Consider the following 61,647-nt stretch of genomic DNA (forward strand, 5'->3'; position numbering starts at 1 on the left):
ACATGCTAGGACTGATTTGCTTTCAGAGAATAGCTATTGCTGTTCTGTATAGAGAATGCCCTAGAGCTACTGGGTAGTTGTAGGATATCAGCATGCTTGTACCTACAAAGTACTTTTGGTATAAAGAGATTTGAATATAAACCTCTCAAATAACATTTTTATTGTAATCATATTTTTGTGGTATTTGCTATTTCCTATCCTAGCCACCATTTCCTGACTGAAAGCAGGATCTGAGGTTGCTTTGCTGAAGGACAAGGTCCCATCTGCTGTGCTGGAACAGTGTACCGGGTAAAGAAAATGCCCCTCCTCATTCTCTTCTAAATAGCAAAACTGAGGGCCAGCAGGCATCCCAGAACCTAGTTTGGGGAAAGCAGCAAGCTGTTTGGCTGTTTGAAAGACAGTTGGATCAGCCAGCTATTGGGAGAACAAGCAAAAGAGGGGGGAATACAGCTTTCAGACCACTCAGCTGCTTTTCAGGAGCTGTAGTGAAAGTAAAAAAGCACTGGAAGGGCATATCTGCCCTTGGCCATGAAGCACCATGATACAGGCACACAACATTGCCCCACAGGCTTGTAATACAGAGTGGCTCTGTCAGCATCCTGGAAACAGTATGCTGGGTACTGCTCAAGGTAACCTTTGCCTCTCAGGCAGCTCCACTTCTTTAGTTCCAGAGAGATGTTTGCTATCTTAGCTATCTCTGTGCAGCCCAGCAGTGTTCTCTGTATATACCTGTCATGTGCTGTATGTGTACTGGTCACCTACTATAAGTCCCAGAGGCTTCTGAAGTGTGAAGTGGATATTAGGTGCAGAAACGTTTGGATACTGCTGTAATCAAAAGAGCTGTCTCTTGTCTGTGTTCTTGGTGTGATGCTCCATCCTCTATTACTCTGTGTAGCTCTTATAAAATATCTTAGCACGGCACCGACTCCCTGTCTGTCCATCAGAACTCCACAAGCAACAGCATAAAACCTGTTCTTCTCCATGCTTTCCTTTTCACATATGTATTCCCTGGATCAGCTGGAGAAAAGTTTGGCAAGCTTCCCTATGCACACGTTCTGTTGCATCTCGGGGCTTGTCTATACAGGGAGGTTATTTCAATGTAAAATACAGTATGAGGATTTATAGTGCTATAAATTCCTGGCAATATAGTAAACTGTTCTCCACAAATGCTTCATTAACTCCACAGCTCGAAGAACTACTTGCATCCGTGCTTAGATTGAGAAGGCTACATGGATATCCTTTTTTTTTTTTAACCCCAGGAAAAAGTGGGTTTTATACGTGTAGGAGGATGCTCATATATACATCTTAGCTATCCGTATATTCAATTTACTAGAAAAAACTGCCTTCCAGAAGTTTAAGAACATATCTCTGCCTGTGATGGCCATTTTTCAGAATAATTTATTTGTAGAATGATTTATTACCTTTTCTTCACCATCCCACTTAATGTGCTCTACTCTGCTCTCTGTAAAAGTGCTTCCTCCATAATTGGAAATCCACCTGCGTGTATGACTAAGTCTTTTTGGCTTTTATTTATTATTTGTATTGTGGTAGTACTGAGTTTTTATTTATAGATATATTTATCTGTATTGGTTATGTGGCTATATATAGCTTTATTCTATGATCCATGTTACCACAGTGTCTGAGTACATGGCAGTAGTTAATTTACCCTCACAATATGGAGTTATTATGGCTGAGGTGCTATTATTCCACATTTTGCTCATTTTGGAAAACTGAGAAATAAAGGATCAATTTATGCTTCTTCACAGAAAGCTCCCAGGGGTTGCCTTAGTAAGGATCCTTGTATTGGCAGCAACACTGCCGGCCTTTTCAGTAATTTTGAGAATGCCTCAGACATGTCCATGCTGCACACTCCATCTTTGGGAACAAGAACTAACCCACAAGTCCTTGGAGCATGCTATGGCCCCTTTTAGTACTTGATACAGCTTTTTACCAGTCTGCCTCATACTTCTTGATCTGCTGCTCAATTTTCAGCATCCACATTGATCTCAGTGAGCCAAGGTGCAGGTGAAAATAACTAGCGAGCACCGGGAAGGATGAAAGAAAGATGCAGAGGCTCCAAAAATGTCTAGGGGAGGGGTAAAAAGAAGACATTGCATTATGGATTATGACTACCATGGTCATTTTGGCAATGAACAGGAGGACTGGCAGTCTTGCTGGCATCAGAAGTGTACCAGGCTATCTGTAACATTTGTTGTACCAGAAAAATTGTGTTTGTGGAGTCCCTGGCTTCTGGTCATACTGTCACACCCGTCATATCTTTCTCCAGGTGTGGGATGATCAGCAATGGTTTATGAATTTCAAGATATTGAAGAGTTTTGTTGAGGGCTCACTTGTGCTTCATTTTATCTGGCACTGTGCTGGTTTCTGGATGTCTCTCCTGGAGGAATAGAGCAATGATTGCTTTGTGTGGGTAACAGTTCCTATGGACTTCCCCCAAATTGTGCTGTTTTTTACAGTCTCCTCAAATGTGAAGAGGGGGCTGGATCTCCTGCTGGGGCCAAATTAGCACTCTGAGCTATCTGCTTCTGCCAGATTACAAGGGCAACTTGGTGTGGCAAATGTTCTATTAGGAATAACAATACAAGAAAGAACTACAAAGAAAGCCTGTGGCAGAAAAATTTTGAACAGGGAGGCCCAAGGATGAGATGGTTGTGGTACTGCACATGCTGTCATGTCCATGGGTTCATAAACAGAGTTATTGTAGACTGAGGAATTCTGAAGTATAATCCTCCTAGAAAGTCTCCTCTCTCTGGACAGCTCCGAAGGACCAGAATCCTCTGGGATCCCACTTGAGCTGCTGTGGGCAGTAGCATAGGTAGGGAATTTTGTGCCAAGAACTTTGCAGAGATTACAACAAGCAGAGGCAGAGACTGAGATTCTCTGAAGTATTCCCTGTCCTAAATCCCACTAGAAATTCTGTTTGTGGTACATGGGGCCAAGTGTCTTGCCTGGGGACACACAAATGCTCTTATAGAGCAGAGTTGAAGCAGAGTCAAAACCTACTTGATTAGCCTTCCTATTTGGTCTCCATGGCAGACACTGAAGAGTTACCTTTTTGAGGGAGCATCTGCTAAAGAGCATATAATGCAAGCAGGCAAGACAAAATTTGTGGGGGAATCAGAGTGCAGAGCGATGAAGTGAATTCTGGGGTCACACAGCAGGAGAGAGAGCCCAGATTAATCCATCACAGTCTGACATTTTGTCAAGTGGAGCACACCTCTCAGGCTTTTGGAAGGATGTCAGCCACACTGTGAGTATGAGTAGGACAAAGACATTGGGTTACTTTAGTTCTGGACCTCAAAGGATTCAATATTATATACTCAATTTCCTGGATCATCCTTTGATAGCTTTAAGGCAAGTTATCTTCAGGAGGTATTTGTAAATGTAGGAAAGGACAGGTGGCTCAGCCAAATTAGATGAAAAAGACAAGGAGAGGGGGAACCCCAAGGATTCACAGCCCCACATACCATCCAGTGATCCATTCTGTCATTGGGCTTTACTAACTTTTAACTCTACCATTAGAATGTTGTAAAGAGCATGGTAATTTTAGGAAATGGATTATAGAGTATGTGGGACAGATTCTGCTTGTATTTACACCATCTTCGCTGTAGATTTATTAAGGGAGGTAAATGAGTCTACTCCATATTTAAATATGAGTAGCTAAGAGCAGGATTTGGCCTTACTACTCAGATATATACCGTGTAAAAGCACTTTAAAATCTGTATTTCTTGCTAAATGGCATAAAATTACATCCTTTCAGGTTAATTAAACCGTTTTGCAATGCTGGTTGCTGTTGATGGGATATTTAAATGTCAGATTCAGAATAAGCACTTATGCTTCCTGATTATAAATGGCTTCCTTTTAAATATCCCAGACGTATGTATATGGTCAACACATATAAAGTGCATGGATTTCTGCTTTTCTCAGTCTTCATTTTCGTTTGGTCTACAATAGGGTCAAACACCCACTGGTATCAAAGACTGAATAAATTCTCTCAGGAACTGAATAAAACCTGATCAGGCCCAACATGGTATTCCTTACATAGTCAGAAATTTCTGGTGAAGGCAGATAAGTATTCAGCAGGAAAGGATAAGCAAAAGTGGACTCACACTGAGTGTCTGATGCTTCGTTGTAAGAATCTAGGAGCGACCTTTCCCAATTTGTTTCTGTGGGATCTGCTGAACAAACACCATGCTGCAAGAACTTAAACAACCTGGAAACAATAGCAAGTCCCAATTTCGGAGACCATGCTATGATTCTGTCGTCTGCAACCTTTGTGTCACTAAACACAATTGCCTCTGTAGGTTCATGTGAAGTCGATGTAGGTATGGATGTGCTAATTCAATGTTGATGGAATGGATTTTCCTCCTGCAAGTGTCTGGGAAGAGTCTCTACTGAGGAACATGAGTGGAAGGAGATTAACTAAAATTACTTTTGTTTTGCCAATGATTCCTGATACTGCAGAATAATGACAGAGGTCTCAGCTTCTTTGTATATCCGGGTCCTTATAGCCAGAAATAATTAATTGGCCTGTGTATAGAGAACCAAACAAAAGAGATCAGGTGAAAGGAGGGAAATGTATTTGCTTGAATTTCATGCCTTTTTTTGGGACCTATTTTAACTTCCTAACAGGGAAAGTCTAAAATCTAGGAATATATAGGCAGTCCCCTTAAGGAAGTTTCTGGGATATTTTTATACATGCCTATATATCATCCATGTGAACAAAGTTCTGAATCCCTTGTTCTAATGCTTAGAGTTTATAGCATATTATTGTTTTGACGCTAATCAGAGTAGCTCCCATGGAGAGCTTTGATTCACTTCAGAAAACCAAAAAATGCTCTAAAAATGGTAATACACTGTTGTTATTTCATTGTAATTGGAGGCTGTCTGTGCCTCACAGAAATTACCAGGCAAGCATTCTTGAAAATGTCAGAATTTTCAAGTTAGTTCCATTTAAAATGGGGGAAAAAGAATGCGAGGGGATGGATAGAAAATTTGAGGGCTGTGTGATTCAAACTTGAAGTGTGGTTTGTCATAATGAAAGATGATCAACTTTGGGGCTGGGGAAATCATCTCTTAGGTTTTCTAAATTACAGGATGCATAAAAACATCCGCTTATTGTACATGTACTGTTACTTTAATAAAAGGCACCACTTTAGGAAATGAAAGGCTTTGGAATATTGCCAAATGTCTTAGTTCTATTTATTGTCAAAAGGTAGGGTTTTTTTCATTATCCACTGAGTTTGTGGGTAGTTGAATAATTTGAAGGAACTTGAATGTTTGATACCAGGCTGCAAACTCTGTATTTACCTTCTTTCAGTGTTCATGTTGCAAATACAAGCATGGTAAGATTTTCTGTTGGTGTTATAACTGTATCAGATTTAGCAATTGGTCTGCTACTAATCTCATAATGTTCATTTGTGTCTAAATTAATTGGAAAACTGTATCAGAAAATACTGCTCTTAAATTATTTTATGCATAAATGTGGGGCAGGGAGAGAGAGAGAGACTGGATGCTGTAAATACAGAGTGCTGATGAATACTCAAGTACTAAATAGAAATATCTTAGAAGTCATTCCTGACAGTAATAAAGGCAGCAATTTGATTTCATCTGTGGATAATAAACTGGTTTCACATTGCAATAAAAGTGGTGCTTATGTTATATTAATATTTATTAGCACGTATTGATGTTAGGGTTTAGTTGTTATCTTTTCTTCACATCACAGCCAGAAGTTAAATTGCTACACAATAAGCAATTAAAAGTGTTTGTGTACGTGAAAGAGACAGGGAAAAAAAAAATCTGTCTGTGGAGGTATTCCTATATGGAAGGACAGACCCTCACTGCCTAAGAATCTAGAAAGTCGTGCTCAAAATGATGGAGTTATGTGAGTTTCCACTAGTTAAATATTTGGCTTTCTGAAAGCATATTTCATAATCACTGTTCTTCTGTTTATATCAGAAGTGTTTGTATGGGTTTCCTGGTGTTTAATGATATATTTTTGTATTCTTCACTTTGTGTGCGATGCCTCATAAAGGGAAGAGACTGTGTATTACATTCAGTGGCCTTTTTTGTGTGACGTGCAAAGGATTGCTAACTTGCAAGATAATGTGAGTCAGAAAGTGATCTGATCCAAATTTAAGCAAATTTGCTCATCTCTAAATTTAGAGAATAACTGAATGGCAAGATAGATTTATTTCCATCAGTGACAAGGACAGAGTGTTGGCGGATGCCTGTTAACAGCTATATCGTGTGGTTTTTGATACTCATCTATGTGTGTATGGGTGGGAAAAGTGTAGTTACTAACTTTTATTTATCATGAGCCTCTTTCTTCTTTGACTGCTTTTAAATCATTTTTAGGCTTGATGTTCTTTCAGTGCAGCTAATTCTTGTGCAGAAGGTACGCTGTAGTCTTGAGTCACGTTTTTGCCCTCTGAGTAGAAAGACTTGCATTGGACTTGGATTTTTATCATTATGAAAACAGAAATATAGACCTTTTTAAAATAAGCCAGGTACCAAGCAAGGTAAGACAAACCAAAATTCTTTTTGTTGAGCTTACAGTCAGGCTTCAATATCAATAATTTCAGAAAACAGGTTCAAGTTTATCCTTTACTTGAGTGTAACACTGAGTTTAATGTGTATAATTCACATGTCTTCTGTATGATTAATCATGTGCTTGTAACTGAGTTTGTATTTACCTGCTTCTCTGTGCTGGGGTCTTAATCTTCTTGATTATTCTAATTCTTTGGCCAAATATTGTCCTTGGAGATTTGGCAGGTGAAAGCAAGAGCATGTTCCCACTGCTTTTATACAGAACATTTAGTTAATGGGTACAACTGTGTTTTTCTTTTTTTATTTTTTCTCCCCTCAGTAAGATTCTTATTATAGATCTCTGTTTAGCCTGTTTGATTTTATTAAGACCCCAGTTCAGTGACTGTGTCATCAAATTTCCACATATAGTGATGGATTGTGATATTACAAAAAATTTGATTGCCGCATCCCTCACTGAATCAAACAATGAGACTGGCTGGATTGGACATAAGTTAATTTTTACATACAAAATCTCTGAACTAGCAGGGATTGAATAGGTAATACTAGAAAGTTCATGACAGCTTTGATAAAATTTAAGTAATGTCGTGTTTCCTGTAGTTTGCTGAAATGGTAATGATGATTTAATGGTCTTACCTTAAATGTTTCTGTCCTTACAGGTTAAAAATAAAAACACAAATCAGCCTTATTAATTTAATGTTATATTTATTTCTCTTTAAAGAATTGGTACACTAAAGTATTTTTAAAAGACAGCTATTTTAGCATAATAGCAATGAGAACATTGTAGGAATTTGTCAGGGATACTATGGGGTATGATTTTAGAAGGCTGTATGTAGTAGTTAATTAGCATGGCCTCTAATAAAGTCCTATGACCCTATTTGCTTTTACAATGTTTTCTTCAGAATGAAACATTGCTATTCATTTTCCCCTGCACTTGTCTTTTCAAAATATAAGCAAATAATCTATATTCTGTTGACTTGTGTTACTTTTTAATGTTTCTTGTTATACAGGAAATTAGACACTGCATTTGTTAGTGTTGCTGGAAAAGCCCATCCTCCCTATTAAGTATGAGAAAATAAAAGGCTTCAGGGTTTTTGTGTTCTTAATGTGGGCTTTAAAGCCAAAGTGGCTTTGAACCATCACTGTGATGGTTCAAAGTGTTTATACTTTGTTCTCAAGTCTTGAGAAGTATGAGTTTAAACTCTGGTTCCTCTAGCCTGAGTCCAGAAATTGTTTCTGAATTTAGAAGTTATTACATAGAAGGAGAAGCAACCTTTGTCTTGAGATACATGGTGTCCTTCAATAAATTGAAGTTTGTAAGTCTTCCTAATAACAAAGTATTGCTCAACAAATTTTATGAGCATTTTCAAATATGTGAATTTGGAATATCTCCACTGAAGTTAAGTATAGTGAAGCTAGATTCTTACCAGCAGAGTTAATCTACAAGATTACATCACTACCATTTTCCTAATAGCAATACAATAGGCTTTGTATGCCGTTAATGATCATTATCATTACATTTGCTTTGAAAAGGAACATACCCTCCCCCCCGCCATTCTTTCCGACCTGTTCATCCTAAATTTTATAGTTTTTCAGTTTACAGTGTCAAGGTGGAGACTTATACAGAACTTTCATGTCTGTAAGTAGAAGATGACTGAGACCTGAGTAGCATCCCTTACTAACATTTTGGGTTTTGGGTCAATGTCATGACACAAATAACCCTGTTTGAGTAAGAGTCAGCCAGTCTGAAGAATTAATAGGAATTTCAGGTAGTAAAGTTCTCTTTATCTCCCTGGCAATTATTTGGGATTTAAGATACCATTGTCCAGTTAAAAAAAATCCCAACAAAACAACAAAACCAAGCAACCACCAACCCCCCATCAAAAAACAAACAAACCAAACCAAAAACCAAACCAACCCAAAGCCAACCCCCTCCCACCCTCACCCCCCAAAAAAAACCCCTACAACCCCAAACAATGCAATTTATCCCTTTTAGCTCAGAATGACTGGGTTGAAGTCCTGATCTCTGCAATGATCTTTGTATGGATACATGCACAGACCTTCAGTGGACTGAGTTAAGATTCATAGAGGTTCATGTTTCTGCCTTAATGAAGACATTATTGTTGTGCTATCTAATTTGCAAAGTATGCAAGCTGAAATCCCTATGTCTTTTATTTCTATCAAAATAGTTTAAGACTAGATCTTCAGAAGTATTTAGTGTTGAAATGCACCTAGCTGTGTGGAGTTCAAAACTTAGATCTTCAAACTCTGCTCAGTAGCAATCAAGTCTGAATCCAGGTGAAATCCATAATGTCTCTGTTTCTACTAGTCATATTCTCTATGTGCCAAAATGTTTGCACTGGGGCATTGTAAGAACTACTGTGCTGATAACAGGGTTGAACAACAAGGTGGTCAAAGCATTGATTGGAATTGTGGGTTGTCTTTTCCCAGAAGCATTCTCTAACCACTGGGCCATAAGACCACATTCTTCTCTCACTGACTAATTTAGCAGAAAAGCTTGGAAGAAGAGTCTTTCTCCCAGGTATGTTCTGATAGTTAAATGGCTTACAGAGCCATGTATGAGTGCAGGAACTGAAATCTTTCTCAGAGTAGGTGAGTGAACTCCTGAGAAACTGGTTGAAGGGAAAGATGGGAAGGAGGAAGAAAGGAAAGCATAGCTTTCTTGGAGTATGTTTTGGATGAAAGTGTTTGAACACTGATTAGAATCCGGGGGGGGAGCTCAAGGAGGTGAATCCCAGTGAAGCAGGTGTCCTTTTTCAGAGCAAAGTACCAAGGCCTGCAGTCAGTAGCACAGTAAAACACTGCTATTGAACACATCTAGCCAGACATCCATCTTCTGCCCTAGGGTGCTGATTTACAAATTTCTTCCCAAGGTGCCCCATCCGACTCTGGATACCCTACACAGGGAAACTTGGATGCCTAATTAAGACCTGCAGTAAGGCATCTAAGAGCTGGACATTGTACCATGCATACCTTCGTGTGTTTGTGGATTTAGATCTAGGTACAGAGTTGTTGCCACCTCAAATGTGATGTTTCTAGGCTTGCTGAGAAGCAAACTTTCAGATGTCCAGAGAATATTAATGGATAAATGTGAAGCACATCAGGATTGTACTGTCTTCAAGGCTTGATAGCAGCTAAGGGGGTGGTGATGAGAAGGGGATTTTGCACTCTTTAGCTGGAGGTAGGTTGGATGCAGGCACATTGGGGCATTTTCTGAAACTCTAGCTTACTAGACCTTGAAAGATGTCCCAGTATCCAGGTTTATCTTGGACTAGCAGGATGAAACATCCTAAGTAGAAGCCAGAAAAAGTCACATGGACTAGATAGTAGAACAGAGTTGTAGTTTGATTTTTTCTTTTTTTCTTCTTACAATTTTTGCACTCCAGAACAGATGCAATTTGGAGGCTCAGAAACAAAGGAACCTTTGCTGACTTTAGTGTTTAGAAGGCCAGTTCTGCTAGCACTAATATTAATGCAGCAGCTCAGGAAGAAGTGGAGATTTTCTACTTACTAACTCTAAAATTTCCTGGCTTTGTCATTGTAAGGAAACACTGGTGCTCATTTTGGTATATTTACAACTCTGGAAAAATGCTATGTTTAATATATTAATATGTGTTCTGAAATGTGTGTTCATGTATTCACGTACATACAATGTATATATGTCTTACATATGTATGTATGAATTTATTTATGTAAGCATAAATTTGCCAAATCCTGTTACTGTCTGAACAAATCAACATAAAAGATCAGCCTTTTTATTTGGATCATCAAAGAATCAATTACATTTGTAAGTGAATACTGTAGTTTATCACCCTCCAAAACTAAAAAAGGTGCTGCTGTATTTCAGTTTTTTCTTTCAATTAGAAGGCCGATACGTACCAATATCTGCAATGATTTTTCAAAGCTGCAATCATAGGACTGTGGAATACCAAAGTTAAAAATTCAATAGCAATGGTAATTCTGCCATGCTGTACTAAAGCAGTATTTTCCACTGGGTTTTGTTGATGGGGAAGTGGCTCAATATTGCTGAGTAGTCTGCCTACAGAAAAAACGGAGTAAGCTAATGGGATGTGCTGCACATTCAGATTAACTTTTCCTAAGAAAGTTACTGCTTCATTTTTACAACTAAATATATTAACAGTAGACTTTTAAGATCAGTCATGTTTATATACGCTTCATATGGAATTCAGGCAGTCTTCACATTCCTTCACCAAGTTCTATGTTCAAGGAAGTTACCTTTGGTAACAACGTCCAGTTATTATGGCTGAACTCGTCTGATTGCTTCCATTCTTCAAAAAGGTTGAAACCATCATTCCATTTTTCTGTTCCTCTGCCTTTGTGGCCTTTGTCCTTCCCTCCCGCTCCCCCAGCTAAGAAACATTGCTTTAACCCTTGCCTTCATACTGTGCTTGATAGATACTTTCCTAAGCAAATTCAACTAGCAGAAAACTTACTTTATCCTGGTTAGCAAGCTGAATTAGTTCAGCTCAGGGCCTGACAAAAGGGGCTGTGTGGCAGTGAGCAATTAGATCATCTCCGGCTGTTCCTTCTCTCATGTTCTCCAGTTCTTTAGAGTGACTGAAGAATGCATAATAAAAACTCAGAGCAAGAACTGCAAAAGCAGTTCTAGCACCCTGTAGTGCTAGAACCCCCTGCCTTCTCTTTCCATACCCTAATCCTCATGTCCTGCAACTGGGGTAGAGCAGTAGTACTTTAGCAGCTTCTGTGGCTCTGTTGAATTTGCACTCATGCTTCAACTCACTTGAGAGAGAGGCTAGAAACTGCTTTGTGTGACACACTGTGCACACATTTTTCCCTTTGCTCAGAAACATTTCTGCAGACTGTGAACAAAGAATAAGTAATTTGAAGACATTAGTCATTAAAAACAACACCAACCTGGAACAGTTTAGTAGTTAAACAGCAAATCTATTATGAATCATCTGAGCAAGAGACTGTAGGTGTGATCACAGCTGTTGAGCGTTGTTGTTGCAACTCAGTGAAACTATACTCATTTGTGCTGGAGGTGGAGACTTAATTAATTGAATATGATTTCTGAATAAAGCTTCACCTCACAGAACAGGTGTGTGCATGCTAATGCAGTCACATAGGCAAACTTTCTTCTTCTTTTTTAATTTTTTTTTTCTTTTCAGAAATTTAGAGTGTGATCTAATGACTGTGGAAAATTCCTGACTGTTTCCTTTGATAAAAATAATAGTGCCTTAAAAAAACCCCAGACCCTAACCAGTAAGTAATGTGGTGGAAGCTGTGTTTAAGAGCTTGTATCTGGCACAGCTATCTATCCTCTCACATAAGTAACCAGTGGGATTTCTCAGCCAGGGAAACTCATGAACTTTATTCATCACGTTTTTCCTTTGCCAGAGTATACACCCACAGTATGTTCAGAGTTTGTACTTTTGAGTTTACCCAGATGGGTATGTGTAAGTGGCAAGGAGTAGATAGTGGTCTGAAAAGTCCAAGAGCCGTGGTAAAAGCACACATGACTTCAAGGGTGCTCTGAAAAGCCTGAGAGCCACAGTAAAAACAGAAAATTGTTTATGTCATCTCTGCATATACTACTTTGCTACCGTCACGAGTGTTGATACCACTGTGGGTTTTCTTGCAGATGAGTGGTGTTGAAAGGGATGAGTATCAAGACCTCAGCAGCAATTACAAATTTGGTATAGTGTTGTTTTCAAGGCAAGTGTGGAATTCAAGGTGATACCTTGCCTTTTGCAGCCTGTGGCCTGTGGCTACCCTGGTACTGGGCCATGTAGCAGGCAGTGACAGCAGTTGTAGGCTGTTCCAGTGCAAAAGCATCTTGTGCGGTTTGAGTTGTCATTAAATGGCTATAATGAGGGTTGGTTTAAATGGTATTTTTGGTGTCTAAAGAAAAGATGGTTTCAAAAATACTGATATTTTAAAAAAGCAATGACTTGTTTTTCTGATTGTCTACTTCATAACAATAATAAATGTGCATACAAAAGCATGATTAATGAATTCTGAGTAAAGAGAAAGGAAGTGGGGAAAACAAACACTTTGAAAAGCTGGGAGGGAAATCTTTAAATTCCTATGAAATTCCAATTAAATTACTGTTTACATGAAATACGTGTCTGAAGTGCAGTCTCTTTGCATACAGTCTGGTTGTGAACCTGAAATATGCCATTATTCCACCAGATTATTAGAAACACCATGAACAGTGTTTTTGCCATATTTTGAAAAGAAAAATGATTTCCACAGATTTTTATAGAAGTCTAGAAGGAAAGAAAAAATATGCATGCATGCGTACACATCTTGCAGGAGCCTCAAAGTTACTCATCCAAGTGCACAGAGCTTTTACTGGTGTTCTATGTGGAAAAATAATAGCATTCAGATGGTTAGGTTAGCTAGAGGACACCAACTATCCTGGATTATTCAGGTGAGGTGCAGCAAATTTTAAGTCAAATGAACTTGGAGCCTGCATTTAGTGCTTGGCATTTATATAAAGCAAGCTCAAGGTTGAATGCTGTGTTCAAGTTGTAAAATGGATGTAGAATGGGTAAAAAAAACCCGCAATTACTTCAGTGACGATCCATTCAGGTTAAGAATTTTCATCTTTGCTGTTGCCATAGCAATCTGTTCCCCTGTCACTACCACATTAAAAATCCATTCTATAAAACTGTTGTTGCCAATATTGAACACATAACAGACAAAAACATTTTTTTAATAGCTTAGGTGTCTTATTTGCAACATGAAGACCTAGATCTTAGAGAGATGCATATGTACTTTAAAGAGTAAAAGATTAGTGTTTCTATAATATATTGTACAAACACAGTATTTGTGTTGCACTGTTGATGTTAGTATAAAATAGTTTGCAAATAATACAGCAATGCAGTGTCAGTTGAACTCAAGTAATTGAACTGTTCTGCTAAGATATAACAAACCCATATGTTCCTGAGTTAAGTGTTTATTTTGGTAACATGCTGTAGTGAAAGGCTTTTGAAACTATATGGCTTTTTAACCTTCTGTTACTCACTGAGTCTGATTCTTTACAGTGATTGACTTCAGTGATTTTCCCTGTACTGGTGTAATTCTGGAATGGGGGGAAAGCTGTGTCCCCTGACAGTTTGTGATCTAATCCTAAACTGCTCATGTACCCAAGCTCAACAATGAGTTTGTATGGATAATGAATTATAGGAACAGGTCCTTAAGCATTTGTTAGTACATCCAAGTAAGAGGGAAAAGGAATTTGTAATTTATAACAAATATAGCAATGGTCTGACAAATATATTTACCCAAACAGTAAAATGTAAATATCTTTCACTAAAGTAGAGATACATATCTGGGGAGAGAGATATATATTTATTCATTCAGGGCTGAAAGGCAGAAGTTGAAAGGCAGAAGTTTACTAAAATCACAAACATGCGTAAGTCGTGGATTTAAAAAACTCATGTATTGACTAAAGTTATAACCTATTAGTAGGAAACTAAATGTATGTCCCTTGATCTGATCACCGACAATGTAAATCTCATCCTTGTTTCTGCCTCAGCATCCTTTTATCCTCTAAACATCTCTAGCTTTCATCCTTTGAATTCTTATTCTCTGTCCATTCTGTACTTCTTTGTTTCACTTTTTGTCCTCTACTTGCCACTGGCCCCACACTTCTGTCCCTCAGTTGTCTTTGAGAGCCTTGACTAGGGATGGTGTTGATTTAAAGCAAAAGAAGCATAGGAGGAGAAAATATAGCAAGTAGTTACAGTGCTGTATGGTATGAATAGAAGAATTGAGGGTGAGCAGTGATGCTCTTTTTTAGCATTTGGCAATATCTTCTGAATTTTTAATTTTCTTTTAATCATGTGGGAGGAACTGCTTTTTCGTCTGTTCAGGCAACTGTGTCCTCCTGTTTTTGGGCTTTTGAGTTGGTTTTCTTTTTTTAAAATTGTTATAATTATTATTTTCTTAGTGAGTAAGCTGACCACTGAAAAAGATTATTTGATTTGCATCTCTTCACCTGTTTCTGCAATTTGAAATTCAACCCTTTGGAGTGTGCTACTCAGTTACATTTACCCAACAACTGAGATTGCAGGTCACCTACAGAGTGGGCCTGGTGCAGTTCCTGTCTGAGGGCATCTGTGGATTGCTCAAGCAAAAAAGGTGTCTTTGACATGCCAGATACCTGTCTGCTCTGTGTAAGCCACTGAAGACAGAGGTTTGGAAGTGGTTTGTGTTGCAGCCGTATGCATTCAGTAGACATCAACTTCTACAGGGGATGATGCAGTGGCTGAAGTTCCTGTTCCACTCCAGGGCTGGGGCTGCTGCTTAAGGTAGCAAGGGATCATGAGCTCCCAAATGCTTGCCTGGGATAATAAGTGCTGCTGGATGTAAAGTTCAGTGAATTAAACAGTATGAAATATACCTGATTAATTTGTTTTTATTTGAAAAGGTCTCGGTATAAAGATAGTAAATGTGGCTTAAATACATACAATCAAATCAAAACAGTTCTGAGCAAACTGAAACTTGGCTCTTCACTTTCTCGCATTGCTGAACATTTCAGTGCTCCCTCCACACTGTAGGTGTTTCAGGGGGTCTTCAGAAAAACCCAAGTAGACTTAGATAGAGGAGAGATTTGGAGTTATCTTTGACTTTTATGAACCTTTTTTATTAAAATACTTAAAGCTGTAAATGTAAAAATAAGAAACTCATTTATCTTGACTAAAGTGCTGCCATAAACTATTCAGCACTCATAAAATAACCTTTTAAATTATTGTTTCTGCTGGTATCAATAAATTCATACAAAGTGCTTAAAGGTCAGGCATTGCCAGAAAAATGTCTTTTCAGCTTGTTAATTAAAGGTTTATAAGAATGTGCACCAGCTTGCTCTTTGGACAAATTGGAAAAAAGGAAGGAGGGAAAAAAAGGCCCACATGGATGAAAATGAGAGCATGGAATTAGCGAGTGATGAGTCTTTGATCCACCAGGCTCACCATGGCAAGCCTGGGCAGTTTGTGAATGAAAATACATGGAACTGTGAAAAGAAGGAAAAGAAGTTTAGTTCCCTTTTTCAGAGGGAGATATCTTGATTACTCACTTCTTGCAGCCCATGGTCTTGTGCTGAGGACCCAGTTAGAACTGAAGTATTAAGGTGAGTGTGAGCAGTTTTCATCCTGCTACAGCTTAAGCCATGGGAATTTTGTGCAGTTCTCATTGCCTGGCCAAGAACATCAAGTAAAGACGTTTACTTTTTTGTTTGTCACGCAAGTGGTTTTATCTGCTCCTTTATTTACTGCTAAACTAGAACAAGGCAGTGCTCTGAAATGCACTGAAAAATGTACTCAGAGCCAGACTGCCCAACTGTCCATTCTAGCCCCTGCATCTCCTTCATTGCAGAGACCACAGCTGTGATTCCCTCTGTTTTATACTTCACCTCTTTGGTCCATCATCATGGAGACCATTAAAACCTGACCTAAAATGAGGTGACTCAGATGTGACTCTACATCCACAGATGAGATAATCAATAATCAATCACATGGATGAGACACTGGAAGAAAGAAGTCTGGCATGCATTTCCACCTGGACAACAGTCTGGCCCTGACAACATTATTTTATCTCTAAGTCTTGACTTTTTTCATCACTAAAACAGAGACGATGATACTGACTTAGGTGAAGTACCCTGAGATAACAGATGAAATGTGTTACAGGAGAAGTACAGAGGTTTCTGTCATTGAATTCTGCTGATACAACAGCTTGAACTATTTACTGCCCAAGCTGGGAAACAGTAGCAAAACAAGGTAAATAGTAAAAGTAAAATAGATTCTTAGGTTTTTCTCTCTCTGAACATACTATAGTGTTATTATTAATGTGAGATTAAGGTTTTGAATTTTCCCTTGGCAATATGAGTCTTATACTGAGATTGTTTCTTTGAATATTAAATAACAGATTCTTACTCTAAAACTGTTTGTAAACAGGAGGTTGCATCTTTGTCACTGAAAATGTCATAACCTAAGAAAGCCATAATTTGTTTTTTTTTTCTCTCAAGATTGCTGCAGAACTCCTGCTTCAGGAAAATAAATCGGACAAATTTTTTGAGAGTGTAGGTGACAGAGTTAATGATAGTTCATTTTTCTGATACCCACAGACAATACATCCTGGCTTTGTCTTAAAGTGAAGCTAAGAAAACAGTGTGGAGGAGTTTTATGGCATTTTTGTTTCTTTTCTCATTGCCATTCCTTTTGGCTCAGTTGTTCAGTGTTTTGAAACATAGAACAATACATATTTTAATACATGGCATTCCGTTGGCCAGTTTGGAAATCCTTGCAAATTCATGTGTATCTGTAGGAATAGGAGTGTCAAAATGAGTGTTTGCAAGGTCACAGGTAACATATACAAATGATGAGAGGTGCAGCCACTTAAAGCATTACCTTCCAGAAGGAAGAACTTCTTGTTTAACTTCCTTTTAAGTTAAACAAGAAGTTCTCTAGAATTCTGGAAGGTCGTGCTTTAAGTGTTGCTGCACCTTCTGTAGCACTTCTGTACAGAATTCCTGTAGAGGGCATATATGCAGCCCAGGAGAAGTTGTGGTGCTCCTGGTTTTTCCAGGGAAAACTCATGCTTTACTCCATTGTGAAAGAAATTTCATTTTATGTATAAGCAGTGTTGGGATGGAGGGAAAATGTAGATCATACTTACAACAAACTGTCAGTTCCTCTAGTGTGGGTTGGAAAGTTCACTTTGGTATTCACCTTAAAAAGCAATTATCTGTGCTGAATTAATTTTAGTTCATGCTAATTTAAAACAGGAAGTTGTGACATGTCTAATAAATGGCAATAGCAGCAGGTGGCAGCTCAAGTTCTCCTCCTCTCCAAACTGCAGGAATTCATCATGTTGTTCTTCCCAGTGGGTGAGGCTGTGATGTGGTTGACAGGGCAAAGAAGTAATTCATTCAGATAGTTCATAGTATCCTTCCCATTGTTTTTATTCAGTGTGTCACCCTGTAATGATAACTGCAGTGGAAATACCCTATTCTGTTCCTCATTGCGGCCAATACCTTTACTTCTTCAGGAACATGTAACTTACTTGTTCTGGCAGCCATGTGTGGGAATGCTGCTTTCTCCATGCATCCTCCCCCTGCCCTTGGCTCAAGACAGAAGTTTTGAGCCAAAGATGGAGTATATTTTTCCATGCATAATCCAGGGTACTGATAATCCATGAGTACTCAGGAAAAATTGTCTTGCATGTTTATAATAGTGCAGCTCTTTTTGTTGTTTAACTCAGGCAAATCTTATGCTAATTTTAATCTTTGCTGAATATAGAACATCACACCCCCAAATGTCTCCAAGAGGAGTAGCAGAAGTAAAAATATAAACTCTGTAGGACAAGTTTATTAAAAATATTCTGCATGAAAATGCATGGTATTCTTATCAGATTCTGTACTTAGAATGAAATAGGCTGGTTTACCACTCTGTTCTTGCAGTCTGAGGAGAACATATCGGCATGGACTTGTAACGGTTTTGCTTTCCTCAAGCTGATTGCATTGTAGTTTTCTTTCTATTGAGAAATTTGATTACCAGATTGGATTAATATTAAATTAGCATACTTCATCTTGCTGGCTGTGATCCAATGCTTTTGTTTTGAAGGGAGTTAAATGTAGAGACATTCAGGAAGCATTTTTTTACCGAGAGGGTGGTCAGACACTGGAACAGGCTTCCTAGAGAGATGGTCAATGCCCCATGCCTGTCAGTGTTTAAGAGGCATTTGGATGCTTTAACTTTTGGTCAGCCCTGAATTGGTGAGGCAGTTGGACTAGATGATCATTGTAGGTCCCTTCCAACAGAAATAGTCTATTATATTCTATCTTAAATAAGTTTTGGATTAATTTATTATACAACCAAGAGAAATGTGAGTGGAGAAAATAAGTGTGGATAGCAATAGCTGCTGTGTTGGCTCAAATGGATGTTGTCTTAGCTGAATGTTGTGTTACAGTGTGCTGTAGTAGATTTATAGGTAGCTTTCAGTTTTAATAATTCAGTATTTACTATTTACTAAGACACAGTGAACTTCTTCTATGACCCTGGCAACCATGAAATGCATCATCTTCCCAACGCATATTTTGAAGTTTCACTGTGGTGCATTTCACCTTTCTTCAGATCTCTTGGAAACAAGCTAGTGCCTAGACAGCCTTCAGCCATGGCAGCATGCTTGTGTTTTCTTTGTGTACCAGAAAATCTTCACAACAATGAGAGATGTATCCTTTTTACTCAGAATTACCAAATGCTCTAAGGAGGCAGTAGGGTTCAGTTAAAGGAGCTTTGTAGAGAAGGTTAAAGAGAAGGAAGAGTCTCTGACTCTTTAGGCATAAGAGAGAGAGCTTCAAATGGACGGATGTATTACACCTTTCCATCACAAGTCGAGAAGAGACAAAGAGCTGGAAGGAGACCTGCTGGGTTGGGCAGATTCTGTCTGGGGAACCTGTGCAAGTATTTTAAGCTGTGTTCAACTGTTCTTCTTCCAACAGACTTTGGGAACTATCACTGCAGTGCCCATTAAGGTTCCTCAGGTCAGCTCCTTGCAGAGGTTGGCAGGACAAGGACCAGCAGTGCTACCTCAGGTACAAAATACAGTTCCAAAGGGGGGGATTGTGTTATTTGGTATGTATTCTGATCTGTTCCTGTCTGATGCGCAGGCCTGGGTAATTCAGCACACTCATTTTGCTGAATAAAAACCTCACCTTCAGTGAGGTGAATTGCAGAGTTGTGATTTTCTCTAATTAATGAAAAAAAAAATAAATCAGTCTTCTTCTGGGAGCATATTGTTAGCACAATGAAAAGCTATAAAAAAACCTGTAGATTCATTGTGGAAGAACAAGGTACATAAGGTGAAATGCAAATTTATGCTTTATAAGATGAATCACAAATCACAGAAGTGAAAATCTTCAATTCTGTAATTAAAAAAGGGGTGGAAGTATTAACCTTTCTGCTCAAGATTTAGCCTCACACATTCTTTTACTCTTACTGGCCTTATTCCTGTCTACCCTGGTATAAAGTTTTGGTGCAATGAACTCAGGTGCCAGACTGAGGCAAAATTGTCTGGGTAGGAGTTACACTCACAGATTTAAAAAATCTTCTCAAGCTGTGTTTTCTTTTCCAAATATCTCTCACTGTTTCCGTAACCACACAATTTATTTTCCATTTCAACCCTCTTTCTCAAAATTTTTGGATGTAATTTTCAACAAGGGTTTTGCTGCAGGTCTGCGATTTGCTTTTCAAATTCATGGTTATTAAGCATAAATATATTTCTCCTTATGTGGCCCTTAGAGGTCTATTTCTCATATAGGAATTCTTCTCAAGCACTGAAGTCAATATTGGGTCTTCCTGTTATTCCTTTATTTTTTTCCTAATATTTTCTTAGTGGCAGAATCTGGTAGAAGATCTGTGAGCTAAATCTGCCTGGAGGAAGGAGTATTTCCAAGATAAAGTTCTTAAATTCTCTCTTTAAATTACATTTTGTGGAAGGCAAAATTGTGAACATAAAAGAAGGTTATGGTTTTCTTATCAAGTTCAAGACTCTGTGTTGCAGTTGTTCTTACAGCATAATAACACATTGATTTCTGCCATTTTAGGGTGTTAAAGATGAGCAGATTGCTCCTGAAAATAGATGAGGTTCAAGAGCAACTGAAAGACCTGTAACAGGGGCTTAAATTATCATTAAGGTTATGTTTCAGCAATGATGATGGCATTGCAAATGCTGCCCTTAGAGAAGCATCAATATTCTATACTTTCGTAAGTAGAAGAATTTTCATTCATTGTTAGATTCAATTTTGAAGAATTGGAAAAAGTGGAGAAAGCCTATTTTCTCAACTTTTTGAAAAGAACACATATCCTTTCTGTCTTGATGTTTAGCTCATGGCAGTGTTTTCGTTTGTATTTCACTTTGTGAAAATACAGCCTTCAGTTTCAGACCTGTTTGTGCAATCATACTTAATACTAATGAAACACCAACCCTTCCTCAGCAACCCTAAGCCATAGTTCACTGAGTTTTCTATTTCATATACATAGCATGGGAAACAACCACATAGCAATCTCATTTCTGTCAAAACTAAAAATTAAGTAGGCAGCTGTATGTAAGACCATGTTATCAGAGATGCATCTTATGTTCTGAGTTATTTCTGGCTTTTTCACAGGCCAATACTTCCTTCCTCAGCAACAGACTGCCCCATTTACAGGCTGTGTCCTCCTTTGCAGGTCACCATGGTCTGTATGTTGCTCTCCCACTCAAAGCTTACAGAGAAGTTTAAAATTTCCATATTATTTCTTAGCAGAGAACTCCCATCAAAGCTTTCTGCCAGATGCCTCAAGCAAGATCAAGTTTTCATCTACAAGTGGAAAGTTTTGCTTCTAACTAAATAGTCACATGCCTTCAAAATATATTTAATATACCCATAAGTCAGAGTAATGTAAAGCTATCACTGTGTGCTGTCACAGTGCATGTCCTCCCAGCTATTACGCATCAGGCCTGGTTACAGAGCAGGACGGCTACTTCTGCTTTATTCCCACTGGGTGACAGGCATGGCTGCTGTACCTTGCTCTGAGTTAGTGGCACAACCCTAGCATTGTAGGACTGACTTTGTGAAAGGCAGCTTTGCCACTGTGTCCCAAGCATACTAACAAGCAGGGTCCAGCTGAGTTTGGCATTTGCTAAAACCTCTACTTTGGGTGCCTGTGTAGCAGCAAATTAAAAGGACAGCCTTTTCAAAGCAAAATTATATTCATCACTCCGCTACCAAATAGTCCATAGTATTTCGCACGAACAATTCAAGCAGTACAACGTCTGTACTCATGCATGTTAACTATAGCTGGGTCTTTTTCTGCAAGGTATTGCACCTTCCCTGACCTCCATCTCTGTGAAGTCTAGCTTTAACAGTGAATTGTGTGGAGCCCTAATAGCAATGAAACCCTAGCAGCAAAGGCTTCAATAAGCCCACCTGTATGCCTGACTATTTATTTACTCAAGCAGCTAAGTCTAGGTGCAGTTGATGCAAGTGCAGTGGCAGTCACAGTGGCAATCACCTAAACTGGTTTGAGCCTGTCTATATTTGCTGCCTTTCTTCTTGTCAATGGAGAGGTTGAAAAGTCTGGATCCTTCTGAGAACCCTGCCATATTAGGGAGCCTACTTGTCTCTGAGTTGCCTTCTGGAAGTGGTTTCACTCTTAGCCGGACAGATTGCACTTCTATTTCAGGTGCATGTAGATTAACAGGATTAATCCAAGTCAGTGTCTGCGTTCTTGACAGCACACTGATTACTACCTGCTATTTCTCCTTTTGGCCAGTCTCATTATCCTGTCGTGATTTCAGAATCCCTTTAGATTTAGATGTAGGCATGAGAGGCATAAACATTGCCATGCTGACAAGAAAGAAACAGGGGACTTCTCCATTTAAAAGGCCCTCATCACATTTAAATGAGTTTTATATTTTTGATGCTTTCACTGTCCTCATCTAGACAGACTCTTTTGATTTACATCTATGCAGACAAGCAGGAAAATGCCACACAAGTAAACTGAGGCACTTAAAAGTACTTATATAAAATAATACATACAGCTTTCTCATTTTCCACATTTGTACATATATTTGTCATTTGCTTTGTTCCTTTGAATGGGTTTATGATATGACCTCCAGGGAGTTCTTCCATATGGGGAATGAAGTTTCAAAATCTGCACATTCACAAATGGCAACAAAATCCCATCACTTAGTGCAGAACTGCTATTAAATGGTGAGCAAACAAACATTAATTACAAGTTCATTGCACAATACCAACAGTATTTCTTTAGGCATTCATTATTTGCCAAAACAAGCCTCTTTGGCAGACCTTTTTTTCTTAGAGAATATGAAATTATTTTTTCCTTTCATTAAATAAATGAAATTTTTGCTATGAGCTATGATGTTTGGGAAGTTAATTCCAGATAGTCTTTATTTTTCACTTTGGCCTTTGAGGTTTCCAGCTGTGTGAGATGTTTTGAAGCTGCAGGCTCTACAGCAGATCCTGAAGGTCCTCTACTCAAACACATTGGTGATGCACTTGCTTACTCTTGAGCTGTTCCTCTGCTTTATGGCACCCATAAACTATAAGGAGGGAGTGGCCTTATGTCAGGTTGGGGCTCCAATTTGCAGCTGCAGTGCAGAGAGTGTGTCTATTTTGAACTGGTTTACATAGAAATTTAAGTCACACTGTAGCCACCTGGAGGCATGTGGGAAATCTTATTTTATGTTCTTCGAATGGAAGATTTAAAATGAAATGATGAAGATATTAAAATAAACCTCCCATTTTGTTGTCAGTAATTTGGGCCCAATCCAATTCTCATTCAAATTAGTGGAAAGACTGTGATGATTTGAGTAGCAGTTAAATCAGATTGTTATGCTATTTCCCTGACCTATTTTTCCAGTGCTGGTTGAAGGCAGGGCTTGGTATGGCTTTGCTTGTGACACTGCTGACTAGAATAGACCAGAGAGTCGCACAGCAGGTGCCTGCAGTGGAGCTGTCATGCAGGTTAGGGCTGAAAGGATAGAGGTATGCACAACCACTTCAGATGAATCGTGCGTATTTTTCAGTCACCTGTGGCCAGTACTTTTGTCAAGCGATGCTTAATTTTCATCTTCTGTAGTGATTTCAGTAGGGTCTGATTTTGGTCACTAGGCTGCAGGCTGCTTTGAGACAGGGCCTGTTTTGTTAGTGTATGTTTGTTCATCAGTGGATAGTGTGAGCCCAGTCAGAGATTGTGGTTTCTAGAAGTTTCCCTGAGCTCAGTTCCACTGACAGCTGCTGATTCTCTTCATGTGTGTACCAAAACCAACCACTACCCCTGGCTTTCCTGGTGGTAGGACTTCTTTAAGATTTCTTGAAAGCAAAATTACTCCTATAGACAGAACCCAAGTTGTGTGATGCCACTGTATACTTTAGAAGAAATGTGTTAACAGATTGGTCTGCTGAAAAGCCTCTCTCTGCATTGTAAGTAAAAAAAAAAAAAAAAAAAAAGGGAAAAAGAAAATATATCTTTAAGTGTAATGTGTTAAGACTGAGCATAGGCATTAGAAAGTAGAAAAATACTGCTAAATGCAAGTCAGCCTTTTGTAAAACTAGAAAAGAAGCTAGCAGATATACTTGTTTGTATAAAAAGTTACAGAGAATTGTGCAATGGAGAGACAAGAGAACTTTATAGTTTGTTTGGGTAAGGAATAATCGAATTGGGTGAAGCAGTTTTTACAATATCAGAAAAGGGCTATAATTCCTTAAGGGATGTCATGCACCTTTCTGGTATATAACCCTCTAAGTGCTTCCATGGGGATGTGCCGAAATGCTAGTGAAGGGGAAGAGAGATAATCTAATTTCAGGTAACTTAATCAGCATGGTATATAACCAAGCTAAGGGGTTCGTAAATGTGTTTAATATTCATTGACTGTATGCATGCAGAAAACAGAAACAAAATTGCTTTTTCAAAAGAAAGGTTTGCAGAAGCCTGGCTGAAAATGTAGCCCTTAATAAGTATAGTTGTTAATCTGTTTTATTTTATATAAGCTTTTATACTGTGCTTGTCACTGTATTTGAAGCACCTTCCCATAATGTGTTAAGCACAAAGATTAACATCTGTTGTAAGTTATTTCTCCTCTTGTCCTTTCCCTTTGGGAAGAAACATATGCAGCTGAGAATTTTAGTTAGGATTTGTTTTTATCAGTTTGCTTATTTTTAATAGGCATGTTACTATTAATTGCATGCCACTATATGTTTCTGTCAGAGGAGTATAACATGGAAAATGTTGTAGAAAGTAATGAGGTTTTTGCCCTTAATTCATAGAAAAGAAGGTTGAGATGCCTGTCTGTATGAGGATCAGCCTTGCTGTAGAGAATCCCTGCACCTTGCTGTTTCATACTAAGTCTCTACAGAGGGAGCTTTGAAGATGGGGATGAAAACATGGTACTATATTGAAAAGTCTGTGGGAATCTCAGTTATGCACTAGTGGATAGGTTTGATAAGTGGCTGAGAGAGGCATGGACTTGCTGGAGCTTGTGGAGTGTTCCACAATGTGTATTTTACACTGCTGTAGTGCAGCCAAGACAGATGAAGGTATGACTAAGGTGGTGCAATAAGAACTGTTCCTTGTGAATAGTGGTATGCCAGAGGTTGGCAGTGACAAGAAATCTGGTCTTCTGCAGAAAGATAAATGTGTATGGTGGACAAAGATAAACATGTATGGTGTATACAGGGAGACTACGCCCAGATGCAAATTTTCCAAAGTACCTCCCTCTTAACAGAGAAAACTGATCAAGGGTGGTGGGGAAGAAAAAGCAGAACTGGCTGTTCAGATCCAGTCAGTGTCATGAACATTTTGAAAAGGACCTCCATGGAAATCAGATCTCCATGTTAGTCTGCACATAGAAGCCTCAAGTACCCATACAACCTCCCAGAAAATATTCAAGCTGTTTTAACACCTGACATAGTGTGTTTTTTCTAGATGAAAAAGCTCATGTTTCTCCACATCAAATGCTGCTTTGCAGAGTATCAGAAAGATGAGAAGTGTCCTCTCTATCCATTGACACCATTTGCATTCATGCGAACAATGTGGCTTCAGATCTGTGTCTGGTTTGGATCTGGACTGTCGTGCCTTTTTGAGTCTCTGTGCCATTTGTACAAGCTTGCAGTGGGCCTCTGGCCAAATGAAAGGCAGGTAGGAAGGTCTTCTCTGTCTTCAATACCTCAGCATAGGCTTGGAGGAATTCACTGCACTGCTTCCTGTCCCTAAAACCTTCATTTTCATCTGGTATCTGAGGTTTTTGTGTGCTTCCATCTTGGTCAGGCTGTCAGCAGACAGAAATTATTTTTGTCATTCTTTTCAGTATTATTTTGTCTTTCAAGTTTTTTTATTTTGGCTAGTAAATGAGTCAAATCATTATAATGTGCCATTATTGTTGTCCAGAAGCAGGAAAAGCTTTTGAAGTGATGGATGGTACAAAGCAGTGGCATCCATGGTCTTTGAAGTGACGCCAGAGTTTGAGTCCAGTGAATGCTGTGTGGATTAGTCCAGAGCTTGCCTATGAAAGTATACGGGTAGGAGGAAAGCAAACAGATGTTCACTCGTTTGTGCCTAAAGGCTTCATGGACACTTTATATTTAAATTGAAGTAACTTAATCATTGATGAGTATCTGTGAGAGAAGCAAGCTGACTTGTAATGCTGAAGAGTAGAAATGGAAGTAAGTTATTGACTGGTGTGTGTAATCGCAGTCTTGCTTTTATATTTCTATTGTAATCCTGAACAATAAGGATTAAATTCTTTCCTCAGAGGCACATAGATAACTGCATATTCAAGGACAGAATCATTGTGCAGAAGGAAAAAAAAAAAAAAAGCATAAATCCTTGTCAACTTCAACCCCTACTTGTTATTTTTTGGAATAATATTGATTTTAATTTGCTGGTTTAATGGTAGTTTTCCCCTTTGCAAATGGAAAAGAGCCACTTAATGAATCATCAACTCAATAGCAGCAATGCCAAACCAGAAAATACAGGCAGTATAGCGGAGGAGAAAATGTAGATTTCATTAGCAAAAGTCATTCAAGTTCCTGTGAAAATACAGTTTTGTGTTCAAAACACTGATAACATTTTTAATAAAGAACTCCCACCTGACTGCCTTATGCCAACAAACACAAAAAGCAGAGCTGGCAGATTCCCACACAAACATCCTTCTCAGCAAAACTTCCATTTCTGTAGTATCAAGCAAAGCTGAAGGAGAGAAAAACTAAATGAAATAGCTTTGCCTTCTTAAAAATTGCAAAGGAGTTATATTATCTGTGTGTCGCCTTTACCCTAAAGTTGGCTCTCCATGACTAACAAATTGAAATAACAAAGCTCTGTAGTTAGTGTCGAGTGGAAAATGTCTGATGTAGTGCATGTAATCTGAATATGTGTGAAAATACCACAAAGTGATTGTTGGGTTGCATGACATGTAAAATGGGGGACTAGGGTTTGTTTCGAGGTGCTAGTTTCAGTTCTGTCCTTACTGAAGTCTATTCAGATTTGCTGTTGGTTTCAATCAGATTAAGATTTCTTCCTTGGTCTTCACGGTCCAGAGCAGCAGGATTAGAAACATGGGCTGGAGAAGCTGCTTGAATTTCACCCTGCATTTCATATCATTTTTCTGTGGCTTCCCAGGCTAATATTCCACGTAGATGCTGAGGAGAGTCTTAACACTGTAAATGAACACAGGATTCACTGAACTAGGTCATCTTGCCTGGGGTTTCCTCATGATGCACACTGAAGAGTACCTTTATTTTTGTGTACCCCCATTAAGGGGAAGGAAGAAAAGTGTATGTGGATCTGTAATCACATGTGGTTTTAAATCTTCTCCCTGTGGCAAGAAAATAAACTGTGTTTAATTTGACCATGGTCTTAGACCAGGCTGAAGGTGATAGGAGCTTATCAGGAAAGGAATCAAAAGTCAACCAAAGCTCAGCTGGGCAACCTGGATTTTAGGGTGTGTCATTGCTGTGAAGTTACTCAGAACCTTTTCTTTTGCATTATTTTCATTGATTACAAAAAAAAGAAGGGGAGAGAGTCGATCCTCAGCTGGCATTAATAGACACAGCTTTACTGAAGTCAGTGTGCATCTGTTCATTCTGGTGAAGGATATAATTACCCCATATTGCACTCATTTTATCAGCCATTGCTAATGTTTTCTGTGTGATCCTCTAAAGCTTTTCAAGAATGAAAGCTCTGTCTGCTGCTCCCAGCACTTTGCCTCTGTGACATATGAATTGTGCCAAATCCATTTTGAGTTTTTGTTTTTAAGCTCTGAGTACAAGGGTGAAGTGAAAATAAAGTGTGAATAATGGCCTTTCTCTCAAAGGCAATGTGATATTGCGTTGAGCTGAAAAATTTACTTTCATACAGATCGGCCCTGCCAGTATGAAGGGCTGATTGATGCTGAGCACGATCCAGCTGATATCTGATATAGGGGAGGGGGAGGGCTCTTCAGTGTTGCTGACAAAGCTGTAACAAGATCCGGGGACTGGAAGCTGAAGTTAGGCAAATTCAGCCTCGCAATAAAACACCAGTCATGGGCATAATAAAGTATTATAACAGTTTATTGGGGCTCGTGATGAATTCATCATTAAGAAGTCTTTAGTATTTTCTTTTAAAATCTGTCTTCAGTTTCTGGGAGAAATTCTATGGCCAGTCTGTGAGCTGGAGGATCATGGTGATCCCTTTTGGTTTTGTGATTTAAGTGCACTTGTTAACTTCCCTTCTTTGCTAGGCTGTAAGGAGAACACATTTACCAGAATTGCCCTTAATAATTCTCATAGCACCAGCAGATCTGCACAGACATAACTGTTTTAATTAAATCCTGTCCTTTAGGACTAAGTAAGATTGCCCACAGAGATGGGAGGAATTGTGTGCTTTGCTTTCCTTGTCTTCCTTTCCCCCTATACTTGTTTGGGTTGGATCTTGAGGGCTTATTTTGTAAAAGGTTTTCTTTTTTACTTTCTTTTTCTTCACTACAGCATGGGAGCAGATGATCTGATGGGATGTAGCTCAGGAAATAGATTGCCCATGATCACAGTTGCCTTTGTCATTGGTGGCACACATCAGGCTCTCCCACCTCTGCCACTCAGCAGTTCGTTCACCACTGCGCTATTCAACAATTTGTGCTCTTGAGAGCTGCAACGATGTTTTGGTGTAATGGAAGCCTTTGGGCATTATATAGGGACATCTGCATGGAGCTTATTGATATGGGATATACAAGAAGTTGTATTAGTCACAGGAGCCGACTCCCTCCTGTTCTGAAACTCTTTGAAATAGATGTTGCTGAACAAAAGAGCACTCTGCATGTCTCACAGGATTGGGCTCCCTGTTACTTCCCTGTCTGAAAAGCAGACACCCCCCACCTAGTAAGTTCTTAGGTCCAGGAGTATCTTCTTGAACAGTGTGCTCACCTGCGGGCTATTTGGGAAGTACCAGGGGTGTCTGAATATTGCCACCTAAAATCGAATGTTTGTTATTGTGGATATTGAGGAAACTCAAGAAAAACACGGGTTTGTGAAATCATTACATTCAAGGAGAAGCTCTCTCTTCTCCTGCATTTAGAGCCCTGGTAGTATCACATTCTGTTTTGACAGCTGTCAGAAGTTAAATGAAAGATATTTGGGGAGAGGAGGGCTGAGCTACAGGAAAATTGTTATTTGTAGCACTCACCAACAGTTGCAGTTTTCACTTGGTAACATACATGCTGTCTGTTATTCTTCTTCTTTTCTTCTCTTTTGCTGAACTTTTGCGTCTTTTACCTCTGTGGCTCTTGTACTGGGGACTGGTGCCATCCAACCTGTGCTACTTTTAGTAGAAAATGTCTTTTTGATACCTTGCATGTGAAATGCAGTCTGCACCCTGCCCTAGTTTTTCTCCAGTTCTTCTTTGGTGACTCTCTACTTCCAAACTTCTGCTAGTGCCATTGTCCTCCTTTCATCTCCCAAACTTAAGCCACAATTTTGCCATGAGGAAAAGGAATTTATGCTATCTCTTTCCTTCATTTATTTTTTTCTTCCTGGCAAGTGCCATTTATTCTCACATATTACTGTAGCAGTTTGGTTTGAATGTGGAAGTCTGCTAAAGGTCTTTCACTTGGCTGTTTATTAAGTGCTTACACTTCGTGTTTATATTCAAAGGGAGAAGGTTCGTAGGTGTTTAGAGCACAAGGAGCTTCTGCTTTCTGTTTGGATTCATGCCTTTGGGCTGTGGAAATAAACATAATTTTAACTTTATTTTAGCTTTAACTCAAGAGCACCTGAAAGTTTTTGTGTAGTCAATCCTTTTCATTATTCTGTAATTGCAAATAAAGATGCTCTCACAGTGTTAGCTGAACTTGCCGAGGCTTTAGGCTGTGAGGACCGCTATACCTCCTTTGTATCACACGGTGGCAGAAAACGCCCGGCATATGTTCTTGTGCTGTACCAGCATGGTAAATCCTGTCAGCTATTTCAGTATGCAGCACTTTATAGAGAATATGTTATTTTGGAAAATAAAATCTGTTTAATTGCCTGTGCAGGAAGAGTTTATTTTATAGCAAAGTAACATGCATTCATCCACAACTTGCAGAATGTGTATTATGGGTGTGTACAGGATTCACAGAGGTATTACATCTGACAGTCAATATATGTATTATATATATATGTAATAGTCTAGAAAAGATAATTATATAGCTGGAATATATATAGGCATTTAGTTTTAATTAGCCTTTTGATTAAATATAAAAGTGCAGTTATGAGTGACAGATACAGTAGATCCTGGTAGACTACATTGACAGTTTTTGGCTAGAAAAACTCCTGAGCTGATTTTTTTGTCAGACTTGATTCTTTCTAAAGATCTCAGTGACTGTTCTATTGAGTCTTTGATCTGAACAATTTCTTATTCTCTCTCTCCTTCTTCCTCTGAATATATGTGCTTATCTGTGTATTTACAGTATTTCTGTTGGTAACAGATGTTATATTAATTTACAATAAAATGATTTTTTTTTAAGGAAAGGTGGTAAAATTTTGATGTTAGCAAAACAGCTAAGAATGAAATTTGGATTTTTTTTTTTTTTTTTTAGCCTTGGTAATACATTTTAACTGTATTTTGCCAACCTTCTCAGACTTTTTTTTTGAATAATGATACTATTTCTGTGTATGTGTCTCTGAGCACATGAGCATGAGCAATTTGTTAAAGGCTTACATATGAAAGACTTATATAAGATATAGAAGAGAAAGGATATTTTGTGAAAATATAAAAGTAGATATTACAAGATCTGCTTGTATAACTGATTCTGGTACAGACATGAACAAGGTGCCTTAAATATCACGTCTCCTATTGCACTGAGCTGTTGTTTGTGTTAGAAGCCTTAGTTTTGCAGAATGCCTGGGCCAAGATGGGTTTAAACCAATCCTCTGTGCTCTACTTTAGAAAATAAGACCATTAAGCTAATTATAGACTCCCCTTAAACAATTTGACCAGGGTATTTGTCTGGTATCTTAACTAAATAAATGAAATAATCATTACATAAAGTGATTGGAGAGAGGGAAAAGGTAAAAAACCCCTCAGTTACTGTCAGTGTATCTTGAATATGATTAGACCTAGTTTAGCATAGTTTTGCATCATTTCACAGTGGGTCTATGAGACCTCCCAATGTTACCCCAAAGTTGTGAGCTGAACACGGCAGCTGCCTGCCTTTGTCATGATTCTGCTGTAGGACCTCGGGCAAATCCTTCTCTTTTCTCTTCTTCGGCTCTGTTTCCTTTTTCACGTTCCATCTACCTTGGTTACTGACAATTTAGACACTCCTGAGCAGGACTGTGCCTCCAATACACATTTGCACTGCTTGTAGGTTTTAGGATTCTATTGGCAATTGCAGACTGAGTTATGAAAACACAAAGAGCTTGCAGTATGCATGTTGCTGCCCTCAATATTTGCTGTGGGGACAAACAGGTACATCTCTCTTTGTCGTGATAGAGGATGATGGCCAGCCTTAAAAGATGGTTTTCTGCACACCAGTAAATCCCCGTGTTTTCATTAAATGGCTTACTTAGGCTGCTTGGCATCATTGGAAGGGCTCCTGTAGACTAGAGTGCAGTGACACAGGCAGCTGTTTCCCATGTCTGTCTGTTACAACTTGTCATTTTGTTTCACAGTATGGAAGGTGCGAGAAGTGACAGGACTAAATAAGCACAGAGGGAACCGACTGTTTTATCTGGCCGTGCTAACGAACAAGCTGGGAGTGAAGTTAACTTCACGCGAAGCAGTTTAAATTATTTATTTTCAATCCTAGAACTGTACTTAACATGTTTGTTAAGGCAGAGCCATGTCAACAGGGTGACATTAATTACCCCACTGGAAACACATCACATTAGCTGAAAACAATTGTTTGCAGCTATCATTCATGGCTCTGGGTAAAGCCACAGCCTTCACAGGTCTTGGCAAATATCTTCCCCTTCCATGCGTGGAAGTTCCTTCTGCATCCACTCACAGCTGCAAATGAGATCTTTACTTACAGCAACAAAATACGAAGTTTGATAGTTGTGAGTTTCTTTCAGTGAGATGAGTGGTTGCATGATTGATGTCTTCTCCATTAGACATGGCACATCTTAAAAATGTGAGGATCTTCGTCCACTAATACACCAGTATAAGTGCATTTACTTATGTCCTGTAAGTGCTTTCCCACAACTCCCTTAATGATTCAGTTCCCACTCCTTAATTCATAGCAAGAGTGTTGTGCCCTTCAGAACAGGAAATTACTGTGTCTGGGGTTTCCATTCTTTGCAAAGGCTTTGGCTTAAACGTCCCTACTGACAACTGGATGTGACTTGAGTAGCATTTGTATGGATGTGTGCTAATAAAAGTGAGGAATTGACTTTTTCCTCCATTCTTGTTCAGCATTGCAATGAGTTAAGGACTTCGAAATGACCCAACTGAGGAGTGCTGGGAATATATGTACAAGTAAATGGGTGGCTGGCTACTTTGAGTTGCTACATTATATTTTTCTAAATGCTTCTCTTCCATGATTAATGCAAGTAGGGGTTCTACTGGGAGAGTGCATGTGTGCAGTATTTGTTCATTATGGTGTAAGGCTGTGCTTGATAACTTCTAACTCTCTGTTTGTAGGTTAGGCCAAAGACCCTGATTCCAGACAGCCTCCCTATCTCCCCATGCAGAGACCAACCTTCCAAGCAGCCTCCTACCTTCCAGAAGGCAACTGTAGTCAGCATCAAAAACCCCAGCCCTGCCCTCCCGACTGCCAATAACACTGTCAGCCATGTACAGACACCTAACAGCCAGTCACAAAGTGTCACCGAGCCTGCAGCTATTTCATCACCTCTGAGCAGTGCAGGTGTGGCATACGCCATCATTTCCACCTCCCCCAACAATGCAACTCCTATCAGCACCAGCGCGACTGTCTCTGTGGTCAACGATAGCATTAAAGTACAACCACTCCTCATTAGTGCCGACAGCAAGGTAGGTTCTGCTTTTCATGGCATTATTTTTGGTTATCAAGCACAGGAATTACATTGCAGATATAAGCAGAATATTCCCTTGGGAGTGCACAGCCATGTGCAGGGTGGTGTCAGGGATTGTTGTTGAAGAAAATAATCAGAAAGCAATGGGAAAATTCTTAGGGGGACACATGGATGCTGGTAGACATCTATCTGTGTATAAGCATATTTTTTAGTGGGAACAAAATGCATCATTATGTAGCCTGACATTAATAGGACCATATGATCTTCCATTTCCTTAAACCAATCCTCACTAATAATATCCCTGAATTCTGTGCAGGCTCAAATTTCCTATGGACTCCCTCTTCAATTTTACAGTGATCCTAGTTATATTGACTGACCCCGGGGGAGTATATCAAATAATCAGGCAATCCCTTCTACAATTCCAGGGGAAGACTAAATGAAATGCGAGCTCAGGATTTCAAAATTGATCAGCAGATAAATCAGTAGGAAAAAAATCCCCAAGTTCCAAGTCACTTGTTTCTTCTTTGTACTGCTTTTCAGCTTTGAAATACAAGAACTTCACCACTATTTTACCAGAAACAGATTCGATAAAAGCTGACAACATACCCAGCAGACAGTCACTATAATTTGCTACTTTGGGTCTTGTTGGCAGCACAGGTTCTCATACAGTACTAAAAAAGAATACATGATGTAGTATGGCTTTTGAGGTAAATAAAAGCAGGCACTTTTCTCCACTTCTCTAACATAATTTATTTTTCTGTTACTTAAACTGGATGCTACTTAAGAAAACCATCCCTTCTTATGCTCTTGAATCTTCTAGAGTGACTGAATTGAGATAAAGTATCTAACAATTAAATACATTGATTGAAAGCTAGTAGTGAAATAGATGGAGAAGGCCCAGCATTCAAATCCAGTAACCTTCCTCAAGCAGGTGATCTTGGGAAGATCTTCCATAGTCCTTCATGAAGGTTTGGTTATGGGTATAAAGTCACATGCATAGTTCTGTGGTCAGAAATTGTCCTTCATTCCTTTTAGTTTAATAGCTTCTAAGATAAAGTTATATTCATCGTGTAAATCTTCATGTGGTAATTCAAATATGAGCAGCTGGTGATACTAACATACATGCATGTATAAGAGATCTGTGTTGAAATTCCAATAGGTGCTGAACCAGAACTATTTTTAATTTAGACCACATATAGGCTTTTTTGTTTATGCAAAACTGAACATCCACTGCTCATAACACATAAATGCTGAGGACTGAAGTCTGTTCTCAGTTACGTATTACTGAGGAGTATCTTCCTTCCCATCCACATGTGTTTGTTCTGAAAAACACTGGTATGACTGAAATCAGGCTGTGGTTTTGAATGTGTAATAATCCTATCTTTTCTATCTGTATGCAGAATAAAATCGAAGGAAAGACCTTAAAGTCACTGACAACATGAGTGCTAAAGCTAGGCTTCTAAGTCAGCTTCAGAAGTCCTCTAAATAGAAAGTGTCCTAATTTTCAGAGGCACTGAAAATTAGGCTTAAACCTTAGGCTGCAGTAGGTTTATAATGCACCAATAAAAATTAATTTTAAAAAACTTCAGTATGAATTTAGAAGCCTAACCTAGGAATCCAGGTTTTCATATATATTTTTGGCTTTTGACTTGCATTTGTTGTCCGCAGGGGTATCAAGTAGTCTTCAAAGAAGAATCAGTGCTTTCAGGCAGAAAAATCAAGTTTCGTATAGTGAATTCTCTCATTTCTACATTGTCTTTTAGGTTATCATTATTCAGCCTCAAGTCCAAACCCAGACAGAAAGTAAAGTGGAGACAAAGAAACCTCCTGAAGAGTCAGCTCAGGGACCCCCTGCTACCAAAAAGAAAAAGGAGGAAAATCCAGAGGTGATTTATTTATTTATTTTTAATAAGTGAGCCACAGTATAGTTAAGTTATGGGATCTAGGTCTGAGCATTTTTCTGTGTGCATATGTAATTACTGCATTTGTGCTCATGGTTCTGCCAGCTATTCATCTCTCTACTCAATCACTGCAATGGGGGTGATTTTTCCTTCCAGTGAGGGGCTCTGACAAATTTGGTTTGCATCATTCAGACCTTCCAATGTCACAGAATGTAAGATTTGTAGGTGTCGTAGTAATGTAGGTGCCTTGTGTGGGTACTGCTGAGTTTCTTTTTAAAGGTGTGTACAAACTTAAGATACTTTCTTTTATGTTACCAAATACATATAATTGGGTTTACAGGTTGTGTATGAGGTTGAATTAAAATTTCTTTCATAAGCTGAGCTTTTACATCTTCTTTGTAATGAACACTGCAATTTTTATATTGTATTTAACCACACAGTTTCTTTCATTTACTGTGTATGTCTTCCCACATGTACAGGGATTCTTTCTAGCCTGAAATACATTAAAGACCTTTAAACTGAGTTAGAGAGTAGAAAGCAGGTTATAAGGTTAAATCTCTTTCATGAATTGTATTTGTGATGTAAACTAAAAATATAAATCAGAAGTACGTATAGAAATGGGGTCTCTCTATAACATATGTTTTTTGACTAGATGTATTCACATTAGATCGTGCGTACTTTTGTGGCAATTTGAGAAGTTATACAGACTGAATCTACTTCTGTTGTGGAAATGCTCAGCTATGTGAAATCTTACCCTTACTAGTCTAATAAATGTGCAGCACAAAAGCACCCTTGGAGCTGTAGATTTAAGGAGGACTATTACAATATAAATTTATAATGTTACTTGAGGCACATGGGTGGTCATTTGTTTTACCAGTTTAAGAGGTTGGTATAGTTAAAACTGTGTAAGGATAATAGTGGCTTTTAAACTAGAATATCACAGCCTTATGCAGAAGTTCTGCAGAACTGCACTTAGGAAATCTCCCAAGTTTAAAATCTGACCCTCATATGAACCTCCATTGCCCATATGAATCTCCATTGCCACCAAATGATGGGATTGCAGAGTCCTGTTTTGTTTAGGGAGGTATTTCCAAAAGATTATTTATTTTGTAGCACCTTATAGGCAGAAAGACTAGTAGATCCCACTTAAAAACAGAATGCTAGAAAAAACATAATTTTTTCTTTGCCTGCAACTTATCACCATAGAAAGAATATCGAGCAAAAATCTTCCTTAGAGATGCAGAAAGAGGCCATAGGACTGGGCACACTTTTTGGTGTAGCAGTCGCAAAGTTAATGAGCTTTTCATGAAATTACTAACTAGAATATCGTGACTACCTTTCTGGTAACCAAGAGCATTGGTCGTACTATGTATACTGCAGTATTGGCAAGCACAGTTTTCTGGGTAGAATGCTGAATGCTGTGCCCTTAAGTATGATGGTTCTTTTCTTTTCAAAGATTTGTTTCATGGCCTTAAATAGGTGTAGAGTTAATTTCTTTTGTTCTTTGAAAGTAAACTTTAGTTGATTATCATGTATTTATGCAATTAGTGTAATTAGAAGTAACAGCATAATTAGTGTAAACACATGTAATGACGTAAATAGAACATGTAATTACAAAATGAAATGGTTTTGTAAAAATCTTTGTTTCGCTTCATGAAAAGACATACTGTGCATTTCTAAAAGCACTCATGGCTTTTAAACAGATGATTAAATTTAAGACAAAGAGTAACAAAGATACCATAATATTTTTTAGAAGAAAATAAGCTCTCTAGACACTTCTCTTCATATTTGTATTTATCTTCAAAGCACAAAACTGAGGCAGGAACTCCAATATGGCTCTACCTAAATGTTAGTCATGACAGACTGGGAGTTAAGAGATTCAATTGAAAATTTAAAACAAACCAGAAATAACCAGATTTACCAGTAGTCAGGAATCCCATATGCAGTTACTGAGTGTACCTAAAGGAACAGAAAAGTGAGGATAATTACTGTGGTTTTGTTCATGGTTTGGTCATTCTGCTGGGAAGCCACGAAGCTGATTCTGGACACAGTTCCTGCAATAGGTATGCCTTTTACACAAGACAAAGATGCCTCCTTTCCCAAGTACATCATTATTAGACTAAACCAAACCTCCTTAGGTCTGCTGTGTTGCAACCAGGATGCCTGGATGTGTGACTGTGCAGCGGCTTTCCCAGAAGCAGGATGGAGGCTCTCAGCCACCCAGGGTGTCCCAGGTCCAGTGGTCAGAGCCCTCTCCTGGTATATGAGCTGGGAGAGTTCAGTCCTCCCAGGGCTGAGGAGGGTCTGGAGAAGTGGGTCACCCTCTCCCTGCCATCAGCAGGGGTCTGTGAGGGATGGAGGCCAACAATTGCCTACCTAGTGATGGACCTTCTCCCACCAGAGTGACTTCTGCAAAGAAATGAGGGAATTAACTCAGGGGATCTTCTCATATGGGGAGCAAGTGCTTGGGAGGTTGGGGTTTTTTTATGGTTTTGGTTTTTTCATGGTTTTGGTTTTTTCTTAGAAGAACCTGAGTTCAGCACAGAAACAAAACAGAATTTTTCCCCAAATGTTTTACTTTTAAAAATTTTTATATTAGTAAATTTTTATATTTCTGCCAACATTTTCCAGGATGTTCTAGCAGATGTTATTTAAAAGAAAAAACGTTGCCATAAATGCTGGTTATTTAGCTAACATTTAGTGTTAATATTTAGTGTTATTAATCCCACCTAAGAAAGACAAGAGAGACACATTGCAATTGTGGACTAAATGGTAGCGTTAGGCTGGGATTGAAAATCTGGAGAAACCAAAGCCTCAGTTTTATGGATTCCTGTGTAGAAGAGAAATAGAAACAATACAAACTCTGTGATATTTGAAAAAAAAGCATTGCAGTGGAAGTAATACTTTGAGTTGAATGTAGCGAGCTACGTGAGTGTGAAATGGCAAAGCCCATAAAAACAAATATGCTGTTAATATAATATGCTTGTTAAAAAGAATACTCCTTCTACTGTTTTTTTTTTTAAAGGAACCATCTTTCAAATGTCTGTAAAAGCTAACCCTTCCTGTGCTTAATAGTGAGATAATTATCACGTCCATTTATGAAGGCTCTTCATATGTTAAGCAAGTATGCTGTCATTACATTTAATTAGATATGTATTCAGATGATTTTATCATGAAGAGAGGAAATTGTTTAGCAAACATTCCAGTACTCAAATAAGTTTAGATGTCAGAAAATATATGTTCCCCTACAGTTTAATCTTTGGGTAATACAGGCATTCTGCGCTCCGTTGGGAAAATACAATTGCACATTAACCATTCCAACTTTCTGATTCTATACCTAAATGTTATTACTTTTCCTCAGAGTGCTGAGATGCATCCTGCCACAGACTTACTTTTTGGTGGGAGTGAAGTGAAGCTTGTAATTCTACTCAGTTGGCTAATTTTCTTCTCAGATCTGCACAGTGGATATCGGATCAAATATTCATCTTTCCCTTCAGGTGTGGAGCCCCCACTGTGTCTAGCTGGTGGTTTAGACATGTAAGGAGTGAACATTATTGAAATCAAGGTCTGACATGCAAATGAACGCATGTGCTTGTCATTACCGCTGTTACGGAAGGCAGAAATATAGAGTGAATATATCTAAATTGCCAGTGATGAGATTCTACATCACCATTTTTTTAATCTACGGGGAGAGTTACATGCCAGAAAATCGTGGAAAGAAAATATTCCTGTCTTATGAGGTAGTTAGTTCACCTCTTTGACAAAGATATTTTCACAGATACAAGATACAACAATAAATGACCAGTTCTGACCTTCAGACTTTGAAGAAACCACCCCATAGCTAGATCTTTTAATCTATAAAATAAGGGTGTACTTGCTTTCACAATTTCACTGTGTGAAAGTCAGAACTGCAAAGGAAGTGGTAGTTCCAGTGACTTACTAGTTCATTTAATCCTGAACTGAAAAGTTGAATCATTAGGCTTTCACAGAGCAAGAAGGTCAAACTAATTTTGACTTGGAAGTGTTGAAACATCTTCTCCTGACACTTCTTTGGCTGAAACAGAATGTTTTGACCTTCTACTGCTTAAGCACTGTATTTTAGTTTGACCTAAATCTACACATTTTGTTTGTGGTGAGTATGATAATTGCATCTTCTTTAATTGCTTTGTCAGAGTTGGATTGTGGGCTTTGCTTGCTTGGATTTCCTAATAGCTTGGGGGTCATAGTCAGATTGTCTCTCATGTGGAATTTCACCTCGTGAAAATGCTGCTTCGGATAACATGATCCAACACATTGTTCAGCACACCAGAAAGAGAAAGAGATCCCCAAGGCCCCACAGTACCACAGATGTGACTCAAAACTGAGCTCAGTTCAGTTTGGGCTTGAAACAACACAGCAGAATCTCAGTTTTCCATCAAAAAGATGGAATAAAAGCTTCAGCAAAATGTTTTCCACAAGGAAAAATTTCCTAATGAAAGATCACTGGCAGAAAGTTTAAGGTCTGCTCTAGTACTTCTCCTGTTAGTGCATTTGTATGTTCTGAAGATTTGTTAGTATGAAGATGTGTTTTGTGCATATATAGTGTACAGGAGTTCTGAGTAATATTTTAGATCAGATTCCTCACTGCAAAATGAGTTCACCAGTGCAGCAGGAGATGTTTGTTCACTTCCCATTGAGGGAAAAGATTGGATCAGTGTACCTCTTCATGATTCATGCACATGATATTCTTTCTTTAACTTGGGAAGAGAAACTTTTGAAAGTTTTTTTGGGGAAGGGACTTTCAACATGCTTCAGATGTCTTGTTCAGTGATGTAAAGTTCAGTGGAAGTGTATCATACTTTGTTTTACTTCATACAGTTTGCTTACATCCAATATAAACAGTGCCAGTTTCAGATAGTAATAATAATACGCCATTACTTTTCTAAAGAGTGGAGTAACAAAGCAGGTAGCTGCATGAAATTGACTTGATTGAATTGACTGAATTTTGATCATGCGCTGTATAAAATCATTAGTCATACAGCATTCGCTTCATAGGTCTCTGAACTGCTAAGGTTCATATAGCCATACAAGTAGGCCATGACTGCCCAGGCATATTTGAAGCAAATCTTCAATTAAAGTTCTTTGCATTACAATGCATTTAAATAAGATATATTTCTAAAAGGCATTTATTGGGTTTATCCTGTCAATGCTAGATTTATATATTTACATACTTCTACCATGATTGTTGTAGTAGAAAATCTAACCCCTGTTTACTTTTTCTTTAGAAAATTGCCTTCATGGTAGCATTAGGACTGGTTACAACAGAACATTTGGAAGGTAAGATGGCTTATGTTGTTTTACTGTTCAATTTTTGAGTGAAATCTTTTTGCAGCAAGAGGAATTGGTGATTCTGCCCTCCGAAGGGCAACGAAAGATCAGGCGAAATGTTATCTATGCACAGTTGTGCTTCTCAGCCTCAAAATAATGGGTGACCTTACTTTGCTCTGCCTCCCATCCCATTACAGAGCTCAAGCGGCATGAGAACTGGCTCTGCAGCCAGCACCAGCAGGCTTGGCAAAAGGAGGCGTTTGGGCTAACTTGGTCATCATGGTCCTTTAGAGGATGTTAACAACTGAGGATGATAGCGAAGCAAAAAGCCTGCAAAGGCTCTGACCAGCATTGATCTGGTTGAAGAATCAGTGAGGTTCAAAGATGTTTACCCTCATCTTGTGTAGCAAGCATGCCCTCTCTTTTTCCCCCGTGTGAGATGGACTTTCTTTTTTTGAGTTAATCATCTGTCATCTCTAGAGTTCCACAGAATAATACATAAAATAGTGAAAATCTGGCATTTGTATTACAAGATTTTAAGCAAATTAGAAAACTGCCTCTCACAAAGATTTTCTTCCCTTCATTTCCCCCCATTTAGCCAGAAAATAAACAAACTTCTAGTCTCATCCTGCTTTTGAGTGAGCTGCTAAGCGTGCCTTCCTAAGCTTCTGAATATGAGTTCAAACAAATATTGCACATAAACTAAATGCAGTATTGCATAGTGTTCAATTTACTTTTCCAACCTTCCAAAAACACCTTGCAAGAGTTAGCAGATCTGTACCTTTTTTTGCCTCAGCTTTGTTGTTCTGAATGCATAGATGAGAAAGATAAAAAGAGTTTGTTCAGCAAGTTTGCCATGTGGTGTTGGTTGAGTTGGGGGTTTCTTGGCAGAGTGGGTTAGTTCTCATAGTTAGCTTTTTTAATCAAAAATTCTACAGCCTGATGTATATATTATATGCTCAGCTAATACAAGTTGGTGTGGTTCCACAGGTATAAGGAGAGAATGCTTATGTATGTGTCAGCTGACAATGATTCTTGGTCACATAAAATTGTAATTACCGTTGACATTTACCACCCATCCCATGGACAGCAAAATCATAGAAGCATAGGATCAACTTGATTGGAAAAGACTTTTAGGATCATCAGGTCCAACCATTACCCCAGCACTGCCAAGTCCACCACTAAACCATGTTACCAAGGACCTTATCTACGCAGTTTTTGAACACTTCCAGGGACAGTGATTCCACCATTTCCCTGAGTAGCCTGTTCCAATGCCTGAGCAACCTTTCAGTCAAGAAATTTTTTCTAATATCCAGTCTAAATTCTTAGGAATTTCCAGTGCACTAAATTTAAGTTTTACATGCTTTAGAGTTAGGCACGTGCTTAGATACTTTGCTGACTCAAGAGGTATCTACCATTTTACAGCTTGATTTCTTTTTAGTGAGATTCCATGTGCTTCTGCTCCTTGGTTTTAAGAGAGGTTGTAAATTAGGCAGAAAACAGAATCTTAATTGTAAAGTCTTTTCAATATATGGAGCAAGTTTTCTGTGGATCTTGTTGCCCTTTTTCAGTGTCTTTTCTCTTTAAATCTGCATTTTGGAACATCATTTAATGTCCCAGTGACTGAGAATTTGAAAGCGGTTTAGAGAAACTTTAAGCCATCAGCCTTTTTAATCCCTTAATGGAGTGAAATGGAAATTAAAAAGCCACTGCAATTCTGGGAGAAGATTTATAATGCAAAAAGTGCAAATGATGACTGGTTCTTGTTTTCTTTGTCTAAGGAAAATAGGACAACATTTGAAATTATGCTGAAGTGCAAGTTATGCTTAGAACAGAGAGAAATTAATTTTGAATAATTCTTTACCCTTTGATTTTATTGCAACTAATAAATTGGTTTTGTGGATTTAATGCTTATGTTCAAAACACCAAGTCCTGCTCTGCTCTGTTTGTTCTACAGTAAGTGCAGAGACACATATTTTGAACCTAACTGCTACAATACTAATCCTGCAGAATCAATTCTTTCAGGCAAATTCACTTTTTATATTGCTACTAGAGTTAAATAAATGGCTCCCACCAAGAGCTATTTACTATGGAAAGGGTATTTCTTCATGAGTATTGGTGATTACAACTGTCAAAAATACCCTTATAGCTTTCAAATGCTAAAGGTTATTATTTTAGTGCTATGTCATATTTACGGTTAGCAGCCATTGCTATTTATCAGAAAGCAGTGGTCATTACACAGTTCAGTTTATTTTAGTACTTCTAATGTATTTCTCAATTTCCCGTTTTTGGAATTAAACTCTATCGAGATTGGGTCATTAAAAGCTTATTCACTTAGTTGTCAGTAATTCACAATGTTACTGCTTTTCTTCATTTTATTCATTAATTTTGCAGTGAATGGCTATGATCCACTTCCATATGGATTTCTCTATCAGCCTAGTAGCCTTTCCACTTAATGTCCAGAGGTTTCTCTTACTGGGAAAAGAGCTCTGTTCTGCAGAGCCTGAGTGTGAGGCATGTTTTGAGGAGTTTACCAGTAAATTAATACAGCTGCTTCCACTGACTGACATTCTGCAAGGTACAGCTTTCCCTGAAGATGAATCATCATTATGGGCCTCATAGAATGACCACAGAGAGTATTTACTGATGAAGGCAGCAGCTCATTGAAGCTTTGCCTCCAACAAAAAGCTGGTTTTGGATTTATTCATCTCTGTCAAATGTATTACAGTTTAGAGGCTTTGTTTTTTCTTTCTGAGTTACATTTTTTAAATTAATAAACTAAGGAATAAAATAACCCAATCTTGTGATGGAGTGCATGGTTGTAATGTGTTAAATAACTGTCCCTAGGCTATTGGAACACCTTTTAGCATTACCATTGTGTAGAAAACCAAAAAAAACAAAAACAGAAACAAAACCAGAAACAAAGTAGATAGAAAGCAAAACTTTAGTCCAGGTCATTCTGAAAATGCACATCTTGATTTACCATAGCAAAATAAAACCCCAGAAATATTTCCATTTGTGTTACTGGAATGTTTTAATTGGTTAAAAAAATACTTGCTTTATTAAGCCATGTTTTGAAATGAACACAATATAGCAAAAGTAACACCTAACAAAAGATTGTATACCAGTATATATATGCTTTTGTTCTATCTTGGTGTGATCATCAACAGATGCACTCTTAGAGGTACATCTTATATCACAAGCATGGATATTCTTTGTTCACAGTTTCCATAAATAAAGTGCTGACATTGTGCTCACCCTCCCTGATGGCTGCATAGGGTGGAGTACATCTAGAGCTGTTTCAGTTCATTACTCTCTCTCTTTATTTCCATGTATTCCCACTGCTGTTACTTTCCCCCCGCCCCCAGCTTTTATCTCTGTACCCTAGCGATGCCTCTTCCAAAGCTGCATCCCAGGTATCTACCACACGTGTGATTCAGACTCCCAACAAATATTTCTGTTGCCTTGGTGAGTGCATGTACCAAAGACATTTTCTCTTAAACCTGGGACCCAAAAGGGCAGAGAGCTACAGATCCGTCACAGTTCTCTTGTGAAGACGCTTGTCCCAGTTATGGACACAGAAAGCTCTGCTGTGTTGAATTCTTTGTTTTTCTGGGCCAGTGACAAGTCATGATCTTGTATCCCTGTGACCACTTTTGAAAGACTAAGCCTGGGCTGCCCTAACTCCAGCGTTTTCCCCCCGCTACCACAAGGGTGCTGAGATGCTGCAAGCTTTGGATTCATTGACCACATAGGTCACACTATTGAGACAAAAGTAAAGAGTCAGCAGAGGGCCACTTCCTCTATTTCTTTGCCAGCATCAAGGCACATGGTTCCTCTGTTGCGACATCTCTGTCACCTTTTGGCCTTGAGAGCATTCCCCATTCTTGTAAAGAACTGACACTGACAGCAAGAGCAACCATCTGTTTTCTTGTGGCTCTGTGGCAAGCTACTGGATTCATGTCTAGCACTTACACTGCTGCTGAGGCCCAATTCCTGATGCCAAAGGGTCTGGAAGCTTCAGGATGGAGATTTCAGCATAGCCAAATGAATGTTTCATAGGAAATACTTTCACAGTGGAACAGAACTGTTAACCATACAAGACCCTCTGGTTTGGAGCCTGTGCAGCACTGAGGATGTTAACAAGATGCTGGCAGTGGTTGCAGCCATGGTGTTTATCGCGTATCTTGGAGCAGCCTTGGATCACACGTTTCTTGGTAGTGAGATTCTGTATAGCTCCCTGAGTCGCATGGCAGCATATGTCTAGTTCATGTCAGACTGTGAATACAGACCTGCCTGTACTCTTTCAATTGCCCCAGGAGAAAACACCTTCTGAGCATGTGAGGTAACATGTTCCTGTGCCAGGGGGAAAACTTAGCCAGAATATGCAAGTAGTTGCTCTTCTTTTTTTCTTGTCTATCCAGTTTCCTCCTGATACACCCGTCACTCCAAGAACAGCAGCTTAGCCAGTAGTCTTTTGTGAATGAAAAGTTTCAAATCAGTATCTTGGATCTCAGGCCAGTTCAAAATCCATGCAAAGTGTTGGCCTTGTGTCTGGAGACACTGGAACACTGTGTCCAAGACATAACTGACAATACTAATCCCACTTAGTGTAGCAAAGTTTAAAGTGGTACTTTAAACTTTTTTACGCTGTGGGGAGGTGATCAACATTTTGGAAGGGTTGCCTGGAAGCCAGAACTATGTGTTGGGAATCCAATTCCCAGGTATCTTAAGCATCCTAAAAGCTGGACTGTATCTTATAATTGAATTACAAGTGGGAGGTAGTGCTCAATATCCTGAAGGCCATTTTTGGGCACTGAGGATGTTCAGAAAGAGACCTCTTTAGTTCAGACATTGACAAAAAGATTTCAAAACTTCTTCAGAACCAGGTGGTGTCCTGAGTTTCTGTTGGCTGTGCTCCTGGTCCTCTCATTCTGAGAGATTTACTTAGATCCAGACAGAGGGGAGGTGCTACCATCGTGGGGACTCTCTGCCACCTCAGAGCAGAGCCTAAGCTTTGCCTTACAATATTCATGTGGGAAACATTTTGGAACAGAGCATCAGCCCAGCACACTTTATGTCATGGGATGGATTCTGGGTGTCTCTCCTTGCTAAAGTACGCCTGCTCATATGTTATTATCAAAATAAAAAGTAGGCTCTAAAATACGTAGTTGTAATAATCTCACCATTCTTAACTGATGTCAAGAGCTGGAAAAGAAATTCTGTATGATGAAAACAAAACCGTAGTTCAGATAAAAGTAGTATTAAAAATACAGATTTCAGTGGTGCAGGAATCCACTCACTCTTTCTGGGTGTGTTTACGGAAGTATGCACATGGCTAATTGTTGCTGAATGTAGTCCTCAGCAAGTACCCTCTTGAATAGGTATTACCGCTTAGTGGGAGGGAGTTGTCTTGTGTTTCACTCTTTTCTGAACAGAACTGCAATTTGATGAGCCCATCTCTGAGCTGCTGTTTCCAGTGACACAAATACATGTACAGCTCATAGCAACATTTTGCATTCTCAGGATCATGATGTTATATATTTTTGGATGCATAAATCATCATACCCTAGTTAGAGCTCAATCTGACCGTGCCATTTTAACCGTGCATGTTCTAACTTCCACAGAGGAAAAGTAGTGTAAATTAAATTTAAAAGGATCTTTATGCTTTCATCTGATACGAATTACAAGGTTTAACTGCTTTAAATGCTTCATTTTTGTTAATAGCAGACATTGATAGTATTTTGAAAGTTCTCTGTCGATGCTTGCTGAATATGTGTCTGAAGGGATCATAATAACAATCTTGTAGGGCAGCAAAAGTCCATCTTGGAGGAAGGTAAAAAAAAAAAAAAAAGCCTGTATTCTGAATCTTACAAGGAAAAGCTTATTAATGTCAAACCTTGAACTGCAGCAAATATCAATGCTGATGCAACCCAATTATACTTTAGAAACTGAAACTGAACACAAAGCCCAAGGGGTTGAGGGTAAGAGCATCTTGCTTAACAAGTTAGATATACATTTTTCCCTGATGAATGAGAAAAACACAATTCACATTTCTTTCCATGGTTACAGAAATCCAGAGCAAGCGTCAGGAAAGAAAGAGAAGAAGCACAGCAAATCCAGCCTACAGTGGACTCTTGGAAACAGAGGTACTTTATCATTCACTTTTTTATCACAGTTCTGTTTCATGTCAATAAAATGTTTAAGTGCTTCTTATTACAGAAGTATATATGAATGCAGAACCACACATTTACTTGTAAAGAGATACTGATGTAGAAAAGAAAGAAAAGATCTCTCAGTAGCTAAGCAACAGGTTTTCACCCCACAAAATCACTTGCTTCAAACTAGAATTTGTCTTACTTTTAATAAAGGCCAAAAGGACTAAATGAATGCAGGACCTAATTACTCTTTCACCCATGCAGACAGTCCCTTTAGGTCAGAACTGAAGAACAGAAGCACTGCATTATGTTCAAACTTGCATTGATATTTCTCTTTTCCTATGTGCCAAGTAATAAATGGAGAACTTTGCTTTTTTTTATTAGTGGTGTTCATAAAAGGGATGTGTTGGTTTAAGAATCAGTGTGCTCTGCAGGGGGTATGGAAGCCTGCATAATAAATACAATAATGCATAATTAAAAATAAAACGCTCTGGATAATGTCTGTTGTCTCTTACAGTTATGCTGTTACATTTATAGTAGTAGCAAGATGTGGTCCTACATAATATTGGGTTGCAAACCTGGTGTAAAGGCAGCATATAAATAGACCAAATATTTTCTGGAGTTGTTTTTTTCTTTCTTACTGAACTAATATATATGCATTTATTCAGCATATTAAAATTCCACCTTTAAAATTTCACCACAGTTTGGGGTTACTATTTGAACTTCTACAGGAATGAAACTGATTTGCAGCCAGCTCTCCATTTAAGCAAGTTATCTCTGTGTTCTGAGTTCTTTAAGCCTAAAGAAAGTGATTTTTTATTTTTATTTTTTTTTTATTCTTCTAATGAATTTAGGCTTTTATTTAGGTACAAGTGATGCAGAATTCTTGGTATGCCAACATTTCAGATTTCTGTGTTTGTTGGCAGACAGCAGACAGATGAAGCTAAGAAGAAACCCATTACTGTAGTCAAGCTGCTAACTGCTTGATTGTTCTTTTTATGAAAGTATTGGAGATTTTTATACTCCGGAACAGCTCTGGGCATTTGAATTCTTCAGAACTCATCAACTTTTCTCTAATGACCTCTTCAGAGCAAGTACGGATGTCCGTATATCCAGTTTTTAACACATTAGGAACCTTAGTCCTGCTAGCATCAAATTCGTAGTGTCTTCTCTTAGACCTTTTTGTCCCAGTGAGTTTATTAAAATACTTGCAGCAGAGTTTTGTGGCTCTAATCTGATCAGTGTGAGAAATTTAATTATCTTGGAGCAGGGATGGAGGAGGTGATGGAGGAGGTTCATCCTTCTCATTATATCTATTCTCAAAAGCATATCCTGAAGTGAAAGATGGCATGGAGAAAGCAATGTCTCTGAAAGAGTCCTGTGGCTGATCAGCTGTGTCCTCATTAGGAGTTGTCATTAAGTACTGACCATGGGGAATGCTGTTCAAGTAAAATGGAGGCAGATGGTTTTTCTCTGATCAATTAGCTGCTCAGATTGATTTGCTAATCAGTGAGTTGAGGTATTTTGTGGCTTTTCAGGCATTTTGGTGCAGTTTAATTTACGGTTAGTCTACTGAATGATCTTTAATTCATGATTGTTTAAATTGAAATTGCATATAAATTAGACCTTTTATTTGCCAATGCCCCTCAAAACGGCAGGAGCTCAGCATCTGTACTGGTGATGCTGACTTCCTTGATTGCAAAAATGTGATCACAGTCTTATGTCTTCGCTTGAATGTTGTGCTTTTTGTTTTCAAAGCTTTTTTCCCAACCTCAGTAGCTTTTTTAAATTCTTTTTTTTTTTTTCTTTTCTTTTCCTTTTTTTTTTTCCATAAGAAAGGGTTAAGTTTCAGGCTGGGAATTTTTTGAAGGAAGAAACATCTATTCAAAATTCATTAACAGACTGGCAGGCACCCATGTATAAGAGAACAGTTTACTCACCACAGAATAAATCATTTATTAGCAAAACCCCTCTAATTTTCCACCAAGCAGAGTCTAACAAGATCTAATGGAGGAAAATAGTACTGTTTCCAGTCTGGCTGTACAAGTATTGGGTGGCTCAGAGAACCAATTATGGGTTATATAGACTGTTAATGAAGCCCAGCTTGCTATTGACCAACAGCTTTTACCATCTGACAAGTTGGCAATGGGCTGCATTAAATTAGTTAAAACATCTTGATCAGGTTTCCAGTGGTCTGTGTTTATGAGTTTGAAAATCTTTGGTGGCCTCATCAGATTGAAACCACTGCCAGCTCCTAGTGGTCGTACATATTAACTTTAGGAAGAGAAATATTTTGCTTAGGCCCTAATACATTGCTTGCAAACTAAATATGTTCCTACAAAGTGTAGGTGAATGTCACATGAGATAGTGATGTTTTTCTGCAGGTGGGAAGTCCGTCACCATTTCTATATATGCAAATAAAGATGTTATCTCACAGCAACATTTTATTGCACAGTTTTTCCAGCATGTAGTGATTCGACAAGGGGGAATGGCTTTAAACTGAAAGAGGAGAGATTTAGATTAGACATTAGGAATAAATTCTTCACCATGAGGGTTGCCCAGAGAAGCTGTGGGTGTCCCACCCCTGTCAGTGTTCGAGGCCAGGTTGGACCGGGCTTTGAACAATTCTGGTCTAGTGGAAGGTGTCCCTGCTTGTGGTGGGGGGTTAGAACTAGATGAGCTTTAAGGTCCCTTCCCACCTTGGCTTTCTGTGTTTCTATGATGTTGTTTATCTGCTAGGCTTAGAGTTACTGTTGCTATTGCCTTGCAACATATCCTGCAACCCAATAAGTAACATTTGTAATATGCATTTCTCTCATGTTAATAAAATCTAACATACATCTAACTGCTTTATGAAGAACTTGTAGAAATGTAAATAATGCAGCTGTTTGTATGACTGTCTCAGGGGTTAGCAATGAATATCCTGAGTCACAGAACTAGCTTCTGGATAGCTGGTTATATATGAGGGAAGCCCATGGGGTTGTTAATATGAAATGGTCAGAGGCAACCAGAGTGCTTTTCAATGACACTGTGGTTTGTTTCTTCTCCTTTGTAGCGGAAACGCCTTGCATCAAATTATTTGAATAACCCCTTGTTTCTTTCAGCAAGAGGTAAGCATATTTTTAAATGAATATACTACTATTCTAATGACATGTTAAATATTTCTTAGTAGGATTTCATATGAATTACTGTTAGACCATGATAGGGCATTACTTTGGGTAAGATCCATGCACTTTTTAGTGTGCAGTGAAAATAGGTGGTTTTCCTGCAAAAACAATTGAAGGATAAAGCTAAAGGTCAGAACTGTGTAGAAACAGATCCAAAGTCTCTGCAAGCAGTGGAAAATACAATCTCTAGTATTGTAAGCACCATGCAGTGATAGGACTGATTGGAGAAGGCGGTGTTGCCCAAGTGCTTAAAATATATGTGTTGAAAAATTGTGATTTAAAAATAATTACTATTCTGGGCTTTTCATTTGCCTCTTTTCATCAGCTTTAAGAAACTGCTGTCTGTCCTCAGGGGTTAGGGATTTAAAAACAATGGCTGAAACCCATGCTATTTTTTCTGACTGCAAGAACTAGAACCATAAATCTAGATTTGATGGCCTTGAAGATGCCTTCCAATCTTGTATTTGTAAGAACTTCAGATGCTGAAAATTTCAGGATAAAAGCCTTGAGAAAGAACAACTCAGATGAGCCTTTTGGGGATGATAATGATCATGGAAGAAGTTCTTCACAGTGAGGGTGGTGAGGCACTGGAATAGGTTGCCCAAGGAAGTTGTGAATGCTCCAACCCTGGAGGAGTTTAAGGCCAGGCTGGACAGAGCCTTGGGCAACATAGTTTAGTGTGTGGTGTCCCTGCTCATGGCAGGGGGGTTGGAACTAGATGATCTTAAGGTCCTTTCCAACCCTAACTATTCTATGATCCTATGATTCTATGTGAAGAAGCCCATTCCAGGAAAAATGTGCAACGTATAGAGAAGGCAAAGAGTTGGGAGGTGGAGGTGAAACATGGAGAACACTGAATACAGTTTAATTCTTCAGATGTGGCCCATTTAGAAATTTAAGAGAGAAAGCAAGAAGCTTGAGTTGCATTACAGAAGAGAGAACACTAGTAAAGAAATGTAATTATCCTTGCCCTTGTGTTTCCTTTGTAACTTAGGTACGTTATAGGTAAGAGAAGGTAGATATTTTTCTAAGCCAAGTATTATTTCAGTATTAGGAGCATTTATAGGGGTAATTTCAATTAAGACATGAAGTTTTGACAGTTTTTCAGTGGTTGCTTGATAACCCTGTCAAATGTCATGTTTAGTGCTTGAGATTCACCTTTTTGGCCCTACCTTGAATTCCTGCACCACAGGATAACCAGCTGAAACTCAGCGGTGCTTCTCTCTGCCTTCAAAACTTCATGTGCTAGATGCAGACAATTGGCCTACTTACCATATGCCTCTAATGCATAGGGTCTCAGAGGACACGAGAGGTTGTTAACATGGTAAACAGCTGTGATGACATGCCTTTTAGCAGGAGCCCATGCTCGTGTGAGCCCCAGTGGAAAGAACATTATTCCAGGCTTAGTTTTATCTTCAAAATTAAGATTATATTTTATTATTTGTCTTATCATAGCACTTGTTTCTCCCATGTAAACACATGGGAAAAAAACAGGAAAGAATGGCAGTGTTAGCAAGCTGTTTTGCTAGCCCCTCAGTGGATTTCATTTGAGTTAGAGGTTGGTATCTCTGACCTTTCCGACACGTTTCCCATTTTCTTTGCAAGGAACTAGGCAAGTGACAGAGCTCCAGTGGAGATGCTGTCTCATAGCCACTTGGAAATCAGCACTCTCTCTCCTAAATTGTTAATTCTTCAAGTCCTGTATCTTTGGGGGTTTTCTCCAGCATCCTGTATCTGTACTGGGATTCTGCATGTTCTGACGATTTTAAGCTGGACTTCTTTATAGTAGAATTCCCCACCTCTCTAGGGGTTTGTTAGCTATGTGCAGCAGGCACCACTGTGGTAGATGCTGTTTAAGCTCTGAACTGAAGACAGACACTGTCCCAGACAGCTTGGCACCGCAGAGATACAGTTGTCCACCTTTAATGCAAAGCTGACTGCCTCTTCTCTTATAAAATGCTCTTTTATAATAATTGTCTTCAGTTTAATTTTTCGGCAACTAGAAGGCAGAAGTGGACATAGTTTAAAATGTTTAAAACTTTATAGTAAAACTGAGGTGAAAAGAGAAATAAGCTAACTAAAAAATCCTATGTAGTGCAGGAAACAACTCTAATTTCCAGAAGTGCAGAAGAGAACAATTCTTGTGAATTTTGAGCAAAATGTCAATTAATCAGGATTCATTTATCTGAAAGTGTCTTACCTGAAATGAGGTCACATCCCCTGACATGTATCATTTGTAGAAAAGACTCTTCAATTATCGAGCCTCGGTTTATCTGAATAACATTTATATCCCCTGAGTAATCGTGGTGTCATATTGTGGTGGATCTCCGTGTGTGTATTTGTGTATATGAAGCGACATCTTCAAGTCTGTGATTATTTATGGAACTCATTGCCAAAAGATGCTACAATTGTTGGGAAAATAGATAAATTTATGGAAATTAAAAAAAAACCCCAACTGTCTAAGGCTATTGAATGTAAGAATAAAGATGCAAACTCCAGGTCAGGGAAGCCCATAAACTGCTAGTGTCTGGAAGGATACTTCCGGAGCAGAAATATTTACTCTGTGCTTGCCCTGTTCTTGTGCTCTGTGCATGAGTGGCAGCACTGGATGCTGTTAGCAAAGGACCCTAGGCTGTGAAGGAAGCTGTTCCTTCATTCTTATGTTCCTCTTTCTACATGTGTGTGAGGTCTGAATGTGTCTGCATGTTCATGTGTATGCATATATCAGTGTATAAAATGAATACGTAACAGCAGGAAGCAACTCGCAAGTTGGTCTGTATATGAGGGGTCACGCTGGGACATTGCAATCAGAGGGAGATGAAGAAGGACAGAAATATCAGTTTGGTTGTTTTCACTTTAATCCAAATTAAGGCCTCTTCATCAGCTGTTTGGCACTGAGACAGCGTGCACCAGACTTACAAATCAGCAGCAAAAATTACAACCCACTCTGCAGTTTTCATAAAGCTGTTAAAATTTTCTGGCTTTTTATTTTTGGACCAAAGTGTGGTGAATTTCACAAATGTTTTTATGAAAGGCTTGGTCTGCTTTCCAGTAAGCTCTGATGGTTCTTGTTCTTATCAGGCTGTGAATGCAATCACTACAGGCTCAGGAAATCTTGGCATTTTGGGTGGGAGTAGTTTGATGATAAAGAGCTGATGATAGCACAGAGCTCACTCCTACAAGTAGCTGACTATTTTGGCCATGAATCAGCTGAACATTTAAACATGTGGTTAACGGTAAGTCAGCGGCACCAATTTCATACTCCAAGTTAAGCATCCACTTAAGTGCCTTGCTGGTTCAGGGCCAGCCTGTTCATCACCTAGCAGGCTGAAGTCCTTAAGAAAGACTTTTTGAGTACTGGCAGGTGGAGAGGAGCTCTGCATTAAAATGTCTGAAAATTTGAAATGGAATGTCCTTCTCATCCAGTGGCATTTTAACATCATGTCTGTGATCATGGGGTGCCTGCAGTGTAAATTTTGAAATCTCAGATGCTCATTCCACCACTTCCTGTTGCATTCTGTCCTGCCCACATTAATTTTGTCAATGTGCTGATCTCTTGTGTCACTGCTTAAATAAAATTACTCCCATAGGTGAGAACTAGCATTCACTGCAGTGATGTATTTCCCACTAATCTGTTCTTTGCCCTTCTTTCACATGCTAGCAAATGAGGATGCATTCTGGAAGGTATGTGTAGCAAAATCTGTGTATTACCAGTGTCTTTCTCATCACTGTGTAATTCAGTGCCTGCTTCTGATTATTGTAGTCTCTATCAAGGTACCAAATTGCAGTATTCTCTTTGCCTTTCATACTGCTTGTGTGAATTGTTTCCCACTTAACTAGATCTTTGAGCCCCTAAGTTAGGACTTCAAAGAGATGAACTCTTGGGCATTCGTATGCAAGAAATGGCTTGAGTTTAATCCCTTTGTTGAATCCACTGATTGAGAAATTGCTAGTCCAGACTTGTGGGTTTAATGAAAATTTTAAGAAAAATGACTAACCATTCTAATTTGTATAGATCAACTCTCTTTACATTGAGGTTAAAATTAAGACTTTTGGAGCAGGTAATTTCCAAAGAGTGATTTTTTGACAGGACTGAGTTAGAATTCAAGATACAAGCCTGTCTAAAACTATCATGACACATTATAATTAATATCCCTAAAAATGAATATATGCTTTTGGAATTAACTAAGATACAAAATTATTCTTCTTCTTCCTGGAAAAGCACTAGGAAAATTTAGGAGTTTTTATGATTCACAAGCCATGAGAATTTCAAAATCAGTTTCTTCTTTATTAAAATGCACTTAATTATACAAAGAGTAATTAATGTTGCCACCGGATTAGCATAGCAGTTTACTACATGACATTGTAACTTTGTTGATGAGTCTTAGTTCATTTTATACTTCTCCTCACACAAAACAGCAATCACTCTTCTTGGAGAAAGGGTGTCAGAGCAAGTCTGAACAGAGAACAATTAGTGCCAGGTTGATTAGAGGGACAGAGGAGACCTCTAGAGGGGCTCATAAAAGAGGGTACATAACAAAAGGTTGAGCGTACCATTTTCCTAGCTGGTCTTTGAGGCAATGGACATAAAACATGGAGCTGTGTTTTTTTCCCCAAAAATTTTTCTTGCTTGTTTCTGTTTTGGACTTTAAGGACAAGTGATGCACATACTGACTTTGACCGATGCTTCAGAATAGATCTGTGCATGATGATACATGTGTTGGAGTGACACATTGTCAAAAACAAGTGAAATAATTCTTGTGTCACAAAGTGGCTATATTAGTCAACTCCCTCCTGTGTTTGATTAGTTGGGTTTTATTTCACTATCTGTTTCAATTTATGCAACTTGCTTCTGGCTTTTTTGTTTGTTTGTGTCTGTTCCTATCATACACCATCATATACCATTATTTTGGTCTTCTACAGAGGCCAGGGTCCTTTTGACAATTAGATTTTGTGTTTCAATGAGCCTGTCTGTTGCAATAGAGGCTTTGAATACTCCATAGAGAGGAGTTGCTAATACATTGACTTTACCAAGGCCATCCATTTTCTTCTCTTGCAGAATGAAATCCACCATGATGAACACTGCACTGCCTGCAAGCGTGGCATTAACTTGCAGCCCTGTGGCACATGTCCCAGAGCATATCACCTCAACTGCTTGGACCCACCCCTCAAAACTGCCCCCAAGGGGGTTTGGGTCTGTCCAAAGTGCCAGCAGAAGGTAAGCTACATGGAACATAGCACCCAGAGGAAAAAAAATGGGAGAAATCTCGAATTTGTCTGCCACTAAAGTAATCTAACCTGTGGTTACAGCTGAGGGGACTACCTTAGGTAAAATAATACCAAGAGGCTTTTAGTACAGTTTGCAGCATTTGTTTCTGCTATTTTCATTGTCCTAGAGTCAGAACATACACTGAGTGCCTTAGCCTCCCTGTAATCACATCTTCTGAGATTTGCCCTTTTAAAATGTCTCTTCATTTCGTTTTTTCCCCTTCTTTACAATAAAACCACCAACATGTAGGATTGCCAAACAAGTAATGAAAATCTCATAGATGAGGGAGAAAGTGTCAGAAGGGGACACTGTTCACTGGTGGATCTGAAAGCTGTGTTTTTTACACACAACTGTTGATCATCATGTCAGAAATACTAATTTATCTATTTACTGTGAATAGTGTTGACTGCATGAACAGGAAAGCAATTACTAAAACAGTGTCACTAAATTGTAGAGTGGAGGCTTAGATTTTGTGCCTTAGAGTACTTTGTGTTTAGCATTGAGATCACTTATGTTCCTTTGAAAATGTCAAGGGGAAGTTCTTGTATGCCGTTATAGAGACCAGAGCGGCCCAAGATTAGATCCATGCAGACATGTTTTCATATAGACCAGCAACCTCTCCCATGCTGAGTAGACAACGTTCCTGACAGTGTCGGTATCTGCTTGTCAGAGGCTGAAGAATGTCCTCTGGCCATGGCAAGAAGAAACAAAAGATTTGTAACCCCCTTTTACCACTGTTAGGTAGTGCTGTTTATGGTGATGTGTAAAGGAGTAAGCCTCGACGGAGAAGGCTACTCAAATTATTCTCTCTTTACATTTCAGCTTGCAAATTCTGAGACAAGCACCCTAGACCTGGTCCTGCAGAGCTGTGAGGCTGGAGGAAGAAAAATATTAATATGTGTCTTTGTGGAGTCCTAACTTTTTATTGTTTCCTTGGTTTATAGGTGTTAAAGAAAGATGACAATGTGCCGTGGACTGGAACTCTGGCTATTGTTCACTCTTATGTTACTCATAAAACAGGTAGGGATTAACACAGCTGTTGACCAGGGGTTCCCTCCTTGTGACATGTGATGCCTTGCGAGTACTTCATAGCACTAATATTAAAGTAGTGTTGTAATGTTACCAGGTAGATGGCATTAGTAAGCAAACGGCCATAAGAGGCTGTGACTGGAAACATCAGGTCACTTTCTCTCCCCTTCCCCTCAGTCTGCTAACTTCTGTCTTTAAGGAAGCTGAGATGGATCTCTCAGGACCTTCACTCTGTGGAGGAGGCTATCATCAAAGTGGTGCCTTACTAAGAACAGGCCTGGAAATGGGATTTTGAGGCAGAATTGTTTCAGGCTGGGAGGCAGAGAGCCATATAATTGGGTATGTAGCAGGATGCCAGACTAATGTCTCTGAGACCACAGCAATATTAGTTCTTAATTATTTCAGTATTACTTGGCATCGTAGTCATTAGTATCAGATGTCGTATGATATCTTGCATTGACTATTACTCTTTTTTAGTTCCCTGTTGCACTCCTATGATGGACTGTTTGGGACATTAGATCATATTTGTAAGGAGCTTTTCAGAGGTCTGATACTGTTATGGTTGTGTTTTTCAGCCAGGGTCACTAACTTGCCATTACCTGTTCTTAAATAGCATTCACCTTTTTCTTGGAGACCTCCAGCAACACATGTGGTCCAAGGATTAGTTTTAATTCATCTCAAAGGTGCACTATAGCTTTGGGTTGTCCTGTGTGTTAACCACTGACATGGACACATGCGTGCAAGCAGAAACTCCAGATTTATTTCGCTGTATCTGCTGACAAAAGGCTAACGAGACCTGAAACTCACCATTCAGAATACATCCTTCTGTTTTCTGTTGTCAAGCACACAATTTTGCCATATGTCCTTTTCTTAACTTCTGCATCCTTAATCTTATTGTTCCACAGTCAAAGAAGAAGAGAAACGGAAGTTATTAAAGAGAAGCAGTGAGCTGAAGAATGAGCATAGACAGTTAGAAGAAAAAGATCGACTTCTCAACAATGCAGTGAAGGTAGGACACCTGACTGGGGACAGAGAGTCTCCTTCAGAGATGTTTATAAAGCATTTATGCCTGAAAAACTGGTATTTTGTGGCTAGAAAATTATTTATGCTCCCAGGCTACAGATGTTCACGTATGAATGTGTTTCTCTCTGAGGAAAACCACAGAGATTTCCCTTATGCACAAAAGCAAGCTGCTTTGGCAGGCCGAGGAGGAGAAATCACCTGAATTCCAGTTGCACACAACCTCTTCTCCTGCTCGCCCCCTCCCAAAATAGCCATGGATACCTTCTGTGTAGGGCCATACATAGCTCTTATCTACCCATTGACCTTAAGGCACTTTCATTCTCCAGGTGAAAAGTTTAGTCACATGCTTGTCCTCCAGTGGTATCTGCTTGTCCATTAGCTCAAAACTCTTGAGATTAGGTAGAAATAACCGTCTTTATTTGACTCAGGGGCTGAATGTTGTAACAGCCACTCCATGACTGGAAATGGATTCACAATAATTTTCTCCATGAGCTCATTTCAAAGCTAAATGTTGGCTAGAGATGTCTCCCATGCATACCATGCGATGAGGACCAGTCTCTGGCAGTAATGAATGAAAAGCCATAATTCCTATCCTCCATGGCTGAAGAAACTTATTTGGGGCAACCTCACCTCAGGCCCACTCATAAAGGGTAGCTTAATAAATTATTTGGAACTTTCTTACCCTGGAAAAATCAAAGTGGCAGCTGCAGGAGTAACTGGTCACTACTTGTTTTACCACTGCAGTTATCCAGACAAGGCATGTTAAAATATTTATCACATTTAAAATAGAGTGGAAGGAAAAGCAATGACTTATTAAAAGACATCGCAGTGGGGAAGTGGGTATAGCCACCATCAGCACTAATGGAAACACACATATGTACAAAGAAGTGACTCTGGGGTACGGAATATCTTTAGTATGTAGAAGAGTGCAGTGGGATGAGGTGTTCAAAAAAAGAAAAGCGTTTGGGGATGCAGTCAGTTTTCAGGGGTATGTAAGGCTGTCAAAACCAGGAATTTTCTACCTAAGCAGAATCAGGTTCTTTCAGTGGGCAGCACTGTCTTATTTAAATTGTAGCATCAGCCAATGATTGTATTTATTGGCAATATATCTGCTTGAAAGGAGAAAAGCAATTAAAGTTATTCTGGCACAGAGCAATTTCATTTCTGACATTTACCTTAACAGAGATGTACATTACAGAGAACACTCTCGTACACACCACAGGTGGAATGGTGTTATTTGGTAAAAACAGAACATGATTTATCCTTCACCTGAGATTTCATCTTTCTAAACCAACCTCTGAGCAGCTCCACATGGTTGCCTTTTCAAATAACTTGACTTTCAGGTCAGCATTTCCCACTTCCCCAGGACTTGAGAATCCCCCCTGCCCCAAGCAGTGTAGACCACAGCTCAAGAAGAGCAAGTAACCAGTTTTGCCAGACCCCTGGGCCATCTGGGAGAAAGGAAACAGGAGGTTTCAGATACTAGAGGCCACCATCCCCTTCCATCTAGCTGATAGGCTCAGGGTTTTGGTCTGTCATATAGTCCCTCGCAGACCAGTTGGCAGTGTAAAGAATGGGATGTTAGCTGTAGTAGTATGTGGCTGGGGAGGGAAAGGAAAATTACTGATTCTTCCTTATGTCTTCATGGAGAAGAGGGATATTTGGGATGCCTTTGGCTCTTGCTCTCATGCTCATTTCCATGTAGGTTTGTACAAAACATTTCCAGTGACTGTGGGGTGCAGTTTGGCCACCCCATAGGAAAAGGCTTTCTTGCGCCTGCAGTGGTATAACAGTATTTGTCTTAGATCAAGTTTTCTGACAGAAAGATACTGCCATTATCTTTAGAGAGATCAACTTAGCTTCACAGTACTGAGTTCCTAAAATGTGTGGCACGTACAAAATGCATCATGGTGAGGTTTATCCCTCAAGCGCTTATCAATGCCTCTTGTTAAGATTTAGAGAACTCACTGGTGCTTTTGGTACTTCCCAGTAATACAGCTATTACAATCCCGTGCCAGTAATCAGTTTGGAGTGTAGAAGGCATTTCTGCCAGGCTGTCTGCGGGATGAGATCGGAAGCATCCTCTGAATGCACTTGTACTGGGATGAACATTGTTACCTTAGACAGCTTCTGCAGTGTATGCAGCGCTGGTGATCACTCCATTCGTTAAGCTGTGGTTTTGCTATCCCCAGAGGAGAATATACTTCATTTGAGCAGGGCGTGCACTCAAGACACAAAAGGATGTTTGGAGAGATGTTTGACACCAATTTGAATGTATTCTCAGTCTTTCCTTCTCTGTCCCTTTGTCTTTATTTGACAGAAATGCTTAGAGCTAAAAACCAGCCTGTTGGCCCAGCAGAAAGGGACTCAGTCATCACTGGAACGTCTCAAAACCCTCATTAGACTGATACAAAACGAGCAGATGATTCAGGTTACCATGACGACCACCACCACCTCCTCCCTGCTAACTGTCCCCTGGATCAAACCGTCCCCTGCCTCCGCTGCCATGCACAAAGCCTTGCAGCAATCACAGGGTAACAACTGACAGAGCCGGCTGCCAGAGAGCGAAGGAAGGGGGGAGAAAAAAACTTCATACACATGCGCAGAGGAGAGATTAAACCGAAACAAAGGAGAGAGAAGGAACAATCTCAGTTTTGATACACCTAGAAACTTGCAAACCAATCAGCCCAGTTTGTAGGTCACTGTGGCAGCAGGTTCCCATGGAGCGGGCTGTGCTGCAGTTTTGTATTTGCCGAGACCTTCAGTGCTTATGAGATTTTTGTTGTTATGTTGGCCTTAATGTATTTATGACTGAGGATGAACAGGAAAAGAATGGCCGATAGGAAGCAGGATATCCTTTTGTGGGGGGCAGACAGGTTTCCAGTTCTGCTTTAAGGTGAAAAATTTCAATGCAGAGAGTTAGTGAGCTAGTAGAGAAGTAGTTGGGCTGAAAGCTGTCTATGGGAGGGAATTTGGTGAGATAACCAGAAACTAAACTACTTAGGACTCGAGATGGATTCTTATCAGAGGAACAAAGTTGGCCCCGTTGATTCAGATGACCTGGAGATGGGGCCATGTTGACCAGAACGGCGTCACAGACGCTCACAGAGCCTTTGAAACAAAAGATCCTTTTCTTTTCAGTATTATTAGAGTTGAGAATTGCAGATATTTAAATAAAGAAACTGTATGAAGTTAGCATTTCTAGTAAAATATTGAAGTATTTTCATGCTGATGCTTCTGTATATGCGTTCCGAAGTATTTAAAAAAGTATGACTGTAAAACTCCTTACTTTTTTGCAGGTCCTTTTTACTTATTTTGCTATCGGTGTATTTTTCTCATGGAGTTTTTGTGCAAGATTTAGCATAAACCATAATAGTGGATATCTTTGGCAGGTTGGGTTTTGGTTTTTAAAGAGATCATTTTGGGGTTTTTCTTTTTTATTAATTTGGGATTTTTTTTAAAAGGAAAAAAGCAAATAAATAGTCTGTTTTTTGTTTCTTGCCAGTACAGATAATATGCCAAAAAGATAACTTCACATTTTTGTACTGCATTTTTATTGTTAAAAATATTTAACGATTTAACGTGATTTTTTTATTCTTAGAATTTTTTTCTTTTTTTCTTTTTTTTTTTTTTTTTTCTTGCAGAAATATCTGCTGAAATGGTACAGGAAAAAAACCTGCCTCAAGGGGTTGTTTCTCGTACTGGATAATATCAAGAGTTCTGGGGGAAGGGACAGGACATGGAAAATTTAAAGGGTTTGTTGGGGTTCTTTTTTTGGAAACTTGATTCCTTTTTAATATTTTGTTGAATTTTAGCACGTTCGAGAAGCGTTTAGCATTAGCCTGAGAAAACCCCAGTGCGCCTGCTCGTTTCACTAGCTAGTCTTCCTGATACTGCAAGGGTCCGCCTGGCCCCCCTGTAGGCCACAGGGCCCCCATCACCCTGCGGCCTGCCTGGGAAGGTAGTGATGGGCACCCCGGTTTTTCTCAATGTCACACCACTCACCAGATGCCATTGTCTCTGTTGTTCATGAGTTCTCCGTCAATTAGCACAACAGGTACTTATGGGAAGCAAGAAGCCACCAGAGCACGACACAAGGCTAGTCTCTCACATCAGCATATCACATGGTGCCGAATATCTTTTTTCTTTGTTTTAATAAAACACAAACCACACGAGGGACTGGCTTTTTCCGTCGCCCATCACTAGGCAGCACATGGTCCCTTCAACCATTTTCACAACTCCGGGAGAAACTGTGCAGTACTATACAAATCTATTTTAATACACAACACTCGGTTGAACAAGATTTTTATATTCTTTTATTGATGAACAAAGTGGACTAAGTAAAACACAATTGTTATACATTGATTATTGTATGGCAATTATGCATTCTAACGTGGCTTGCAATGTAAATGTTTTCAGGTTTAATGATTTTTTTTCCTTCTCAGACAAATAAAAAAAAACCAGGAAAAGTGTGGAAGGTTGCATATGTGAAGAATTTCTGAAGAACTGTCTTGGACTGTTAAGAGTAGTTATTTTGAAAAGGGGACTGTCCAGTGGATAGTGTGCATAGAAAAAAAAGTGTTTGTCTTAAATATGCCAATGTAGTTTTACTTCTTTATGATGCATTAAACTTGATTGACAATTTAATGGCATTGTTGTCATGGTGATATCTGCTGCTGAGGAGACACAGTGTGTCCTGCCCAGGGCCCACTGCTGTGAACTCTTCCATGGCTAGACTCTGGCTGAGGGGGAAAAGTGACTGGTGCTGGTTTCTCCACCACTGTCTTCAATTTTCAGATTTAAACAATGCCAGAATGACTACAATACTTTCTGCTTTCCATCTTCCAGGAAGATGGCACCCTGTCCATTCCCTTTCTTGGTTTGCAACCTGTTGGAATAATTTCCTGCCCCATTCTTCCCTGGATCTGTATAGAGAGACGGTGCTGGTACCTCAGATCTCTCCCTTTTCCTGTTGCATCTCTTGTGGGTTGCACTGTTGAAGTTTTCATCAGGATTTAAACACTAAAGTGGGCTTGGCCCAAATTGAGATGGACTGAGTCAGCTGGGGAGCAAGCCTGGGGCTCCAAGGCAGAAAAAGGTTATCACAGGGTGACCTGTTGCTGTACGTCAGCCAAGCTGTCTACACGTTTTCCTTATGTCCTTTGTGCGTGTTGTGGGCAGCATGATTGTCGTGGTTCAAACCCAGCCGGCA

General features: G+C 39.1%; 1 protein-coding gene across 1 annotated transcript; it reads left to right on the forward strand.

The window, feature by feature from the left end:
- Positions 1 to 19,075: 19,075 nt before the first annotated feature.
- PHF21B (PHD finger protein 21B) lies at positions 19,076 to 58,980 on the forward strand (the record flags this gene model as incomplete). Its single annotated transcript, XM_010020101.1, has 11 exons — positions 19,076 to 19,168; positions 32,229 to 32,579; positions 34,345 to 34,467; positions 39,747 to 39,798; positions 45,862 to 45,938; positions 49,003 to 49,057; positions 52,776 to 52,798; positions 54,174 to 54,332; positions 55,328 to 55,403; positions 56,318 to 56,421; positions 58,756 to 58,980. Coding segments are annotated over 11 exons (1,338 nt in total), but the record flags the coding sequence as incomplete, so codon positions are not given.
- Positions 58,981 to 61,647: the final 2,667 nt, after the last annotated feature.

Source organism: Nestor notabilis, unplaced genomic scaffold (assembly GCF_000696875.1).
Source record: "Nestor notabilis isolate BGI_N333 unplaced genomic scaffold, ASM69687v1 scaffold20858, whole genome shotgun sequence".
Classification (NCBI taxonomy): domain Eukaryota; kingdom Metazoa; phylum Chordata; class Aves; order Psittaciformes; family Psittacidae; genus Nestor; species Nestor notabilis.